This window comes from Pelodiscus sinensis, chromosome 22, assembly GCF_052426305.1.
Source record: "Pelodiscus sinensis isolate ZL-2025 chromosome 22, ASM5242630v1, whole genome shotgun sequence".
Classification (NCBI taxonomy): Eukaryota; Metazoa; Chordata; order Testudines; family Trionychidae; genus Pelodiscus; species Pelodiscus sinensis.
In genome coordinates this window covers 23045938-23116270 of record NC_143073.1, presented here as the reverse complement: position 1 = coordinate 23116270, position 70333 = coordinate 23045938, and the positions used below count along the sequence as shown (strand labels likewise).

The window sequence follows — 70333 nt, the reverse complement described above, 5'->3', positions numbered from 1 at the left end:
TGCTAACCAACCAGTGGGGCCCTGGATGATTGAGATTCTAAAGGAGCACTCAACGAGGATAAGGTCATTGCAGAGAAGCTAAATGAATTCTTTATTTTGGCCTTTATGACTGAAGATACTGGGGAGATTCCCAAACCCGAGCCAGTCTTCTGATGTGACAAATCTGAGGAATCGTCCCAGATTGAGGTGTCATTAGAGGAGGTTTTGGAACAAATTGATAAACTGAACAGTAACAAGTCCCCAGGACCAGATGGCATTCACCCAAGAGTTCGGAAAGACCTGAAATATGAAATTGAGGAACGATTAACTGTCATTTGTAATCTGTCCTTTAAATCAGCTTCCACACGTAATGACTTGAGTTTAACTAACATCACGCCGATGTTTACAAAGGGCTCCAGAGGTGACCCTGGCAATTACAGACCAGTAAGTCTAATATCAGTACAAAGCAAATTAGCTGAAACTATAGTAGAAAACAGAATTGTCAGACACATTCATGAACATGATTTGTTGGGGGAAAGTCAACAGGGTTCTTTTCAAAGGGAAATTGTGCCTTACTAATCTACTATAGTTCTTTGAGCATGTGGACAAGGGGGATCCAGTAGATATAGTGTACTTAGATTTCCAGGGACAAGGTCCCTCTCCAAAGGCTTTTAAATAAAGTAAGTTGTCATGGGATAAGAGGGAAGGCCCTCTCATGGATTGATAACTGATTGAAATACAGGAAACAAAGGGTAGGAATAAATGGCCAGTTTTCAGAATGGAGAGAGGTAACTAGTGGGGTCTCCCAATCCTCTATACTAGGACCAATTCTATTCAACTGATTCAGTACTTTGTGTGACGGTACGCCCCGGTATGGCATGCCAGCACCTATTTTCCCAACATACCAGAAATGAACGGCATTTCTCTGTGGAGTGCTGGCACCTATTGTCAGAGGAGACTTCACTGGTATTTTCCTGGGGCAGCTTAGCTCCCGACAGAAACCCACTTGAGACATGCAGTTCATAAAGGGGCCCCAACCGCGTTTCAGCCCCCAGTGCGCCTTTTGTCCTCTTTTTGTTTGTTTCTTTTTGCTCAACAATTTTCCCCCGGAATATGGGCACCATTTTTCTTACAAAAAAAGCACTGAACTTATTTATAAATGGTCTGGAGAAAGGTGGTAAACAGCGAGGTGGCAAAATGTGCAGATGATACTAAACTGATCAGGATAGTAAAGCAGATTGTGAAGAGCTTCAAAAGGCTCTCACAAAACTAGGTGATGGGGCAACAAAATGGCAAATGAATATTAATGTTGATAATTGCAAAGTAATGCACGTTGGAAAAAATAATCCCAATTATACGTACAAATTGATGGGGACTGTATTAGCTGTTGCCACTCTTGAGAGAGATCTTGGAGTCATTGTGGACAGTTCTCTATGAACATGCGCTTAGCGTGCAGCGGCAGCCAAAAAAAGCAAACAGAATGTTAGGAATCATTAAAAAGGGGATAGGGATTCGGACAGAGAATACTTTATTGCCTCTGTATAAATCCATGAGACACCCACATCTTGAATACTGTGTACAGATGTGGTCACCAATCGGAGAGGAGCTTTTAAGGAGCCAATCAGGGAGTAGCTGGCTGGAGCAGCCCTGTATAAAAGGAACTGCTCCGCAGAGAGGGCACAGTTAGGCCCTGAACAGGAAGGGGGCAGAGCTGGTTCCCGAAGAGGCACCTTGGGGAGAGCAGGGCTGGGTGGGCGCCAGGGGGCTAGAGAGGGAGGCCCCTGCCTGGTCCCTGCCAGGCTGTGACCTTGTGACAAGGGACGGGAAGGTGCTGGGATCTCAGGGGAAGTGGCCCACGAATTCAAGGCTGTTGAAGGGGAGTTGGGGGAGGGCAGGACCAAGCTGCTGTCAGAGGGTCTCTGAGTAGTGGGCAGGTCTAGGTCCCCCCTTCACCTTGCACCCAATCTTGCCAACAAGGCATGACCCATACAGACTGGGGCTGGCCCCTGAGACAGAGGGGCTGGGCTTGGAGGCCGCCGAACGTTCACATTCACAGTGAAACATCCCGTGTTCTTGTCTGAAACAGCTTTGTCTTCACACGTGCTACATTGAAATCTGATTTGTATTTAAAAGGTGTAAAAACCATGCGAAGGGGGAAAATTGTTTGGCCTGAAACAATCCCTCCCCCGGCCCTTTTCATTTGCCAAAAAAAATCATTTGGGGTCATCTCGCTGTGGACCCCCCATACCCAGGTTTTCAGAACAACCAGAGCCCCGAAAAGTTGGTTACTGGCACAGGTTGGGGGGCTGTGTCAAAGTTCCCATGTCTCCGTGTGCATGTTACTGACACTTGGTTTTCAGGGGAAGCTGTATCTCACAGAGGTGTGAATTGCTCCCGAGCACAGGTGTGAACAGCTGGAGGAGCGGACTCTCTTTTGCAGGGTGGCTGCACCGCTCTGCGGAGCTCAGGGGCCGTGTGGGTTTCACATTTGGCAGAGTTCAGTGGCTTTGCTTTTTTCCTTCCCTCTGGTCCAAGAACGTTGGAGCCATCTAATGCTCTTCAGTCCCTGCATGGGGGAGTAGGGGACTGCACCATGGGGAGTCCTGGGCCAAATCACCCCAACTTTGCATCACAGACTCCACTCCTGCTCCATTGCTGAGTGCCAGCTTCCAAAGCACGGGGGCATCGGTACAAGGGGTGAATATTAACAGCAGATCGGACTCGGGGGCTGCAGCTTATGATGCCACTGACCAAACACCAGACCATTGCTCCGGCAGACTCCAGCAGGGCCCTGGCGGCTTCGGCCGTTTTCCCTGCTGATGCGAGTCTGCCGGGGGGTTCTGAGCCGTGTGAAGACACTGAGAGCGGCTCCTTTTCATGCAGCTTTCGCTGAGCATCCTGGATCAGAGGCCCCCAAGCCCGCCCTGTTCACTCCACCCCAGCCTGGGTTCAGATGGCCAGACACAAGCCCAGCCAAGTGGGCGAGGGGATGTCGGCGTCCTGCCACTCCCCGGTTCTGTAGGGGGGAGGTTTCTCCACAGGCCCGGATGCTGGTGCAGCCTTAGCACACCTGCTGCGGGAGGCTGTGGGCAGTTCTCAGCTCAGTGTCGGCCAGGCCCGGCTGTGAACTGCCCCGAGTCCAACAGCCCTTTCCTCTCTGCCCGCTCCCGTCCGACCCTGAGGCATCCCACTAGGCCGAACCCCTGCCAACTGCCGCATTGCGTCTCTGGGGCACGTGGCCTCTGAGAGCCCTTTGGACTTGCGACTCCCTCAGAGAGGCAGTGGGAAGTGTTGAGATCTCCCGGGGGGGAACCAAGCTCCACATTCCTGTGCATCCCTGACCTGAGCAGCCTAAGGAGTCGGGCTGGGTGGTGGTGCGTTGTCCAACAGGTTGTCAACAAATGGCCACCCTCAGCCGGAATCCCATGTGCCTGACAGAACTGCTGGGTGAACAGAAGCACCAGGTAGGAGTAGGGGCAGTCCCAGTGTCTGAGGGAATCTCTTGCTGAGGCCTCCGGGGTAGCAATGGAGGGGGCGGCCCTATTAGACACGGACAAGTTCTCTCTGTGAGCGCAGGGCCCCCACCATAACTGTGTCTTGGTCAGCGGCCATTAGTCAAGGCCAACCCAAAGTGGCTGAAGTAACAACGACATTATTAACACAACCGCAAACTTAAAGAACAACACACAAAATCCGGTTGTCACAACGATACCATGGCATGAAGCCAGAACCCAATGTACAAGTAACTACAACTGGGGCATACAAACAACAGGGGATCGCGCCAGCCCCCTGGCTGTTCGGAGACGAAAGCTGGTGGATGTTTGAGGATGGAGGGAAGAATGCAAAGGACTAGGGAGGCGGAAGGTCTCTTTCATCTGACTCCTCTCTACTCTTGGCTTGGTGACTGTGTGGTGTGTGGTTGCAAAGGCAAATGGTGGAAGAGCGCGGGTGCAGGTGCATGAGCGCGCGCGTGTGTTTGTATGTGTGCGCGTGTGTGTGTGTTTGTGCGTACGTGTGAGACAGAGACAGACAGAGGGAGGGGTCTGGCTGCCTGGTCCCACTGCAGGCACCTGAACCTAAAATGAACAGGCTGTGCCAGGCGAGACTGACAGACGCAGGACACGGGACTGCCCCACCCCCAGCAGCCTGTCCCAGACGCACTCTCTGGTGGGAGATTTCTTCAGGCTCCCAGTGGCCTGTGGAGCCAAACACCCTGCCCCTTGGCCTGAGGGGCTCAGATGGGCTCCGGCTCCGGCCCCCCAAGTCGCACAGAGCCCTGGGGGAGGGGGTCAGGGCCCTTGTCAGCCCTCTTGTCGCCCGGCAGATTGGGGTCAGGTGACCCCCCTTTCCCGCCTTTTTCCTTTTCCCGCCCTTTCCAGGCCGGGATCGGTGACAGGCGGCTGACCAGTGCCTCAGACAAAAACAACACGGTGGACGTACACACTGGCGCCCCTCCCCCAACAGCCCCTCCCCCCCCGAGTAATGCAGCCGGCAGCCAGGAGAGCGACGCCGCATTCCTCCGCTCCCCCCCCCCCCCGCTGCCCGTGGGGGGGGCAACCCCTGCTGTGGGCGCCAGGCCCCCTCTGGTCTCCACGGCGTTTGGAGGGTCCCCTCCCCAGCGCCCCCTTCGCACGTCGCCCCAGCAACAGGGTGACACTTCTGCACGAAGAACCAACCCCGCTCTGGGGTGCGGTCGCAGGCGCGTTGTGAGCAAGGCACGAGCAGCGACTGTTCCTCCTGCCCGACCGCGTCCAGCTCTGGGAGACTCATTTCAGAACAGACGGGACCAAACTGGGGAAAGTTCAGAGAGGAGCAGCACAAACGAGGAAAGGGCGAGAAAACCCGGCCTGGGAGGGCGACTGAACGAACTGGGCTCCGTTAGTCTGGGAAGGAGCAGACGGAGAAGGGACACGAGAGCAGCTTTCAAGTATCTAAAAGGATGTTACAGGGAGGAGGCAGAAAAATTGTTCTCCTTGGCCTCTGAGGACCGGACAAGCAGCAATGGGCTTAAACTGCAGCCAGGGAGGTTCAGGTTGGACATTAGGAAAAATGTCATTGAGTGTGGTTAAACACTGGAATAAATTGACTGGGGAGGTTGCGGAATTTCCATCCCTGGAGATATTTAGACACAGGCTGGACAGACACTTGTCAGGGATGGTCTGGATGGTGCTCTGTCCTGCCGTGGGTACAGAGACTGGCTTTGATAACCTCTCCAGGTCCTTCCCAGTCCTACGATTCTATGGAATCGGCTCCAGCCCTCCCTGGAGAGGGTGTAACTCTTCCTGCACAGAGTAACCCCAGTGAAAGTCAGTGGCAGGGAGTTCCACTGGCTTCCTTTGACAACAGAAAAAATCTATAGCTTCTAGGAGGCCTTAGCATGGAAATTCCCCTTTAGACCTAACCAGGCGCCCTCTGCCCTTTGTCTCAACTCACCAGAGTAGCAGGTTGTGGAACCACAAAGCCAACGCAGATAGAGCCTCTGATGGGGTGTGTTTGCCCAGCAAAGCATCCGAGAGTCTGTCTCCTGCAGTTCCGAGCCCTCCTCTGTGTGGTGAGTTCACTCCCCTTAGCTCTGTGTCTCCTACACGCTCCTCCCCCAGCTACTCTGAAAACCATAAACGGAAAAGAACACCGGACAGTCTGACACAAACCACCACGCAAGCATCAGCCACTGTTTCCAAACGAGTGGGACAGGGCGCCTGGGGGGCAGCCTGGGACTGTGGGCCTGCTGAGCCCCCTGCCTCTCCAGCCTGAGCTAGTTCTCCCTGGGCTTTGCTAGTGACCAGCAGCAAACCTCCGCAGGTCCTGCGGTCACTCAGCACAACCACATGGGGAGCCCCACGCCAGAGCCAGTCACGACTTGCACCAGGCACGGGCCCAGCTAGACCCACCCAGCTCCCAGCACTGCCCCTCAGGGACGGGCCACCTTGCACTGCTCACGATGGGCTGTACAAATCTATACCTGGGTTTCTACTTCACTTGTGGAGAGCACCTGTAAACGTACAGCCAGAGCCACCTGACGAACATACCATCACTTGTTTCTTCCAGGAGGGCACAGCCCCAAAAACCAGGAGTGCTAGTGCGGGTGAATCTTGGACTAGCCTGCTACTCCTGCGGTTACCGCTCCCAAACAATCCATATACCTAAGGTTGCAAACTTTCCGTACCCACGTATGACAGCACCAGCCCTTGCCATCCAAAGCAGAGTTACCAGACGCTTACCACAAGCGTCCTTGTCAAGATAAGCAGCAAAACAAGAGTGTTGACTGCAAAAGTGAGAGTTTAAGTGATTACAAGTGACAGGCCAAAAGTCAGGGTGGCCAATAGCTGAGTGAGCTGTTTTGCTTAACCCCTCATGCCCTCCCTGGACATTGCCTCCGTCATACCCACGTTTGTCCCTTAAAGCTAGGCCAGGCCCCTCTGTGGGAGTCTGCTGCGGTGCCTGAGGGTTAAATAAGGGCTCTGGGTACTTGCAACCATGGTAACAGGGCACGGCCCAGGCACACCCCGCTTCCGTTGATTGAGACACTTGTTTTGATTCCTCCTTCCCTGCTTGCTCGGGAGAAATATAACTTTCCATGAATGGTCTGTGCGTGAGCCAGGCTGCCTTCCTTAGCCCTTTATCCACTCCCATTCACTTTGAGGTCTTCATTCAGGGTGTGTCTACACTAGGCAGCTCTTTCAAAATAACTAAAACCAACTGCATAGCTCCCAAAATAACAAAATCGAAATAGCGAGACCCCGCTATGGGAAGCCTTGAATTGAGTCCGGGGCAGGTTCCGTTACTGTGGACGCACTCCCTCGACTTAGCGCCCCAGAATGACTCTGGGGAGTAGAGTTCGAATGACTCTGGGGAGTCATTATTTCAAAATGAGCGTTCTTCCCCGAGGAGAGCCGGAGAGCAGATTTTGACGTGGAAAAAAGGGGGCTTATTCCGAAATAACTCCCTGGTGGGGAAAGGGCGCGGCGTCACATCTTTCAGCCTTGTAAGCTGCTGATTTAAGGAGTTTTGCGGTGCAAGAACTGCCTGCATCAACTCAAACGCTGTGAATGGGGCCCGGTTAAAGTCTATTCATCACAGGTTGATGATCGTGCATTCGAGGGGTGTTCACATGACTAAATTAGGGCTTCAAGAGTGATGCAATGGATCCGAGTATTTACATTCTCGCTAAGATATCAAGGTGAACCTGGGTTAGTCCGTTGCTCACCCGCATCCTGGGTTGGAGCGACTATCTGCAACAAAGCTGCCCTTCTCCCGCAGCTGCCTCCGGGTCCGCCTGTTCTTTCCAACAGAGTCTTCAGGCTTCTCAGTGCTGTGGGGGCCTGCAGCACAGGTGGGGGCAGGAGGCCAGCAGGAGCCTGGGGCCCGTGGGTGCGATTTCATTCCCATAGGGCATGTGCCTGGAGAACACATCACAAGGCGTCACTGAGCAAATGTTGAAAGAGATTGAACCAAGATGAGCCAGAAAAACAGAGTGAGCCTGGAACAGAATCGCTTCTCAATAACCCTGAGGGTCTGTCTACACTGCAAAGTTAATTCAAAAGAACAGCCGTTATTTCGAATGAATTTTACTAGCGTCTATACAGGCAAACTGCCATTTTGAAATTAATTTGAAATAGCAGAGCGTTTAATTCGAATTTGGTAAACCTCATTCTACGAGGAGTAACGCCAAATTCGAAATAGCTATTTCGAATGAAGTGCTGTGTAGACACTTATTTCGAATTAGGGGGCCTCCAGCCCTTCCCAGGGAGCCCTGGTGGCCACTCTGGGCACAACCACGCAAACTTCCTCTCCTCTCCCCAAGCCCTGGAGCCATTAAAGGGGTAGACCCTGGCCACAGTGCCTGTGCCAGCTCCAAGCCTGCCAGCTCAGAGCCAGCAGTGGCCACCGGGGTCCTGACCTAGTGGCCCCAAAATATGAGCCAGCAAGCCCCTGGCAGCCAGCTCTCCACCACTCCCCAGGAACAGTCTGCCAGCTCCCAGGAGCCTGACAGGGGCTGGAGAAGGCGAGCACCTTCCTGGTCCATGGTGGAGATCATGGACATTATTCAGGTTTGGGGGGGATGCCCCCAACATCCATGATCTCCGCACTAGATGGAGGAATGTGGCCGTCTATGGCAGGAGAGCTGCCAGCCTGGCCACCAAAGGCCACATGCGAACCCAGGAGCAGGTTTGCATGAAAATCAAGTTGGTCCGGCGAGACCCCCAACCCTGAGCCCTGAGCTTCCCCCTTCCAGATCCCTCCTCCCAGGTTTCCCCCACCCCTCTCTCACCCTCTCTCTTCTCCTCTCCCACCACCTTTCCCCTGTTTCCCCAGAGGTTCATCCCCACCCCCCACCCCCAGTTTTGTTAAATAAACCCAGTTTCTGGTTTTGAACATATGTGTCTTTTATTTGACATCAGGAAAGGGGGCTAGGGAGGGATAAGTGGATGGACATGAGGGAGGAATGGGGCACAAGCCCCCAGTAGGGAGGACCGGGGGGGCTCTGAGGGCTCCTCAGGGTGGACGCTCTCCCGCAGGGCCTCCTGGATCCTGACAGCCCCCCGATGGACACCCTAGATGGCAGCCTGCAGCAAGTGCAGCCGGGCTGATGGCAATGACCCCATGAAACGCACCGGCGTGCCCAGGGGCAGCTCTGGCTCCATGTGGCCGAGTGCTGTGATGTCCCAAGTGCGGGCACTCAGGGCACTCCAAGACAGGACTGCTTTGCTGTCCCGCATCGAGGTAGACAAGCAAGAGGGGAACCCTGAGAACTGTCTGTCTGGGGTGGGGGTAGGGTCCTTTTAAGCACGGAGCTCAGTTAGCCTCAGGCAGCAGCCCCACACACTAAGTCCTAACCTGATGCCTTGCCAGCACTGGTTCTGGCCAGCCTTAACTTGGGTTCAGGGTCCCCTCAGTGTGGATGCGCTATTTCGAAATAGGCTTTGTGTGTAGATGCGTTAATTCGAACTATCTTAATTCAAATTAACTATTTTGAATTAAGTTAACTCGAATTAACGCTGTTGTGTAGACGTACCGTTACTGAAAAGAGATGAAAGAGAAATTTGGAGTAGTGCTCAGTTTTGGCACAGCTACATCAAAGCTTAAGGTTTGAAAACTAGAAAAAAATGTATTTGGAAACCAAACTGACTAGTGCTCTTTTGTGTTAAAACATAGCAAATGATTAGCATTTATAGAGATGGAGGAGTAAAATACACTTGGAATTCCTGGATTATGGACCCAAGCAATGTCAGGTAAATCTGTTAGTCTTCTGTCTCTATATTTTAGAAATGTGCATCTGTCCATCCGTCTGAGAGTCCATTTGTTCAAGAACTTCTCCTAAAGGGAAGATACAAGCAGGTTTCCTCCAGTCCTACAGACCAAGACAAACACCTGCAAGATCTTTATTGGGCATTCTTAAAACTGAAATACCCACGCAGGGAAGTGGGAAAACAGTTTGACAAGTACCCAAAAGTCACTTACTTCAAGACAGGCCCAACAAGGAAAGTAACAGAACACCACTGGTTATCACCTAGGGCACATCTACACTATAGCGTGTCCATACTACAGGGAAACCTCGAAATTAGTCAGAGGCAGACTCCCATAGGGTGCATCTACGCTGCACTTGTAGCTCGAAATAAGACACGCCATTTGAGCTCGGCAAATTGTATATCTTAGTTTAATCTTATTTCAAAATAGTTTATTTTGAAATTTGGCGCTATCCCCACAGCACTTATTTCGAAATAACCCGCTATTCCAAAATGTCCCTTACTCCTTGTGGAATGAGGTTTGCAGGGACGTCAGAATAGTGAGCCCGTGATATTTTGAAATAACGGGTGCACTCAAAAGATGCAGAATAGCTATTTTGGGAAGCCAGAGGTATCCCGAACTAGCGCTGCCGTGTAGATGTAGCCTTAACGTGGATGCACTCCTTCAACTTAGAGCCCCAGGAAGCACTGGGGAGTAATGAGTTTGAATGGCCCTGGGGGGAGGTGGTAGTTATTTTGAAATAGCAGCAGTGGAACATCCACACGACCACTATTTCGAAATAACCCGTATCCCTCGAGGAAAGCAGGAGGACAGATTTTGAAATAACAAGCTTGGTAGTGTGGAGGCTCTGCTTGTTATTTCGAATTAATTCTCTAGTGCAGACCAGGGCTCAGCTTACACCCTCCAGCACATCATTGACAATCAGTCTACAACTTACCCTGGAAGATGACCCCTCCCTCTCACAGGCCGTGGGGGACAGGCCAGTCCTCGCCTACAGACAATCCCGCTCCCCTCAACCAGAGCAACCTCTGAGAGGTTTTGTGCATACCGGGAGTTGCATGTTGCCATGAATGTTGGCTGACTGTGTACACGGTTGCACTTTTCCCTCCCTGATAGACACAGAGTGTGGAGGATGGAGAATCAAGCCCTACGGATCTGCGATCTTCCCCGGCCTGGCTCTCTACAAGCAGCCTGACGCCAGGTGGTCTCCCTGGGTAGAAAAGGGCACAATCTCTCCGACAGCCCCTGTGCTACTGGGCAGGAGTCCAAGGTGATCTGAGTTTCCACCTGAAAAAAATTCAGAGACGCTATGTAGGGCAGGGGAAGGTCTATGAAGGGTCCCTTGACCAATCGATCGCAGTCCGTCGGTCCATGGAACTTTCCTCCCAATGCCGAGAAGGTCTCACGGTTCAAGACAACCCCGCTGGGCCTGTGAGGCCTTTGAAACATGGGCTTTTTAGGCAGGAAGAGAGATGTTCTCAGAGCAAAACCTGCCAGGGGCGGGCCTCAAACAAACCAGGCAGGGGGCCTGCATAGTCACATGCCGCTGCAGCCCCAGGTCTCGGGGCCAGGCTCTGCAGGGCTGCAACTTCAGCTGGGTTTGTAAGCAGCTGACTCAGCTGTCGTGGCTTTTGCTGCTAAAACGACGTCTGAGCCGTGGCTTCCATCTGTGGTCAGCATTGCCGGAGCCTGCTGCAGGCGTATGTGCAAGCAAGATCCAATAATAACAAAGCGCAGCCTGACCACATAGGCGGCAGCTGGAGGGGGCGGTGGCTTTCTCTGCAACACTTGTTGTGGCGTGAGAACGAACCAAAAGCAAGAAGAGAGAGGAACTCACAAGAACGAGACAACTCGCATGGCCAGCAGCATCAGCGTCCGCAGAGAGGGTGTTGCCAACCCCGGCTTTGTCCACGAGTCACACAACGAGGATCGTTCCCCGCAAGGCCTCAAGGGCTTCTATGGATCTGGGCTCATTTCAGCTATGGACGGAAGCCACAGTACTGCCCGTGACTGGATACCAGATGTGGTTAACCCCTGGAACTCCCCACAACTGGATACTAGGTGTGGTTAACCCCTGGCACTGCGCACGACAGGATACTGGGTGTGGTTAACTCCTGGGACTCCCTGCTACTGGATGTCAAGGGGACGGTTAACCCCTGGCACTTCCTGCTGCTGGATGTGATTATACAATTGCACTCCCTACTACTAAATACCAGGGAGTGGTTAACCAATGGCACTCCCCACTACTGGATACCAGAGGCTGGTTAACCCCTGGGACTCCCCGCTACTGGATACTAGGGCAGCAGCTAACCCCTGGCACTCCCTGCTACCAAATACTGGGCAGGGGTTAACCCCTGGCACTCCCTGCAACTGGACACCAGGTGTGGTTAACCCATGGGATCGTCCACCTCTGGATTCAAGCAGATTTGGCCCAAGGGTCTCTGTAAGAGGGTGCCTGGTACCTTAGCGCCACCTCTTCCAGCGCTTATGTTGGCAGCGGAGCGTCCGGCTGCCTAAGTCCCTTCCTGCTACAGGGTCGGCGGGGCTTGTCACAGCTGGTCCCAGGGCGCCCTTGCCCCTCGCTGGCCCCGTAGCAGAGCATGCACGTGGCCTGGCTTCCTGCCTTGCAGCAACTCTTCAGACCCCCAGCCGCGTCACATGCTCCAGGATGGGCAATGCCGGTCGAACCCGGCCTGGTTCCACATCCAACAGGAACCGGTCTCAGCCCCTCTGGAACGTCTGCCTGCAGCTCAGTCCCAGGCTCACTGCTCAGTCCGTCCCACGAGGCCCAGCACAGCGCCCGTCTGGTGGGCTCCAGCCCCTCTTGGCTCCCTCTGATTGCCCCTGCCCTGGAATTCTCCAAGGCTCCCTCCTTTGGGCAAGGCCTTCGCCTGCTCAGGGCCTGTCCGGCCACTGCCCTCCTGGGGGCCAGTAACAGAGTTCGGTTCCTTCTTTTTCGGTGCATCCAAAGTCCTCATGGGGGGTGTGGAATCCAGCTCTCCCCACTGCGCCAGACCCCACCCCAGGGGCCCTATAGACCTCAGCCATCTGCCCTGTCCCGTTCAACACACCCAGTCGCTGCTACAATTCCCTGCATCTCACCCTCCCCAGCAGCACTGCTCTGTCCAAGGTCCTGTCGCTTCCAGCCACACCCCTCCAACTGTGTTATGCTCATAAGAAGCACACGGGATCTTTTCAGGGGAAAAGGCACCATGCCATGTTTATTAAGAATACAGCAGAGAGGCAGTTAGCAGCTGCTTTATAAAGACAACCCCCCACACGCACACACACAGATCCTGCAGATGGTGCATCGTTACCAGTCCATGGAGGCTAAGTCAGTCTTGCAGGCCAGGCCAGGCTGACTGAGCAAAGAGTTGGGTTTCTCTGAGACTCCTCTGAGGCTTGGCTTTCAGGACTGAACCCCAAATCCCATGACAAGAGCTCCCCTTTTTGTACGTCAGTTCCCAATGGAGTCTATGGGTATTGCAGTGTCATGCTACAATCATCCATCCTTAGGAGTGTGAATCTGTGTTCCCCAGAGTTATCCTTTAATGGGGATTGTCAGGCTGCCCATTGTTGTCTCAGTCTTAGGGGTGTCTGCCTGTCTCCAGGGTTCGTCAATGCTGCTAATTCAATTCAGCCTTAAGGCACAATGGCTGTTTCCTTGTTATCTTCAAAGTTTCCACTTCTTCTTGTTGGCTCATCCTCACACACCCTCCACTCCCACCACACAACTGTACAGACTTTCAGACAAGAGCAATAGTTGCTAGAAGACAGGACTTAGTATATGATGCAGACAAGAGGTACAATGTAATTTGTAATGCTAACAGGGAGCAAGGCCTTACAGTAACATTATCTAATCCTGAGAGACAGAGAGAGAATTAGAAGCTACAGAACTTAAAAGCAAATCATTATACATCAAATCATTATGCATCATACAGCTAGTCTTCTACCCAATACTAATATATACATTTTTGCTATATGTGCACTGCAGCGCCTTTTATATGGGCCTGCTTGGCCCCCATTGGCTGCTCTTTGCAGCTCTCCCATTGGCTGCTTCCCTCACCGCCACTTGAGGCAGCTTGGAGGACCCTTTTCCTTGAGCTTTTCTGAGGCAAAGCCACAAGGCCTCCAGCAAGAGATCTCAGGGCCTAGTCTACCCAGCCACACACTAATGGGGCTAGGTCCTAAGGCTATAGAGAAGTCCTCCAGGAGGCTAGAGAGGCCATGGAGTAACCAGCCAACCAGGAGCCGGGGAGGACTATAAGAGAAACTGCAGGCTCAGTGGCAGCTCAGACCTGAAGGGAGTCGGTCAAAAGGGCTGGTGGAACCAGACACAGCTTAGAGTGGGGAGCTGCCAGGTCACTGTCTCCAAGAGGAGACGCCCTGGAGGCTCCGCTCTCCTCTTGAGCGGGAAAAGAGATGGAGCCTGGACTGGACTCAGACACTTGGCAGAGGGCACCGGGCCAGGCCCCTGTTAGAGATGCACCCCAGCAGGGGGCTGTGAACATCCCTGCAGCGTGGGACTTGGCCGTAGGGGTGAAGCGACAAGGCTTTTTTAAGACTCCCGCTGACTGAAGCAGGGCCGGAGCCCATCCGCGGCCGAGCATGGGTGCTTGCGGGAGGGGAGTCCGCCCTCCCCCCCCCATCACACGCCTACATACACTGGCTCCGGGAAGGGAAGCATTTTAATTCCCTTTGGCCTGAGACGTGGAGTGATACACGGCGCCCCCATGTGGACACGGTCTGCGACTGAGGGACTCCAGCACAGAGACAGTGACGTGGGATCTGTCAGGACTGCTGCAGGGGGCTGGTCAGTCTAGCACAGGAAGGTCCAACGAATTCAGGCTTGATATAAGATAATTAACTTTCACAGCAAGGGGGAATTACCATCGACCGAGATTTGCGGTGTAGTCTCTATCACCAGCTATTGTGAATCCGGGCAGGGTGGTTTTCTTCTTAGTCTGATGTAGGAATCAGTTTGGGAAAGTTCTCGGGCTTGTACGGGAAGTCACACGAGATGGCTACAGAGTTTCCTTCTGAGTTCATAATCTGACCTGAAGCCACAGAGATACGATCACTTGTGTGAACATGTGAGACTCCCTGTCACTGATCACAAGCCACGTCAGCCCTGGGAACAGCCTGGCACTGGACACGAGCCATGTCAACCCACAGGAACAGGGTTCCTGCCTCCTAACTGCCACCTTGGGGACAGAGGTTGTGCTGTGGCTCCCTGCCTCAGTTTCCCTTTGTGGTGGATAGGAGGATTGCTGGCCAGCACTTGGTGACTAAAGGATTAAACTCAGGTAGCTAGCACGGGGGTTGGCAGGGGAGAACCACCAATGGGGATACAGTGCTGAACTTTGAATTGGATATAGCACTAGCTCTGACAAAAAACAAACCCAAAGAGCTGCCACCATCCAGTGATTTCATCCTAAAAAACAGAAGGGAACACTTGAATTCCTGCCTATTGAGGACCACAAGCTCTTTTGCCCCAAAGAGCTTGGAAAAGGAAAAGAGCGAAACAAGCCGAAATCTCTGGTAGCCGACTATACACGCTAGGCAGGCAAATGCACACACAGACCCCCTCTTACTTTCCAGGACACAAGAATCAAATCATCCCCTTAAAAAAGAGATTTGTATTAATACAACAGAAGATACATTCAGTAAGGCAGACTTGATTGCTAGGTGTTACACAGCAAGTAAGTAAAACAAATTAAAACAGAGAAAATCTCTGGGAACAACTCTTAGATGGTGAATGGGGGAGGGGAGGCATGGATTCACACAGACATTCAAACCAAACCACAAAAGCAAAGACAAATACCCTGGTCACGACTAGATCCACTTCTCCCTCTACTCACAATCTGGGCTGATCCATACTTCAAGGTCCAGTTACTCCCATGTCCCATATTTCTTATGGATCTGGTCATTCCGGTCCCTGCCTCTGCTCCCTCCAGCCCTTACTTACAACAGACAAGGGAAGAGAAGACCAGGTAGCTGTAACCAATTCAGATTTCAGCACCGTATCCACATTGGGTCTTCTGGCCCCCTGCCAACACCCTTGCTAGCTACCTGAGTTTAACCCTTTAGTCATTGGGTGCTGGACAGGAGGAGTGCTGGCCATCACATGCCCCTCAAATCATAGGCATGCTGGACAGATGGCCCACACTGGCTGTGATTTCTTCCTGAAGAGCTAGGAAGAAACATAGTCAATAAGTTACATGAACACACTACATTTACTACTGAATATGCAAAGAATTAAACATGTGGCCAGCACTCCTCCTGTCCATCACTCCCTTGTGTGAACACCACAAGGGATACAAAACACTCCCCTTCTCGGGTTCATTTTATTTCCTTCAGTTGCATATTGGTCCTCTGGATCCCCAGCCTAGTTCCCATTGACAGGGAAGAAGCCTCTCCGTTTTAGATGCAGCAGTAGGAAGGGTTTTCTTTAAGAGCTCTTGGTTCCAGATAGTTAAAACCCTTGGCAGACCTAGAACCGTGAAGTTACAGCGCCAGGTAGGAATCTCGAAGGCCACCATGAAACCAGCTTTATTACCAAGTGCTTGGAATGACCAAGGCTCTAAGAAAAGACAGGTGGGAGGGTGGTTGAATGTGCGAAGTTCTAGGGAGTCAGGATTCTAGCACCTGAGAAACAATTGAGATTAAAAACACACACAGAGACCACGCTTCTAGATCTAGCCAGGAATCTAGAACCCGAGGGGCCCTACCCGGCTTTGCCACATGAAGAAAGCTGGAATCCACGAGGACCTATAGACCTGGAATACAGGGGATTTTATGCCATTCAAAAGCAGTTTGACATGGTTCTAGAGTCAGGCTAGTATAAAACTCATGGGATCATATGGCGTTTAAAACTATTTGGTTCTAAATGCTAACGCTGCCCTAGATCTAATCAGGAATCTAGAACTCCCAGGACCCTAGAAGATAAGTTGCCAAGAGACACCAAACAAACACAAATCTAGAATCTGAACCCTGAAGAACTCTGTTCAGTTAGGAAATCTTGAGATACCTAATGTGTTTGCCCAGCAAAGCGTCCGTGTGTCTGTGCTGCCACCCCCAAGCCCTGCCCTGTTTGTTGAGCTCACTCTGTCTTCTACATGCTCCACCCCACCTGGTCTGGAAAGGATCATTTGGACACTTAGCAGAAAAAACACCTATGGACCAGCCTTTGCTGGCTTCCTGGAAGTTCCTGAGTCCTGGCTTCCAGGTTCCCCGCTTTGCTATCCCAGGTGCTTGACCAGCACCTCACAGATTGAGACAGACCCCAGGGAGAGAACGGGCCTGTGGTTTGCTCAAGTCCTTTCGGAGGATGGAGGAGTGTCCCACAACCTGGAGAGATCCCCAGCTCATAAGAGAGGATGGCTCACAAATGATACAACTCTTAGCAGAGAAGGATGGTGACTGGGAATCAGGATTCCTGGGTTGGAACCTGAATGACAAGGGATGGAGTTTAAGCATTATAAATAGGGACTGTCTCATCTCATTGACTTTAAATTCACCCTCCAGGGTCCCTAGGGTTGGCCGCTGTCGGCAGACAGGCTACTGGGCTAGATGGACCTTTGGTCTGACCCAGTACGGCCGTTCTTATGTTTTTATTTTCTAAGCTCAGGGTCGGGGTCTCACTGGACCACCTTGATTTTCATGCAAACCTGCTCCTGGATGGCCAAGCTGGCAGCTATCCTGCCCTAGACGGCCACTTTCCTGTGCCTAGTGCAGAGGTCGTGGATGAGGTCCACGATGTCCGCACTAGCCCAGGAGGGAGCCCGCCTCTTGTAGCCCCGGGCAGGCTCTTGGGAGCTGCCAGCCTGGTCCCGGGAAGAGACGGAGGGCTGGGTGGCTGGCTCGTGCTGTGCCAGGTGCAGGGTCTGCTGGCTGGGTGCTGGCAGGCTTGCACCTGACATGGGCACCGTAGCCAGACTGTGCCCATTTAAGGGCTCCGGGGCCGGGAGGGGGACAGACAAGTTTCCCTGGTGGTGCCCAGAGTGGCCACCAGGGCAAGCTGAGAAGGCCTAGCCTCCCACTAGTTCAAATTAAGTGGCTACACAGCCCTTAATTTGAACTACTTAATTCGAACTAGGCATTAGTTCTCGTAGAATGAGCTTTACCTAGTTCGAATTAAGTTCGAACTAGCGGTTTGTATGTGTAGCGCCTATTAAAGTTAATTCGAACTAATATCTGTTAGTTCTAATTAACTTTATAGTGTAGACATACCCTCACTGTGCTCTAATCTAACAAGGTTTGGATCTGGCAACTGCTCTTGTGCCATTGAAGGGTGCCACTGATGACTGTCTGAGATTGAAAATACTGATAAATCTGTAGAATCTGGAGATAGCTGTGACTCTAGAATCCAAGAATACTCAGGGTTTATGAACAGTGAAATACCTGGAACCCATCAGGCCTTAGACCCATTGGGAATCTAACAATGAATGGAGCACACCAAGTTTTCAACTCTTCCTAAGTCTGGGCAAATTCAGATCATCCCCTCTTATATGTTCTGGATTTCTGACCCGTGTCTTCCACTAGACTCGTGGGCACTGCTCTCGAGTTCGTCAACAAATGCCGCCTTGACCAGGGTGAGAAGAGACGTCCTGAAGACCTGCTTGAACTTTTCCCCCACAAACAGGTAGAGGACGGGAGTGAAACAGGCATTGAAGAAGGATGTGACAATGTAAATAACGAACATGGCACTTGTCACCAACTCTGAAACATCCTTGCAGAGCTTCAATCCATGGTAGAGGTGATAGGGAAGCCAGGAGAGGAAGAAGGAAGCCACCGCGGCAGCCATGACTTTGAAGGGCTTCCTACCCCACGCCAGCCTCTTCTCTTTCATTTTCAACCCCATCTGGCCGTAACATCCTGCGATGGTGCAGAAGGGCAGCAGGAAGCCCAGCAGGAACCGGACTACAAAGATGGCCACATGGATCTGTCTCTCCCGATCCAGCATCTCAGCTCTGGTCCAGGCTTTGGAGAGAGCATAATTGTTGATACAGATGATTCTGCCCCCCTCCTCCACACGGGTCTCCCGGAAAGCCAGGTAGGGGGTGCTGAGAGCAAAGGAAACCAGCCACATACCCACGACAAGGTTCCTAGCCCGGCTCATGGTGCGATGATGCCGGGACCAGACAGGGTGGCAGGTCAGGGCGTAGCGGTCCAGGCTGATGAGGGTGAGGAGGAAGACGCAGGAGAACATGCCCACGGAGATGCAGGTGTTGAAGAGTTTGCACATGGCCGTGCCGAAGACCCAGCGGTAACCCAGGAGGATGTAGACAGCGAAGAAGGGGATCAGCAGGGTGAAGAGGAGGTAGCACAACACCAGGTTGAGGAACCAGAGTGTGGTCACCGTCCTCCTTATCTTCTGCCTTAGCACCCACAGGTACAGACTGTTCACCACCACACCCACCAGAGAGGTGGGGAAGAGCAACACGGCCATGACGAGGTGTGTGGCACTCACGGCTGCGGGGCTCTGGCTGGAATTTGCCTCCATGGCTGGTGGGAGAATTGTGATCTCTTGTTCCATGGTGCCCTGCAGAGAGACGGAAGAGGAGTTAGACTTGGAAGGGACAACACAGGATGAGAGGAGTGTGGAAGAGGAGGAAAGGAGAAATACCACAATGGGCTCATTGTCAGAGGCTGGAGAGGGATGGCAGGAGACAAATCGCTTGATCATTGTCTTTGGTCCACCCTCTCTGGGGCACCTGGTGCTGGCCACTATCGGCAGACAGGATACTGGGCTAGAAGGACCTTTGGTCTGACCCAGTACGGCCGTTCTTATGTTCTATGTTCTTATGTACCACGATGGGCTGGGAATGTACCATTGGAGAGGACCTTTATGGGCACTATCTGGTCCTCTAGAATGTCCAGGCTGAATATGCTCAGCAACTAGGCTATGGCCGGTGGAACTCACTGCTGCAAGATGGAGCGATAAGCAGCAGAGGAGGAAGAGCAGACATGGCAGGAGTGAGGAAGGGGACAGTCTAGCTGGTCTAACACACAGCTATGCCGGGAACGCCATGTGGCTGTGAGTTGGAGGGCAGCCTGGCTTGGGGGGGGGAATGGACAATGGGGCCTTTCCCCACTAGGAGGTGCTGGCTCCAAGCTGTCTCCAGGGCAGGGTGGAGCTGGCTCAGGAAGGTGGGATCAGTGTTGCTGTCTTCTAGCCTGCAGGAGCTGGCACCAGTGGAACTCTGCTACAAGTTGGAACAAGCTGTTATCTGCCTGTGACAGGAACTGCAGTTACATCCCATCCCATGGGCTCAGACAGGGTCCATCCCCCCTCTTTATAACACAGGAAACCTCTGTCCACCAAGCTGCTTCTCTGGGTTACTGCCTCAGACTGTGCCCCACCCGTGACCTTGTTCGATTGGAATCTTCTTCGATACCGAATCCCTTTCAGACCTGTCAAGCCTTAGGCAGTGGCAGGGCCACTCAGGAAGGCCAGAGCTATAAAAAGCCCATTTCTAAGCCACAGTGGAGCTAGCACACTAGAGCAGCTAACAGGGGAGGGGGTGAGGGAGTTCAGAGCAGGAGTTGTGCTGGAGACTAAATACACTTGGCATTCTTTAAGACTTCCTTGAACTCAACTAAAACCCCCTCATTAATCAGACACCCTATCAAGGAACTCATTAGCTGTAGGAGTACAAAGATGCAGGCAGGAGCCCAGCAGCAGCATGCGGCCTGTCCTGTTTATTGCACCCAGTGTAGCATGTGATTCCCTGCCCTGTGGGCGGGTGGCGTATGTGTGCATTTTGTGCAAGGTGCTCCTGACCCTCCTGGCTTTGGAGGCCAGGTTGGATGAATTGGTGGAGCTATGGGAGGCAGAGAGGTGCATAGATGAAGCTTTCCGGGACACTGTAGAACTGTCCCACCTCCGGTCAGACAGCCCCTGTGCTGTTAAGGAGGGTGAAAGGCTCAGGGAAGGAGAGCAGTCAATTGGAGCAGAAGGAAAACATCCCATAGCTGGGACCCTCCTTCCAGAGAATGTTGTGGGAACCTCTCACACTGAGGATACCTCTCCGGAGGAGGGAACTCCAGTCATTAGGAAAAAGCAAGTTTTAGTGATGGGGGATTCCATCAACAGAAACATAGACAGCTGGGTTTGTGATGACTGGGAAAACCATGTGGTGACTTGCCTGCCTGGTGTAAAGGTTGCGGATTTCTCGAGACATCTAGATAGTCTTATGTATAGTGCTGGGGAGGAGCAGGTGGTCGTGGTGCATGTAGGTACCAATGACATAGGGAAGGGTAGGAGAGAGGATCCGGAGGCTAAATTTAGGCTTCTAGGAAAGATTGAAATCCAGGGCTTCTCTGGTAGCGTTCTCTGAAATGCTTCCAGTTCAACACACAGGGCCAGGTAGGCAGAAGTGCAGGGTCTTGTTGCGTGGATGAAATGTGTAGGGAGGGATTTAGATTATTAGGAACTGGGGAAACTTTTGGGATGGGGGAGCATATACAGGAAGGATGGGCTCCACCTACACCAAAAATGGAACCAGACTGCTGGCACTTATTAAAAAGATTGTAGAGCAGTTTAAATGAAGAGCTGGGAGAGAGCCGACGGATGCAGAGAAACACATGGATCAGTGAAACAAAAAACAGGACTATGTAGCACTTTAAAGACTAACAAGACGGTTTATTAGGTGATGAGCTTCCTTGAGCCAGACCCACTTCCTCAGATCAAATTGTGGAAGAAAATAGGCATGACCATATACCAAAGGGATACAATCAAAAAAAGTGAACACATATAAAAAGGACAAATCAAATTTCAGAACAGAGGGGGGTGGGAGGGAGGTAAATGTCTGTGAGCTAATGATATTAGAGGTGATAATTGGGGAAGCTATCTTTGCAATGAGTAAGATAATTAGCGTCTTTGTTAAGACCCCAGCATAAAGTGTCAAATTTAAGCATGAATGACAGTTCAGAGGTTTCTCTTTCAAGTCTGATATTTAAATCCCAGGCTTCATTTGCAACTCTGGTTGCCTGATTTGCCTACCTAGCTTGAATTAACGAGCTAGTGTAGACATACCCTTAGAGATTCTTCATGTCCTAGAAAAAGGAGAGGATGGAAAATGAGGTGTGGGTAAGACCAGATGAGAAAGAGACAAATGAAAGAGTCCCATCCAGTCAGATCAGGAGATGGCAGACTGCTAAATAGTGACAAATTTATGTACAAACACTAGGGCTTTGTCTAGACTGCATCCCTTTTCCGTAAAATGGATGCAAATTAGACACATCGCAATTGCAAATGAAGCGGGGATTTAAATCCCCTCCGCTTCATTTGCATAAACATGGCTGCCACTTTTTTCCAGCTCAGGGCTTTGCCGGAAAAAAGCGCCAGTCTAGACAGGGGATCTTTCAGAAAATAAAGCCTTTTCCGAAAGATCCCTTATTCCTCTTAAAAAAAGGAATAAGGGATCTTTCGGAAAAAGCTTTATTTTCCAAAAGATCCCCGTCTAGACTGGCGCTTTTTTCCAGCAAAGCCCCGAGCGGGAAAAAAGCGGCAGCCATGTTTATGCAAATGAAGCGGGGGGGATTTAAATCCCCGCTTCATTTGCCATTGCGATGTGTCTAATTTGCATCCCTTTTACGGAAAAGGGATGCAGTCTAGACACAGCCTAGAAGTCTAAATAATAAGATGGGTGAACGAAAGTGCCTCATATCTAAGGAGGATATTGATATAATAGACATCATAGAAACTTGGTGGAATAAGGACAATCAATGGGACACAGTCATACCAGGGTAACAAAAAAAAAATCTATTGGAAGGACAGAAGAGATCTTGCTGGTGGGGGAGGAGCACTACAAGGCTATGTCTAGACTGCAGGCTTCTTTCGAAAGAGGCTTTTTCGAAAGATTGCGTCTAGACTACAGGCGGATCTTTCGATAGAGGAAATCCGCTTTTTCGAAAGAGAGCACCCAGCGAGTCTGGATGCTCTCTTTCGAAGACGGCCTCTTTACATTGTAGAACGCCTTCTTTTGAAAGAGGAACTTTCGAAAGAAGGTGTTCTTCCTCGTGAAACGAGGTTTACCGCCATCGAAAGAAAAGCCGCGTTCTTTCGAAATAATTTCGAAAGAACGCGGCTTGAATCTGGACGCAGGGGAAGTTTTTTCGGGAAAAGGCTACTTTTCCCGAAAAAAACCCTGAGTCTGGACACGGCCCAAGTGAAAACAAGTGTAGAATCAAATGAAGTAAAAATCTTAAATGAACCAAAATGTTCCAGAGAATCTCTATGGGTTGCAATTCCATGCTCCAATAATAAGAACATAGCAGCAGGGATCTATTATCGACCACCTGACCAGGACAGGGTAATGACTATGAAATGCTCAGGGAGATGAGAGGCAATCAAAATAAAAACCTCAAATAGGGAGGGGTTTCAGCTATCCCCATATTGACTGAGTGCACATCACCTCAGGACAGGATGTAGAAATAAAGTTTGACATTTTAAATTACTGCTTCTTGAACAGGTGGTTCTGGAACCCACAAACAGATAGGCTATTCTAGATTTAGCACTGGACTGCTTGTAAATAGTGACCATATTGTAATAAAATTTAACATCCCCATGGCAACAAACACCTCAGCAGCTCAGCACTGTGGCATTTAATTTCAGAAAGGGGAATGACACAAAAATGAGGTGGTTAGTTAACCAGAAATTAAAAGGTATAGCACCAAAAATACAATTCCTGCAAGCTGCACAGAAACTTTTCAAAGACACCATAATACAGGCCCAATTTAAATGTATACGCCAATTAAAAACACAGTAAGAGAACCAAAAAAGTGTCGCTGACTTAATCATCACGTAAAAGCAGAGTGAGAGATAAAAAGGCATCATTTCAAAAGTGGAAGTTAAATTCGAGTGAGGAACATAGAAAGGAGCATAAACTCTATCAATGAAGTGTAAAGATATTTGGAAGCCCAAAAAGGAATTTGAAGAACAGCCAGCCAAAAACTCAAAAAGTAATAGCAAAACTTTCAGTACATCAGAAGCAGGAAGCTGACTAAGCAAGTGGGGCTACTGGACGACAGAGATCTCAAAGACATGAAGACTTTTGCAGAGAAACTAAATGAATTCTTTGCATCCATCCTCATGGCTGAATATGTGAAGGAGATTCTTAAACTTGAGCCTTTCTTTGTAGGTGACAAATCTGAGGAATTATCCCAGATTGAGGTGCCATTGCAGGACATTTTGGAACAAACTGATAAACTGAACAGAAACAAGTCACCAGGATTAGTTGGCATTCACCCAAGAGTTCTGAAAACTCAAATGTGAAACTGCAGAACTATGAGCTGTGGTTTCACCTATCCTTTAAATCAGTTTCTGTACCTAATGACTGGAACATAGCTAACATCAAGCCAATATTTAAGAAGGGGTCTAGATGTGATCCTGGCAGTTACAAACCGGTAAGTCTAATGCAAGTGCTGGGCAAATTAGTAGAAACTATAGTAAAGAATAAAACTGTCAGACACATTCATGAACATAATTTGTTGGGGGTAAAGTCAACCTGGTTTCTGTAAAGGGAAATCCTGCCTTGCTAATCGGCTAGAGTTCTTTGAGGGGGGTCAACAAGCTTGTGTACAAGGCAGATCCAGAGGCTCCAGTGTACTTAGATTTCCAGAAAGCCTTTGACAAGGTCCCTCAAAGGCTCTTAAGAAAAGTAAGTTGTCATGGGATAAATGGGAAAGTCCTTTCATGGACTGAGAACTGGTTAAAAGACAGAAAACAAAGGGTAGGAATAAATGGTCAGTTTTCAGAGTGGAGAGTGGTAACTAGTGAGTCTCCCAAGGGTCTGTCCTGGGATCAATCCTATTCAATTTATTTACAATTTATCTAGAGAAAGGGATAAACAAGGAGGTGGTAAAATTTGCACATGATACTAAACTGCTCAAGATAGTTAAGACCAAAACAGACTGTGAAGACCTTCAAAAAGATCTCACCAAACTAGTTGACTGAGCAACAAAACGGCAAATGAAATTTAATGTTGATAAATGTAAAGTAATGCACATTGGAAAAAATAATCCCAACAATACGTACAATACGAAGGGGACTAATTTAGCTACAATCACACAAGAGAGCGATCTTGGAGTTATTGTGGAGAGTTCTCTGACAACATCCACTCCATGTGCAGTGGCAGCCAAAAAAGGAAACAGAATGTTAGGAGTCATTTATAAAAAGATCCAGAATAAGAAAGAGAATCTCTTATTGCCTCCATATAAATCCATGGTACGCCCACATCTTGAATACTGCGTACAGTTTAGGGATGTAAGACAGTAGTCGATTAGCCAACTACCCAATCAGCTTATCGGGTTGTCAAGTGCCTACTCATACCTATCTCAGAGGCAGCAAGGGGGGCAGGAGAAGCAGGAGTCAACGCTGGAGGTGGGGGGGGGTCAGCTTAAAAGCTGGTTCCCCACCAGCATTGTTTCTGCTCCCCTCTTGCCACCTCTATCAGAAGGGGCAAGGGAGGCTGTTCCGGCAGCAGCCACTGGCCATGAGGAGTCCCAGTGGGAAGCTGGGATGCCAGCACACAGGGGCTGCTCCTGGCTGGACAGGCAGCCCTTCTCGGTCCTGGCTTGTGCCGGGACCAAACCGTGCTGCAGTGCCTGCTCCTCCCCCCCCCCCCCGCCCCCCAGCTCCTACTGAATTTTAAATTGCAGAGCCGTAGCAAGGCTTGTCCCCAGCAAGAGCCAGGACTGAGCGGGGCTGCCTTCTGCTATGGAGTAATTGATAACAATTTATCGACTACTCGATTACTAAAATGACCTCAATTTAACATCCCTAGTACAAATGTGGTCACCTCATCTCAAAAATGAGCTCTTGGCATAGGAAAGGGTAAGAAAAAGGCAACAAAAATAATCAGGGGTTTGGAACAGCAGCCATACAAGGAGAGATTCAAATGACTGGGGCTTTTCAGTTTAGAAGAGAGGAGACTAAGTGGGGGATAGCACAGAGGTCTGTAAAACCATGACTGATGTGGAGAAAGAAAATTAGGAAAAGTTCCCATAACACAAGGACCAGGGGACACCAAATGAAATCAATAGTTATCAGGTTTTAAAACAAACCAAAGAAAATATTTCTTCACACAGCACAAGGGCAACCTGTGGAACTCCTTGCCATAGGATGTTATGAAGACCAGGACTTTAACAGGGTTAAAAAAGAACTAGATACATTACTGGAGGTGAGGACCATCAAAACTTATTAGCCAGGATGGTAGGAATACTGACCCGAGCCTCTGTTTGTCAGAAACTGGGAATAGGCAACAGGGGAGGGCGCATCTCGCATTGGCCACTGTGGGCAGACAGGGCACTGGGCTAGATGGACCTTTGATCGGACCCAGTCTGGCCGTTCTTATGCTCTTGCTACTCTGCAGAGTGGCCTACTGGTTAGAGAAGGGGAGGCCAGAAACCAGGACTCCTGGTTTTGGTCCTTGGCTCTGGGGATGGGGATGAGAACTCCAGGGCTGTGTGAGGGAGGGGAGTTCTGTGTCTTAGGGCTTCCCAGGTGGGGAACATCTCATCTGATTAATGTGAAAAAGAGTAAAATTCACCCATCACAGACCTCCCTTGTCACCTCTATTGTGTGCTTCAGGCTAACCCAAATAGTCCCTAGTGGCAGGCAGACTCACAGGCTAACACAGCTAATACCCTATGGCAGGGAGTTCCACTGATTTGCCTTGACAATGGCCCATTTGTGGCTTCCAGGCACCCTTAGAAAGAAAATTCCCCTTAAGACCTGGCCTCTGCCCGTCATCTCAACTCACCGGGGTGGCACAGGAGCCAGTGAAGACAGAGACTTGGATGACGTGTCTGTCCAGCAAAGCGTCTGTGAGTCTGTCCCAGCACTCCGGAGCCCTTCTCTATGTGGTGAGTTCAGTCCTTGTAGCTTTGTCTTCTACACGCTCCACCCCCCAGCTGCTCTCTGAGATCCACAAGCTGTAAAACCATCAACGGAAATTGTCACTGGACACTCTTAGCAAACAACCCACAGCAGCAGCAGGCACTAGCTTAGAGGCAGAGAGAGAACCCAAGTGCCCTGGCCTCCAGCCCCACTAATACAGCAGATGTGGGGCTAGGAGCCCATCTATTGGGAGGTGCCCCTGTGGGGAGGAAGGGCCTGTGTTTTGCACCTTTTTGTACCACAGGCTGCACTTCAGAGATAACCCTGAGCTTGTCATGCAAGCTCACATCACTGACGATACAATACCTGGCCAAGGAGTGAGTTGTCTAGCGGTTAGAGCAGGGAGACTGGGGGAAGGGTCCAGTGGTGAGAGCAGGGTAATAGCTCTCAGGGCTCTCGTGCTATTGACGTGTGGTGGGGACGTGCTTCTGTGAAAATAACTTCTGTGAAATCCTGCCCTGCATAAAACCTCAGTCCCAGCAAGCCCCCCCAGACTGGGCGTGTGTATTCTTGGAGCTGGGACCTCCAGGTCCCTGCTGGGAAGCCAGCTCTGCGGGAAAAAGAAAACCTTCAAGAGCCGGGGATGGGAGAGCACGGGGGTGTGGGCGGCAGCCAGGACGCCTGGTTCTCCCTGTACCAGGCGGTTCATGCAGGGAGGAGACAAACGCAGGGTTTGCCGGGCCTGGGCTCCACACGTCTGACTCTCCCTCGTCGCCCATCCCCTCTGTGTTCCCCACTGCTCCTTAGGGTCTCCCAGCCTCTCCCCCAGCCCAGCCCCTCCCTATTCCCAGTCAGCTGAGCCCCTCAGCTCCTCCCCTTCCTGGCCAGCCCAGTCCCACCCCTCACAGTAATTCCGGTCACTGGCCGCATGGCCTGGGTTTACGCTGGTCACATGCAAGCACCTCCCGCTCTGGGCACGTTCTCCTCCATCCTTCTCTTCTGCCTTTCCTGCCTGGGCAGCTCCACCTGTCCCTGCTGCCCGTCTGCTCCTGCCCTCCCCACACTGTGGCCCAGGCCAGGGCATTGGCCCCAGGCGTGTGGCTCATCTCCTTCCCCAGGTCTCGGGCTGCTCCTGGAGGTGGCGGGGCAGGTTCACCTGCAGCAAGTTACACCCTCTCTGGGGAAGAAGCCGGATCCAAGACTCAGGGCTAGAGGACATGGTTCCATTGGGCGAATTTTGGGCACCGTTCCTGCGGCCTCTGCCAGCGCAGAACGTCACGGCTGGACAGGATGGAGAGGAGGAAGAAGGGGCTGGCGGGATGGCCAGGAGGGCCTCATTCCTCATTTGCTGGCTGCCCGACCACCTCTCCCACGGCCTGCTGCTCCACAAGAACACAGCGCCAGCCATGAGCGCCTGCCTGTTTCTTGGCGCCCCCTGGCCATGTGTCAACACTCACGCCGCCATTCCTCTGCATCTTCATGGGGAGATGTTCTGGCCAGAGCTAGGACGCCCCCCCCCACCGCTCTGCTGCAGGTGGCTTTCCTTCATCATCCCGGCAGTGAAGTACCTGAGCCCGGGGGGAAACAAGGCAGAGAAGGTGAGGGGCTGGCACTGGAGCTGGCCGGAAAGTGCCAGGAGGGAGAGAGCACTGGGAACAGGCCAGCCCAACGGTTCCACAGGTATCTGAGTGTCTGTAAACCCAGCTCCCAGAGTCCTTGTCATCTGCAGGCCCTAGGTCTCTGCGTGTTTCCAAAGCCAGTGGGGCGTTTAGGGTTCTGGATGGCAGGCTGGCTCTGGGAACGTGGTTTGTTTTAGGTCGCCCAGTGTGGTCTCACCTCACTGATTCTCACGGGGTCTGCATTGCTGGCTGGCTGGCTAGGACCTTCTTTGTGCGAAGTCTCTCTGGGTACATCTACACTACAGCGCTAATTCGAACTAACTTAATTCGAATTAGTTAATTCGAACTAAGTTAATTCGAACTAACGCATCTAGAACTAAAAACTAGTTCGAATTAGCGTTTTGCTAATTCGAACTAGCGCGTCCACACTGATTGGACGCAGGGGGGCATTTAAGGGCAGCTGAAACCGGTTCTGGCAGGGCATCAGGTCAGTAGTTGCTTTGTGTGGCTGCTGTCTGAGGCTATCTGAGGCTCGTGCTTAAAGGGACCCCCCCCCCCGGACAGCCGGTTCTCAGCTTTTCCTGCTTCCTTGCCAACCTCACCGAGGGACAGCAAAGCGTTGGTCTCTGTGCCCGTCTGCGTCTGGCGTCTGGACACCAGCACCGACTGGTGGGACCGCATTGTCCTGGAGCGCTGGGACGACCGACAGTGGACCCAGAACTTCAGGATGAGGAGGGACACCTTCCTGGAGCTCTGCGAGTGGCTCGCCCCTGCCCTGCGCAGAAGGGACACTCGCATGAGGCCCGCCATCCCCCTCCAGAAGCGGGTGGCCATCGCCCTCTGGAAGCTCTCCACGCCGGACAGCTACCGATCCGTCGGGAACCAGTTCAGCGTGGGGAGATCCACCATCGGAGCAGTGCTCATGCAGGTAAGGCGCTCGTCGGCCACTGAGCCGGGGGGGAGGGGAGCTGCAAGAAGGGGATGGGCCGCCCCAGGGACAAAGGGGGGGCGGGAGGAGGCGAAAACGCCCCGCACCAGAGGGGTCGGTCTGTCCCGGCCGTACTACACGCCGCCAGGGGGGTTGCTACCGGGAGTGGGGCGCGGGACACTGCCAGGGCACGAACGCTCCCAGCCACCCGGGCGCCCCACTGATTGGCGCTTTGCTGTGTCTCTCTCCGTAGGTGGTCAAGGCCATCAACCGGGTGCTGCTCCGCAGGGTGGTCCGCCTCGCCGACCCGGACGCCGTCATCCGGGGATTCAGCGCCCTCGGCTTCCCCAACTGCGGGGGGGCCATCGACGGGACGCACATCCCCATCCGTGCCCCGGAACACCAGGCGTCCCGGTACGTCAACTGCAAGGGGTACTTCTCCGTCATCCTGCAGGCCGTGTGTGACCACCGAGGCCAGTTCACGGACATTAATGTGGGCTGGTCCGGCAAAGCACACGACGCCCGGGTGTACCGCAACTCCTCCGTGTGCCAGCGGCTGCAGGACGGGACCTTCTTCCCCGACCGCCACATCAGGGTCGGGGACGTGGACATGCCCGTGTTCCTGGTGGGGGATGCCGCCTACCCACTGCAGCCCTGGCTCATGAAGCCCTACACGGGGCACCTCAATCCCTCCCCCCAGGCCTTCAATGCCAGGCTGACCAGGGCCCGCATCGTGATAGAGGGGGCCTTCGGGCGACTGAAAGCCCGATTTAGATGCCTCCTCACCTGTCTGGACCTGGCCGAGCACAGCATCCCTCCCGTGGTGGCGGCATGTTGTGTGCTCCACAATTTGTGTGAGCGGAAGGGGGAGGCTTTCCTGCCAGCCTGGATGGCTGAGGCTGACCGCATGGCTGGACACTACGGTCAGCCCCGCACCGCCGCCATCCGGGAAGCCCAGCAGGGGGCCGTCCGGATCCGGGAAGCCCTGCGGGAGAGCTTCCTGGTGGAGGAGGAGGAGGACTGACCTCTCCCTGCATGCCCCACTGGGGCCTTCTTCCACCCTACCCCCCCCCTTCCCCTTTCCCCTCCCTACCTACTGTCAAATAAAGACACCTGTTTTTCAAACAAAAACGTCTGTTTATTTCACAGAACTGGGGTGGGGGGAGGGAGGAATGAGGGTTGGAGAGGGGAGGGGGAAACCTGGGACGAGGGAGCTGGAAGGGGAGGGAAGGGAGGAAGGGAAAGGAAAGCTCAGGGGTGGGAGTCCGGCTGCCTCTCCCGTCTCGCCACACTGCGGGTCCGGGGGCGTCGGTGGGAAATGGTTGTGAAGGGGGGGGCAGGAGGGACAGGGGATGTGGAGGAAGCAGGAGCGGGAGCAGGAGGGGGAGCGGGAGGAGCAGGGGGAGCAGGAGGAGCAGGGGGAGCAGCAGGAGGAGGAAGTGGGAAGCGGTCGAGCAGGCTCTGGAGGTGGCCTCGCAGGGCATGGCCCTGCTCCTCCAGGGCCTCCAGACTCCTCTGGTGCAGCCTGAGGTCCTCCTGGACCCAGTGGTCCTGGAGACGGAGCTGTCGATCCAGGAACCGGAGGTGCCGCCTCTGGTAGTCCTCCTGGTTCCTGGCTCTCCTGCTTGCCCGGGCGCGGGCGGCTGCTGCAGGCGGTGTGGTGCGCCCTGCAGTCCCAGGTGCTGCGGCTGTGGTGCAACAAGACCAGCGGTCAATTACCCCAGGGGCCCAGGTGTGTGAAACCCAGCTCCCCTCTGCAAGGCCAGGGCCCCTGCAGGATCCCCAGCTGCTGCTCCTTGGTGGGCAAGGCCCAGGCGCACTGTCCCGGGGCTCCCTCTCACCCCAGCCCCCCGTACACATAAGGGGAACACGAGGGTACTCACAGGTGGATGCCTCCCCGGCCTCAGACGACACAGGCGAGCGGCTCTGTGGCGTGCCTCGGGGGTCCCGGGTCCTGGGCAGGCTGGCGGCAGGCTCCTGGCTCTCAGAGCCCTCTTCCTCCTCCTCCGTCTCCAGGAGCAGTCCCTCTGCCCCGGGGTCAATCACGTCCTGGGGGGCAGGGATGGCATGAGCCCCCAGGAGGCGGTCCAGGGCATGGAAGTGGGGGCAGGCCTCCGGGTCGGCCCCTGGCTGGCAGGCCCGGGAGTAGGACTGCCGCAGGTCCTTAATTTTGCAGCGCACCTGCTCCCGGCTGCGCTGGTGGCCCCTGGCGGCCAGGCTGGCAGCCATGCGGCCGTAGACGGCCGCGTTCCTGTGGCTAGTGCGGAGATCGTGGACATTGGAGGCTTCCCCCCAAACCTCGATGAGGTCCACGATCTCCGCACTTGACAAGGTGGGCGCCCGCCTTTTGCGCCCCCGGGCAGGCTCCTGGGAGCCGCCAGGCTGGTCCTGGGGAGCAGCGGAGGGCTGGGAGCCCTCGGATGGCTGGCTCATGTTGTGGCAGGTGCAGGGTCTGCTGGCACGGGTGCTTGCAGCCTTGCAACTGGCACAAACTGTGTAGCCAGCCCGTGGCCCTTTAAGGGCTCCGGGGCCGGGAAGGGGGCAATATAGTTTCCCTGGTGTTGGCCAGAGTGGCCACCAGGGATACCTGGGAAGCCTTAGCCTCCCACTAGTTCGAATTAAGGGTCTACACAGCCCTTAATTCGAACTAGCTAGTTCGAACTAGGTTTAATCCTCGTACAGTGAGGTTTAACTAGTTCGAACTAAGCGCTCCGTTAGTTCGAATTAAGTTCGAACTAGCGGAGCGCTAGTGTAGCGCCTAGGAAAGTTAGTTCGAACTAACATCCGTTAGTTCGAACTAACTTTGTAGTGTAGACATACCCTCAGAGTGTTCAAGCACAACAGGGTCCCCGAGTTCTAGATTCCTGACCGGGATGTTTTCACACCATCAAATCCAACAGATTCCACTGTCTTTGCTTGATCTAAAAGTCTTCTGGTGGTTCTAGCTTTCCAACTGTGTTCAGTCCATTGGGGAGCGAATTACAGAAGTGTCTGTGCATTGTAACAGCTCTAGCTAGCACTTCTATACTGCTAGTCCTCTGTAGACCTCAAAAACCTTTATCCAGGAGGTCAGGAGATGTCTCCTGACTTTTACAAATGGGGAAACTGAGGCATTGAGTGTGGCAGTGACTTGGCCAAGGTCACTCAGCCCTTCAGTGGCAGAGCCAGGAATAAAACAAGGCCTCCAGAGAGCTGGTCCTAGTCTCTCTACCCTGACTCCTTACACAGTGAGCTCTTGTGCTGGGACTCTTTGTACTATGTTTGTACAGCTCCTAGCACAGCAGGGTCCAGGGCCTGGATTGAGGGTCCCTATGAAAAAATAATATTCAATAATCCTTTTCAGGTGTCCTTAAACTATGTCATTTCTCTAAGGTTTGGGGGGCTGCTCTGAATACTTTACAACAACTTAGTGACTGTGCTCACTACAAAAGCAATTTCCCCTCTCCATGTTCACACCTCTTCCCGACTGCTTGGAATAGCCCAACTGACTGAATTGGCCTCATTAGTTCTGGCCTCCATGTGATAAGGTAACGCCCTCCTTTTCATATGTCAGTATATTTGTGTGGCCTCCGGACTCCACTCCATGCATCTGACCAAGTGGGTTTTGCCCACAAAGACTGACGCCTAATAAATGTCAGTCTTTGAGGTGCCGCAGGACTCCCCATTGTTTTTGTGGACACAGACTAACCCCAGCATTGAAAAAGATTCAGGAGCTGGAGTGGCTGAGAGATTTGGGCTTGTTTAGTCGGCAGAAGAGAAAAGTGAGGGGGGATTTGAGAGCAGCCTTCAACTTCCAAAGAGGATGGAGAGAGGCTGGTCTCAGTGGGGGCAGATGGCAGATCAAGGAGCATTGGTCTCAAGTTGCAGGGGGGAGGTCTAGACAGGGTATTAGGACAAACGATTTCCCTAGGCGGGTGGGGAAGTGCTGGGCTGGGGTCCCTAGGGAGGGGGTGGAATCTCCATCCCTAGAGGTGTTTAAGTCTCAGCTTGACAAAGCCCTGGCTGGGATGATTGAGTTGAGTCTGGTCCTGCTTTGGGCAGGGGGCTGGACTTGATGCCTCCAGAGGTCTTTGCCCGCCCTAGTCTAGGATTCTATAACACCAAGCAAACGGCAGGCCAGTGGCGCTGGAACAACTTTTAGTGAGGGTGCTGAGTTACCCACCCCGCTTACAACTGTTTGTGCCTCTCCGATGGCTGAAGGCTCCCGGACAGGGCCGGCCAGATGCCATTCGCAGCACTGGGGCCCAGACTGTCAGATCCAGGAGAGCCGACACCCTAGCCCCTTGGAGCCCGGCCTGGAGCTGCAGTAGGACCCCAGGGTGTGGTGAAAGCAATGGGTCTGGTGGGACCCTGCAGGGGCCACCCAGAGGAGATGGGTGGAAAGCTGGGTACACAGCCCCTGCATCCTTACTTCCAGCACCCGTGTGGCAGGTGGGGTGCAGATCTGACTCCTCACCTCTGGGCACAAAGACTAAGAGCAGTGTCTGTGCTAGCCCCGCCGCCGATCATCACGCAGCGGGGTGGGGACGTTGCTCACTGGAGCTTTTCCGTGCAAGCTACAGTCCCCAAAGGTGTGAACTGCCTGTGAAGCAGAGTTTCCACCCTCAGTAGTGAAACAACATTTGAAATATGTAGATGGTATCATGAGCTTTTGTGGGCACAACCTGCTCCGGTCATCTGAAGAAGAAGTGGGCTGTGCCAATGAAAGTTCATGATCCCATCTACATATTTTGTTACTTTTAAAAAACACCAACCAATAGTCTGGTAGCACTTTAGTTTTTCCTGTTACAGACCAACACAGTTCCCCCTCTGAAACTTCACACAGCTCGGAACACCCCGGCAGACTCGCATCAGCGGGGAAAGTGGCCGAAGCTGCTGGGGCCCTGCTGGAGTCTGCCAGAGCAATGGGAGGGTGTTTGGTCAGCGGCATCATAAGATGCAGCCCCCGAGTCCGATCTGCTGTTACTATTCACCCCTTGTACCGATGCCCCCGTGCTTTGGAAACCGGCACTCGGCAATGGAGCGGGAGTGGGGTCTGTGATGCAAAGTTGGGGTGATTTGGCCCAGGGCTCCCCATGGTACAGCCCCTGACCCCCCCATGCAGGGACTGAACAGCCTCAGATGGCTCCAATGTCCTTGGTGCACAGGGCAGGAAAACAGCAAAGTCACTGAACTCTGCCAAATGTGAAACCCACCCGGCCCCTGACCTCAGCGACGCAGAGCACCAAAGAGCGGTGCAGCCACCCTGCAAAAGAGAGCCTGCTCCTCCAGCTGTTCACACCTGTGCTCGGGAGCGGTTCACACCTCTGAAGTAACGGCTTCCCCTGCAAACCACAGGTCAATAACATGCTGTCAGGTCCCTGGGCTTCTTAGGGCCACGCCCGACCCAGCATCTCCTACAACACAACTGTGGTTATACCCCAACACCCCACTCACCAGGGCAGTGCAGCCTAATGGCCAGAGTCTCTAGCACACAGGAGCTGCCCCCACCCCCAGCTCTGGGATTGAGGGGGGGGGACCCAGGCCCTCCCTACTTCCCCAGGTCCCAGCCCAGGGCGCTATTAGCAGGGGCACGTTCCACTGCTCCCTCGGTGGGGAATCCCACCGCAACCCGCTGAGAGCCACATATTTTGACAGCCCACCCTGCACCATTCCCCACCAGTCTCCACTGCCTCCGGCCAGGGTCCTTCCTCCAGATCCTCTGTAGCACAGACATCCCACTGGCCGGCCTCCCGATCGTCCCTCTGGCAGTTCCCCTCCGGGAGCTCTGCTCAGGCCTCCTGCCTACCAGTCTCACTGGACAGTCGTGTAGGCGTCTCACTGGCCAGTTTCCAGGGCCGGTCCCTCTGGCGGTTCCCTTGCAGGAGCCCCGGCAGCACCTCCTCAGCACACAGTCCAAGCAGAGCCTTCTCCGGGCTTTTATACCCCGGCTGCAGTCTGAGCATGCCCAGCAGGGCTTTGGGGGCGGGGCTTCTTCAACCAGGTGAGCCTGGTTAGGCCCAGCTTTCCCAGTGTGGGGCTGGTCCATTCCTGTCACACCAGGGCTTTGTATGGGCTCCCTTCTACCTGCTTTACCCCTTCCGTCCACTGTGGGACAGTCGCCCCACCACACTGGGCTAAACCATTTGGCCAATTTGATACTAGTGCATTAAAAGCTTTGGTGTCAGTATGTCTGCTCTAGCTACTAGACATCACTCCCCTCCCAAAGCTTGGGAATGAACCCAAGAGCCTTGGCTCACAGGCCCCCACTTGGGGCCCACTCCCTTCCAGAGCTGGGAGCAGAGCCCAAGAATTCAGAAGTGAACTGAACAGAACTCACAGAACGGCGCTGGCAGAGGACCTGGCCTGTTTGCTCCCTGCCCTAGGACCTTACAGAGTTAATACTCCAGAATACTTGGGGATTATCTGTCAGGCAGCTATTTTAGGGGGGTTCCTCAGAGGAACTCCCTTAGAGAGGCCTGGTTGAACAAAGGGGGGCCTGACTCCATTGTGACTGTTTCTAAAAGGCTCTAGCTTCCGTTACACCTATTATTTTTCAGGAAGAACGGCATTGCGCAAGAGGGTTTTTCTTGTGCAAGAAGGCGCAGTGTAGAAGCTCCTTCTTGCGCAAGAGCGTCTTCTGAAAAAAATGGTGGCTCATTAGGTATGCAAATGAGGCTCGGTGATAGTCCATGCTTAGCCTTATTTGCATATTACTCGCACAAGAAGCCGCACGTGTAGACATAGCCTTAAAGTGCCTGGCCAGGACAGATCTGATTGGGTTTCAAGCCACTGTCACTTAGAACACAAGAGTTTCAAGAACTAGCCAGATATCTAGAAATGAGTTAGTTAGTACTATTGTGTGTGTGTATGACAGATAGTGAGAGAGATGCAGCCGTGTTCGTCTGGTGTAGCTGAAACAAAAGACAGGACTATGCAGCACTTCAAAGACTAACAAGATGGTTTATTAGGTGATGAGCTTTTGTGGGCCAGACTAACTTTCTCAGATCAATTTGTGGAAGAAAATTGGCACGACCATACAGGCAGTCCCCGGGTTACATGGATTCGACTTACATCGGATCCCTACTTACAAATGGGGTGAGGCAACCCCGCACTAGCTGCGCCCCCCCAGCAGACCGCCGAGACACGCCGCAGTCCCGCCACCCACGTCCTCCGCAGCGAGAAAAGCCACTCAGCGTCTTCCTGATCTGCTGTCCCCCCCCCCCCCCAAGCATACCAGGGAGATGCGGAGCGGCTTTTCTCAGCAGACACCTCAGCTTGGGTATGTCTACACTACCCCGCTAGTTCGAACTAGCGGGGTAATGTAGGCATACCGCACTTGCAAATGAAGCCTGGGATTTGAATTTCCCGGGCTTCATTTGCATAAGCGGGGCTCCGCCATTTTTAAATCCCCGCTCGTTCGAACCCTGTGCAGCGCGGCTACACGGGGCTCGAACTAGGGTTCCTAGTTCGAACTACCTAATTCGTGCCCCATGTAGCCGCGCGGCACAGGGTTCAAACGAGCGGGGATTTAAAAATGGCGGAGCCCCGCTTATGCAAATGAAGCCCGGGAAATTCAAATCCCAGGCTTCATTTGCAAGTGCGGTATGCCTACATTACCCTCCTAGTTCGAACTAGGAGGGTAGTGTAGACATACCCCTAGAGAATAAAGGACTGAGGGAAGTGAGGAGTGGGAGAATAAAACTGAGTTCTGGAGAAATGTTTGGCTAGAGTTTCCCATACAATATGTACCAGTTCCGACTTACATACAAATTCAACTTAAGAACAAACCTACAGTCCCTATCTTGTGCGTAACCCGGGGACTGCCTGTATATACCTCGACCCCACTGTGTTCTAAAATTTGATTTGTCAATTTTATATGTGTTCACTTTTTTTGATTGTATCATTTTGGTATATATGGTCGTGCCAATGTTCTTCCACAAATTGATCTGAGGAAGTGGGTCTGGCCCACGAAAGCTCATCATCTAATAAACCATCTTGTTAGTCTTTAAAGTTCTGCATAGTCCTGTCTTTTATGACAGATAGATAGACTGAGTGAGTGAGAGAGTGAAGCGATAGATACATTTGTAATCAGATTAAAGGTAGCTGTAATAGTGTAACAGTTCAGTGTAATAGTGTGACTGTTTTGTTTGCCAGTCTCCCCTTGTCTGGTTACTACTGTACCTAGAAGTAAATCACTTTTGTTGTTAAGATGGTTGCTTTTCTCTCCTGCTCACTCTCTCTGTTTTGTTTTTTTTCATCTCACTAACGTGCTGCCTGTCAGGGGTGCTTTGGCTTCCCCATTCCCTCTGCGGCAACACTCCTTGCACCTAAGCTAAGGATCCCTGCAGCGCCCCAAAGTCCTGTGGGGTTTGCTCGCCAGGAGGGTCTCTAACACAACGGTGGTGGTGGGGTGAAAGTGGGGATTGGGAGGAGCTGAACCTGGGGGTGCATGAGAGCGGCAGCGGAAAGTGCCATTTAACCAGCCCATTGAGTCCAAGGGCGCAGGAAGGTCACAGCCAGGCATTGCTGTGCAACCAGCTTGCTAAGGTCAGGGACTTAACAAAGGTCAGCTTGTGAGTGCTGATTAACCAGCCCTCTCAGACACGCTCTGGTTGTGGGTGTGGGTGTCCGTGTGTTCTTCTGATTCTAGGGTGGGAAGAATCCAGCCTGGGGGAGCCTAGTTCTTGCATGAGAGCTCCATTGGGAGAGAACTGGCAGTGGGGAGAATCCAGCTCCATAGGAGAGCACAAGTAGCACAAGGGTAAAATTATTAACCTCCCCATCCCCCATAAGTGAAACCCCAATAAATGAGCACGCCCCAGAGTAACGGGCACATCTGGTAACAGTGGGACCTCCAGGGTGCCAAGAAAAGTCCACACTGAGAGTAATGCTAAGCTCCAGACAGGCCGTGGAATGGAGAGTGAAAGAAAGAGCGAAAGAGCGAAAGAAAGAGCGAAAGAAAGAAAGAAAGAAGTCAGGCAGCCAATCAGCAAATTGGTCCAGTAAAGTGAGAAGTAAGTTACAATTCTATTCACAACCCAAAATGTTTTTCTGGTGACCCGAGGGCCAGCCTCGTTACCAGATCAATACTGCACTGCAGGCAACTCTAAACTCGAGGGTTTCTTAGAAAGGAAAAGAAAAGAAAGAGCTGTCAAACGGCCAGAGTAATGAGAGGCATACATAGGACTTCTGAGTTCCTAGCAGCACCAGCGAGTTTGCTGTCTTGTGTACCACAGCCTTGGCTCAGATGGTCTGCCAGCCCTTTGCTCTGAGAATCAGTTTGCAGAGACGTTGCACATATGGGAGAAGCAGGACTGAAGGCAAAATGAAGTGGAGGCAGCGGCAGCCTTTCTCCCAAACACAAGCTACATAAAGCTCACAATACGAAGATGACACATACACAGAAATAAGCGGATCAAATTTAGCAAATCACAACAGTAAGGGGACTGCAGCTGTCAGGGTTGCCAGGTGTCCAGTATTCTACTGGATAGTCTGGTATTTGCGCTGTTTGTCCAGTAAAAAAATCAGAAACTATGCAATGTGCAATGTCCAGTATTCTCTGATTTTTCCAGCTGCGCACCAGACAGAAGCCTGGCGTTGGTGGGGGGAGCAGCTGGAAGGCGGGGCCACGATCGGTGCTAGGAGCCTGTGATTGCGCAGAAGCCAGGCAGGGGTGGGAGGAGTGGGGTTATTATCCCACATTCCTTTTTTACAAGGAGGTTTACAGGATCTGTCGAAAAAGGCTTTCTTTCTCGACAGATCCCCCTCTAGACTGCCGCTTTTTGCCAACAAAGTGCTGAGTCAGCAAAACATGATGGCCATTTTATGCAAATTAGGCACTGGATATTTAAATCCCTGCCTCATTTGCAGTGTTGACCTGCCTAATCTGCATCCCTCTGCCAACAGAGGGATGCAGTCTAGACATACCCCAACTAAACCAACCCAGCCAGGGCTTTGTCAAGTCGAGATAAAAATCTCTAGGGATGGAGATTCCACCCCCTCCCCAGTTAACCCATCCAAGTGCTTCTCCACCTGCCTAGGGAAATAGTTTGTCCTAATCTCCAACCTAAACCTCCCTCACTGTAAATTGAGACCATTGGTCCTTGTTCTGCCATCCGTCACTACTGTGAACAGCCTTTCTCCATTCCCATTTATTCATGCCATTTATTTAAAAAGAGACTTTTCGCAGACTCGGGCCTTGTCTGTACTTACCCGGAAGGACGAATTAAGAAACACCACTCCATCGTCGTTAATTGCATAGCAGGAGTCAATGTACTTTAATTTGACCATCAGTGCCGTTTCCACCGCAGGAGGTCAATGGACGCAAACACTCCAGTCAGTGTCCCTTACACCTTGTGAATTGAGGAGTCCTGGCGTCCACAGAAGGTTAGAACACAGTGGAAGAACTAAGGCAAACACAATGTTGGAGAAGGCTACTGATCTGCTGCCACTCACATCCAACTGAAAAATTTCAGAGACCTAGAACATATGGAATTGTGGGGAGAGCAGGGACTCAGTAAGATACACCCTAGCCTGTAAGAATGTAAACCAGGTTTTAAAATATCAGGGATCTATGAACAAATAAGGCCAAATTTCCAACTCTCCCTAAGTCTAAGGCAAAGATTCCTTCAGTCTTCAGGACATACTGCATTTTGTGTTCTCAAGCTCACACCCGTGTCCTCCATTAGTGTCGGAGCACTGCTGCTGAGTTTGTCAACAAAACCTGTCTTGACCAGGGTGAGAAGAGACGTCCTAAAGACCAGCCAGAACTTCTCCCCCACAAACAGGTAGAAGATGGGAGAGAAACAGGCATTGAAGCAAGCAGTGATGATGTAAATGACCAAGAGAGTACCCGACACCGACTCTGGCAACTCCTTCCTGTAGACAGTTGCACTCTGGAAGAGCTGGTAGGGCAGCCAACCGAGGAAGAAGGAAGCCACCGCGGCCACCATGACTTTGAAGGGCTTCCCAGCCCATGCCAGCCTCTTCTCCTTCATCTTCAACCCCACCCGGGTATAGCATCCCACAATGGTGCATAAGGGCAGCAGGAAGCCCAGAAGGAACTGGATCACAAACATGGTCAGATGAATCTGATGCCCCAGAACCCATGTCTCAGTTCCATTCCAGTTTCTGGAGATATTGTAATTGTTGATGCAGGTGATTCTGTCCCTGTCCACCACGTGGGTCTCCCGGAAAGCCAGGTAGGGAGCGCTGAGACCAAAGGAGACCAGCCACACGCCCACGACAAGCTTCCCAGCCAGAGCCAGAGTGCGGTGGCTTCGGGACCAGATGGGTTTGTGAATGAGGGTGTAGCGGTCCAGGCTGATGAGGGTGAGCAGGAAAACGGAGGAGAACATGCCCACGCAGACGAACGTGTTGAGGAGTTTGCACATGGCCGTGCCGAAGACCCAGTGGAGACCCAGGAGGATGTAGACAGCAAAGAAGGGGATCAGCAGGGTGAAGAGGAGGTTGCAGGATATAAGGTGGAGGAACCAGAGCGTTGTCACCGTCCTCCTCATCTTCAGCCCCAGCACCCACAGGTACAGCCCGTTCCCCACCGCACCCACCAGGAAGGTGATGAAGAGCAACCCAGCCGCAGCCAGGTGAGCAGGGCTCAAAGCTGCTGGGCTCTGGCTGGAGTTTGCCTCTGTGGTTGATGGGAGGGTGGTTTTGCCTTGGTCCATGGTGCCCTGGGGAGAGACAGAAGAGCGGCTAGAAGGAGGACAGAAGAAGAGAAAGGGAATGAAAGAGGAGAAGAGAAATACCAAAAGGGTTAGGAACACACTATAGGAGAGGGCTTCTATGGGCCCTTCTGTTTATTCGGACAGTCCAGGAAAGGTATTCATCACACCTGGGCTACGACTGATGGAACTCACTGCTGCTGGAGAGTGCTGTGAGTGGGCGGGCCACTGGGGGATTACTAGAGGGGAAGGGGACACTCAGGGAGAGCAAATGCACAGAATGCCACTTGCCTGCCATCTGGATGCTTAACTGGCTCAAGGGGCCAAGGAATGGAACACAAAGCCTTTCCCCTCCAGGATGGCCAGTTCTAACCTGGCCCCAAGGCAGGGGATCAGGCCTGCTCAGTGCGCTGGGGATCAGTGCTGTCAAATCCACGTATGTGAGAGCTTGTTTCAGTGGAACTCCCTGCCACAAGGCAGAAGAAGCCACCCTTCCCCCACCCCCGTCTCTTGTGCTTCTCTGCCCGTCCCAGCAATTGCTGCTTCACCCTTGTAAGAATGTACAGGGTCATTTCCTCCCTCCCCACGACACAGGAAGCCTCCATTCGCCAACCTGCTTTCTCTAGGCCACAGACGGGCTGCCCACCCTGCCCCTGACTGGCCTGGTTAGCACGGAGTCCTCTCAGTGCTGCTGAGCAGCCAGTGGTTAGAGAAGGAGGGAGGGGCCGGAATCCAGGACTCCTAGGATGGGAGAAGGACATGGGCTTTTAGGGGTTAGACTGCAAAAATGGGGAACTACCCAGCAGATTAACATGAAACGGTAGAGAAAAAAAATCACCCATATCCTGGGTCTCACCTACTAACCTCTCTGTTGCAAGCCCTTTGTTAATGCCACAGCTCTCCAGTGGCTGGGAATCCCACAGGCTAATTCCTGTCTTCCGCAGTGGGGAGGAGTTTCACAGGCCCTGGGGGGTGGAATGTCAGGCGCTGGGTTTCACTGCTGCAGGGGGGTCAGGTGAGTGGGGTGGGGGGCTAAGGCAGCTCCCTGCCTCTCCTGGCACCACAGACTGTGCTGTGCCCCAGAAGTGACCGCAACAGGCTCGGCTCCTATGTGGTGGGGCGGTGGGAGATGGGGGGAGAGTGCACAGGTCTCCATGACTGCGCCTGCCCTGAGCACTGGCGCCACACTCCCATTGGCTGGGCACAGCCTGGTCAGGAGAGGCCAGAAGGCTGTCTTAGCACCCCTGCTGCAACACTGACCAGGAGCCACTCAAGGTAAGCCCCTTCTGCCCCAGCCCTGACACACACACACACAGGGTACGTCTAAACTACATGGCTCCATCGACGGAGCCATGTAGATTAGATAGATCGGCAGAGGGAAATTTAAATTTAAATGGCTGCCCCGCTCTGCCGATCAGCTGTTTGTCGGCAGATCGGGGCAGTCTGGACGCTCCCCTGCCAACATGAAAGCCCTTTATCGACCTCCCTGGTAAACCTCATCCTACGAGGCATAATGGGGAGGTCAATAAAGGGCTTTCAGGTTGGCGCGGGAGCGTCCAGACTAGAGTGCAGAGCCGACAAACAGCTGATCAGCTGTTTGTCAGCTCAGCGCAGCAGCCATTTAAATTTAAATTAAGCCACAATTATTTAAATCGTGGCTTCATTTCCCTTTGCCGATCAGCCTAATCTACATGCTCCATCGATGGAGCCATGTAGTTTAGACATACCCACACACACTCACTGAAGCCAGAGCTCCCTCCTGCACTCAAAATTCTCATCCTCAGCCCCACCCTGCAGCCCGCACTCCAGTCAAATTATGCTGGGTCGCAGGATCAACAATTTTTTTCAACTGGATCATGGGAAAAAAGTTTGAAAACTGCTGGTCAGACCCTGCCTCACACTATGGTATGGTATTTCGCAGGCTAACTCACTTGAGATCCAGTGGCAGGGAGTTTCACTGGCTTGCCTCTGCAATAGCAAATGTCTGGGCCTTCTAAGTGGACTTAACAAGGAAATTCCCCTTCAAACCTACACGCTCCGCCCCCACCTGCTCTCTGAGATCACAAAGCTGCGAATCATAAATAGAAATGACCCTTCAGACCCTGTCTTAGAGCCCTCACTTAAGAGAAAGCCATCGCTTTAAAACAAGCCCCGGCATCCCTCCCAGGATAGAACCAGTGGGAAATTCAAACTCTGCTGCGCCAGGCACTGTACAAAGAAAGACAGTCCCTGCGGGCATCGCGCACTGTGTAAGGAGTCAGGGCCACTCGAGACTGGGACTGGGTCTCAGGAGGCATCGGTGCCATTCCTGGCTCTGCCACGTTGACCAAGCCACTTCCACATCCCATTGGTACAAATTGGGAGACTGAGACTGACCTTCCCATCAGATTCTACGAGGTATGAAAACACCCAAACCCAGTGAGGTCCTAGCCCCGCTCAGGAATCTAGGACTCAGGGACCCTATTGAGTGTGAACAAACTAGGGCAGTGGTCACCAACTAGTAGATCTTGGAGCCTCCGACAGGTGATCCTAACTGGTTTGGCCAGGAAAGTATCAAGCACTGGCAGTTCAGTTACCCTCCACCTACTTCTCCTGTCCTCTGCCTTGGAGCTGCTCCCCTGGGAACCTCCTGCTTGCTGTGCCAGGTCTGGGAGGGAGAAGGGGGGGCGGTGATGTCAGGGTGTCCCTCCTCCCCGCCGCTCCTGTACCCCATCTCCACACAGAGAGAAGGGGATGAAGGGAGCTTAGCAATGCAAATCTCTGTCATTCTCACAAACACCCACTGTCTTTCACTCTCATCTCCAGACCCAACATGTACGTGGGAGGTTGTTGTTACATTTTTTACGTTTACTTCTTTTTGATGGGTCTGTGCATTTCATCATTTTAATTCTCTGACGCTTCCATTTCATTCTTTGAGCAGTGAGTTCTCAAATGCCGAACCTGTCGGGGCTGGAGTAATTACCCCGTGGCCATTGCTGTTCCTGGAAGTAGCTGGCATGTCCCTACAGCCCTGAGAGAGGCGGAGCAGGGGGCCTCCACAGGCCGTCCTTGCCTGCAGACACTGCTCCTGCAGCTCCCATTGATCAGTAACGGGGAATCGTGGCCAGTAGGAGCTGCGGGCTCAGTGCCTGTAGATGAGGGGCAGGGCATGGGGCCATGGAGCCATGGCTGTACGTGCCAACTGCTTGGTGTGGTGAGGGCCAGGGCAGCACTGAGCTGCCTTAACCCCACAGCTCCACCACCTGGAAGCCGTCTCAGTTAAATGGTGCCCAGCCAGAGCCTGCTTCCTGAACCCCTCTCCCAGCCCTGAACCTCCTGCCCCAGATGTGAGTCCCCCTCCAATCAAACTCCTCAGAGCTGCACCCAGAAACCCCTCCTGGACTCTAAACCCCCACCCTGGGCTAAGCCCAGAGCCCACACACACACTCCCAAAAACACTTGGCCCAGCGGACCTACAAGGGACACGCTGTGCCCAGTGAGAGCGACAGGCGTGGGGCACGGGGCTGCCCCCCCAGCAGCCTGTCCCAGACACACTCTCTGGTGGGAGATCTCCAGGCTACAGGCTGGCAGCACAGAGGCACCTGGCGGCCTGTGGAGCCAAACAGCCTCCCCCATGAACTAAGGGGCTCAGATGGGCTGTGCCCCCACCCCTGAGTTGCACAGAGCCCTGGAGGGGGTCAGGGCCCTTGTCAGCCCTCTTGTCGCCCGGCGGATTGGGGTCAGGTGACCCCACTTTTCCCGCCTTTTTCCTTTTCCCGCCCTTTCCAGGCCGGGGTCAGTGACAGGCGGCTGACCAGCGCCTCAGACAAACGCAACACGGTGGACGTACACACTGGCGCCCCTCCCCCGACAGCCCCTCCCCCCCACCCCCGAGTAATGCAGCCGGCAGCCGGGAGAGCGACGCCGCATTCCTCCGCTCCCCCCACCGCTGCCCGTGGGGGGGACCCCTGCTCTGGGCGCCAGGCCCCCGCTGGTCTCCCAGGCCAGCCAGAGGCGCTGGCCCCCGGCTCCTCCCACCCACGGCGTTTGGAGGGTCCCCTGCCCCCAGCGCCCCCTTCGCACGTCGCCCCGGCAACAGGGTAACTCTTCTGTACGAAGAACCAACCCCGCTCTGGGGTGCGGTCGCAGGCGCGTTGTGAGCAAGGCACGAGCAGCGACTGTTCCTCCTGCCCGACCGCGTCCAGCTCAGGGAGCCTCATTTCAGAACAGACGGGACCAAACTGGGGAAAGTTCAGAGAGGAGCAGCACAAACGAGGAAAGGGCGAGAAAACCCGGCCCGGGAGGGCGACTGAACGAACTGGGCTCGGTTAGTCTGGGAAGGAGCAGACGGAGAGGGGACACGAGAGCAGCTTTCAAGTATCTACAAGGGGGTCACAGGGAGGAGGAAGAAAAATTCTTCCCCTTGGCCTCTGAGGACCGGACAAGCAGCAATGGGCTTAAACTGCAGCCAGGGAGGTTTAGTGAAACACGGGAATAAATTGCCTGGGGAGGTTGTGGAATCTCCATCCCTGGAGATAGTTAAGCGCAGGCTGGACAGACACCTGCCAGGGATGGTCTAGACGGAGCTCGGTCCTGCCGTGGGTGCAGGGACTGGCCCTGATGGCTTCTCGAGATCCCTCCCAGTCCTACGATTTTATGGGTCTTGGCTCTGGTCCTCCCCAGACACAGGGGGTACCACCGCCCCTCAATGCCCCCCCCTACCCCCATCTGCAGGGGCTGCCAGAGGCCCAGGGAGGGAGGGATGAGGGGAAGGAGAGAAGCCTCACACCCGGGTCCAGCATCCTGCCTGAGCAACAGTGTGGTGAGGCCAGGAGCAGACGGGCAGCAGCGGGCAGAGCTGGCCAGGCGGGAAAGGCTGAGGAGGAGGAAGGGGCAGGTGGTGACGGGCTTGTCTCCTGTCCCACCCACTGCAGGTGCTCCCTTGGCTCCAGGGGTGGCTGGGACTGGGGGGGGGGGCATGAGGTGCTGGGCTAAATGGGCATGGAGGGGGCAGAGAGGGGCCGTGGTACTCTAAGGGGGAGTGGGAAGAATACAAAGGGGATTTGGAGGACGCAGAAGAGGGGGAAGGGAGAGGTGTGGAGCCCAAACCCTCCCAGTGAGAGACGCAGCATTTTATTGTCTCCCCTGAAGAACCCATCCCGCCACAGCCCCATGCTGGGTACAAGCAAGAGTCCTGGTGCCAAGCCCCCACTCTAATCCCGTGGGCTCCATTCCCCTCCCAGAACTGACAGCAGAAACACACACACACACACACACACACACACACACACACACACACACCTCTAACCACTAGGCCCCACTCCCCTCAGAATACAACCTGGGTCTCTCGTACGCAGCGGTGGGAGTTCTGTAGCAAGTTCTCATTGGGGATCTCCGAGCTCCAAGGAGATGGAGCCTGTCGAACAAACAACTCTGGGGAAGGACTTGATGTGCCTGAGACTATCTAGAACAGGAAGAGGCAGGACTGCACATGTGCTGTGTCACTCTGAGATCCTCCCACCACTTATAGATAACACAAGAGCTCCCACAGCTATTGCTCACCTGCTCTAACCACTAGACCCTATCCTCGTCGAGCTGTGACCAGCAGCCCACATATACTGTATTAGGAAGCTGGGGGCCAGAGCACCTGGGTTCTCGCCCCACTTCTGGGAGGGGAGCAGGGGCTGGTTCTAAGCTGGTGCGTGCTGCTGTGGTGGGTTCTTTGCTACGACAGTGTCCAATGATCGTTTATGGTTTGCAGCTTGTGGATCTTAGGATATGTCTACACTACCCCGCTAGTTTGAACTAGCGGGGTAATGTAGGCATACCGCACTTGCAAATGAAGCCCGGGATTTGAATTTCCTGGGCTTCATTTGCAAGTGCGGTATGCCTACATTACCCTCCTAGTTCGAACTAGGAGGGTAGTGTAGACATACCCTTAGAGAGCAGGTGGGAGTGCAGCGTGTAGAAATAGCAAAGCTACGGTGAGTGAACTCACCAAACAGACAGGGTTTGGCAGTGAGGGGACAGACACACGGACAACGTTTTGCCGGGAAACACAAGCCATCCAAGACTCTGTCTGGGCTAGGTCCATATTTCCACCATCCGCCACCCAGGTGAGTCGAGACGATGGGCAGAGAGCCCAACGCTGGATCTGAAGGGGAATTTCCTAGCTCAGGACCCTTAGACACCACAGACATTTGCTATTGCAAAGGCAAACCAGTGAGCCTCTCCACCACCGGGTACCAGTGGAGTTAGCCTGTGGAACTCCTGCCACTGGGTACCACTGGAGTTAGCCTGTGGCACTCCTTGCTAATGGGTAGAAGTGGGGTTAGCCTTTGGAGCCGCCTGATACTGGATACCAGAGAGCTTAGCCTGTAAAACTCCCTGTCCCTACGTGGCAGTGGGGCTAGCCTGTAGGACTCCCTGCCACTGGGTAGAAGTGTGGTTATCCCATGGGACTGCCTGACACTGATTAAGAGTGAGGTTAGCCTGTGAGGGGCACTCAGTGAAGTTAGTAGGGGAGGTCTGTGATGTGGGTGAATTTTTCTCCCTCATTTGATGTCAAGCCCTGAGCTGTTCCCCAATTAAGGTCTACCCAGTGGCTCTCAACCTTCCCCAACTGCTGATTTGCCTGGCCCAACCACATGCTTCACCTCACTGAGAAAGGACCTGCTTACACAATCCGACACAACGCACACAGTGCACAGCACGGTGCCACTGACGGCTGCCCTTCCTGTTTTCTCAGATACACATCAACTGGCTGAGCACTCTGATACTCACCGTCCGGGGTCAGAACACGGAGCAGTATGAAGAAGTCACTGTGGGAAAGCTTAGCAGGGACTGACGTCAGCAGGGCTCTTTATTGTGCCTGTTGTCAAACTAGGCAACTCTTGTGATGAGCTGACTTACCCCCTGGAATAGCTCTGTGTGCCCCCAGGGGTACATGTGCCCCTAGCGAACAGCCACTGTTCTAAGGCAGCACACCTCACTTCCTCCTACAACCAAGCAGTTCTGACCCCTTCCCCTGACCAAGTGCTCTCCTCTTCCACTCTTCCATTTCCCTCCTCTTTCCTCACTTCCAACTCCTCTTCCATTTCTCCCCGGAGCACCAGGGAACAAGATCATTATCTAAAACTAGCCAATTAGCCCATCATAAAATGAGATTTTCAGGTCTCTCCTCCACGTAGGTCTTCTCTCCTGAGCCTCTGGTCTCTTGCTCCATCTCTCTCCCTCCTACTGCCTCCCCCACCCCCTCTCAGCTCTCCTCCACCTCTAATATAAAGGGAGATACCTATCTCCTAGAATTGGAAGGGACCTTGAAAGGTCATTAAGTCCAGTCCCCTGCCTTCACAGCAGGACTAAGTACCATCCCTCATAGATGTTTGCCTCAAATCTCTAAATGGCCTCCTCAAAGATTGAGCTCACAACCCTAGGTTTAGCAGGCCAATGCTCAAACCACCGAGCTATCCCTCCCTCCCTCCTTGCTGTTTTTCTTCTCTTCCCCCTCCTGCCTCTCACTCATGGGACCACGGAGCCCAAACAGCCATTTGGTCTCTGCACTCCCTGTGCTGCATGGGGAGCATGGAGCCCAAACGGTCGCTTGCGCCCCTTGCTCCCACGTGGCGGCCTGGCTGAGTGTCGCAGAAGTCAGCTGAGCACCACGGCAGGAGACAAAGGGTGGTGTGGCGGTGACGTTCACGGCCAGGGGGCAGGGCCTGGAGCCGCTGTCACGCCACATGTCACCACCCTGCCCCCCTTCCCCTCCCGCCGTGGCACTCGGCTGACTTCTGCACCGCTCAGCCGGGCCACTGCGGGAGAGCAGGCAGCCATTTGGGCCCCGCACTCCCCATGCAGCATGGGTCGCCCAGAGGGAACAGCCAGCATTTCAGCAACAGCACCGCCCAGAGGGAACAGCCAGAATTTCAGACAACAGCGCCGTCCAGAGGGAACAGCCAGAATTTCAGCGTTACAGATTCACAGACACTGGACTACTATATATATGATGATAAACAAGCAGGAAGGATTGGGAGTCATAGCCCAGTCTAAGAACTATGACGTGATTGGAATAACGGAGACTTGGTGGGACGACTCACATGACTGGAGCACTGTCATGGAAGGGTAGAAACTGTTCAGGAAGGACTGACTAACTTAATTGCCTTCTATGAGGAGGTAACTGGCTCTGTGGACATGGGGAAGGCAGTGTTGGTGATATACCTTGACTTTAGCAAAGCTTTTGATACAGTATCCCACAGTATTCTTGCCAGAAAGTTAAAGTATGGAGTGGATACAGGGACTGTAAGGTGGCTGGAAAGCTGGCTAGATTGTCAGGCTCAACAAACAGTGATCAAGGGCTCAATGTCTGGTTGGCAGTGGGTATCTAGCGGAATGCCCCAAAGGTAGCTTCTAGGGCCGGTTTTGTTCAACATCCTTATTAATGACCTGGCTGAGGGGATGGATTGCACCCTCAGCAAGCTTGCGGATGACACTACGCTATGGGGAGAGGTAGATATGCTGGAGGGCAGGGATAGGGTCCAGAGTGACATAGACAGATTAGAGAATTAGATCAAAAGAAATCTGATGATGTACCACAAGAACAAGTGCAGAGTCCTGCCCTTGGGATGGAAGAATCCCAAGCCCTGCTACAAGCTGGGGACCGACTGGCTAAGTAGCAGTTCAGCAGAAAAGCACCTGGGGATTAGAATGGATGAGAAGCTGGATATGAGTCAACAGTGCGCCCTTGTAGCCAAGAAGGCTAATGGCAGGTTGGGCTGCATTAGGAGGAGCATTGCCAGCAGATCCAGAGAAGTGATTATTCCCCTTTATTTGGCATTGGGGAGGCCACATCTGGAGTGTTGTGTCCAGTTCTGCCCTCCCACCCCCACCCCCACTCTTAAAGCCCTGGCTGGGATGGTTGAGTTGGGGCTGGTCCTGCTTTGCGCAGGGGGTTGAACTTGGTGACCTCTGCCAACCCTGAGATTCTCTGGTTCTCTGATCTCACACAGTTCACTGCAATTTTGTGATATTGGGATTTACCCACAGTATTATGGATGGTTACTCACACTCCGTTCAGCACAGCCACTGGCCTGGAGGTCTCACCTTCACCAGCCTGAGATGTTCATGGGCAGGTGGTTTCTCTAAGGCTGCTCTTCATTCTGCTGGCTTCTTTTCCTTCCTGCCTGCTCTTTAATTAAGCCAGAACCTCCCCACACTAAATACCCCAGTGCTCAGGCCATGCAGTGGTTGTAAGGGACTGCAGAATAGCCACACCAACCGAATGGAAACTACGTAGCCCAACGCACCTGGGGATGAGTATTAATTAATATTATTTATTTCAGCAGCTCTCAGAGCCCCAGTCCTGGACGAGGACCCTGCTGTACTAGGTGCTTGTAGGAAGATGAGGGTCTGAAACATCAGGCCACGTCACTGGCCGAGTGTGAGGCCTGACGACTAGACAGTAATGGTCAAGCTTAGCTAATCTAAAGCAGAAGTAAGATGTGAGCAAGGGGCAGGCCCTACTCACAGAAGCTGGCAAGAACGGGGCTGATAGTACAGAAACACTCAGCTCTAAGAGGTCCCAGGCACAGGCTGCAAGCACTTTGCAGAGGGGTCGTAATAGAACATCTTGTTAAGAAACACCTTAGTGTGATGGACCGGGCCGGGTCTGGGCACCATTGAGGGTGTCAGCTCAGGGCAATTGCTCAAAAACAGGGCTCCTTACAGCCCCTGACTGGAGGCCTTTTCTAAATAAGCCACAAGCCAGTCACACTGAGCGCATCAGCTGCCAATCCAGCCAGCAGAAGCCTCACGATCAAAACCCCTCAGACACTCAGCTTTCCCTATGCCAAAATCAGCCCCAGGCCTAACACACAAGTGAGGGGTTATAGAACCCAATCTCACCTACCCCGAATGGGTTCTTCCGATCCCAAGAAACCAGCCACAGTTCCCAGTCAATTTACACTTTGGATCTTACCCACAAGAGCACGCTGGGCCAATCCTGTAGAATCTAAAATCTAAAGATTTATTAATGAAAGAAAGAAAAGCAGGAGAGTGAGGTTGTTAAGGAGAATACATTACATGTATTGAATTACCAAGTTCTCAATGCAGGCTCTCAGCAGAGATGTTACGAACTTGCTATTTAAAAGTCTCTGGTGCACATCCTGTGTCACATCCAATTCTTCCCGGTTTGCTGTTCCTCACAAGGCTGCATCTGGAATCAGGAGCAGAATTGAAGGCAAAATGGAGTTTGCCTCATGGAATTTTATATCCATCCCTGGTATCTTCCAAACTGGAGCAGGTCACATGTCCCTGTGACCTATCCCTATGCCCCATGTCAGCAGCCATGATATTGGCTGGTTTGCAGGTTCCAGACCCATGCCTCACGTGTATTGGGCACCTTGAGAGCCATTGTTCCTGGAGCCTTGCTAATTAGCATAGTCATTGACTGGACATTCCTTCCTTATAGCAGACAGTTCAGGTCCATTGCTCTGTCTCAGGCAGAGAACACTCACAGTATCAGCACAGAGTCCACATTCATAACTCCTCTTACAGATATCACACAGGTCCATGAGTAGCACACATAGAATCAGTCGAACATAAGCTTTCATTTACCACCTCATATGGCCCCCATTGTACAAACTTTGGGTCAAACAACCTCCCTTGCGCACAGCAGTGATCTGGCTGCTCCCCTTAAAATCCAGTAACGTGACACCCCCAATGCAAAATCGATGCAAGAAGTGATGCCAGTAACATCACTGAGGGCATCGCAGGCCTCCCCATGTTTTGGCTCAATGTCAGTACAGGTTCTAATCCAATACTAGAAACAAGAGTACAGAACTGGACAAGTGTATGATAACCAGGTTCGCCTACAATACGCTTCCTCATTGCAAGGTCTGTCATAGCAACCACCACGTCCTTGCACTGTTTTATAAATCCAAGGTAAATCTTGGTAAGAACCACAGCCGATCCGCCCCCTTCTGTGGGGATAGGGTTGCCCACAGAGGGTGACAACCTGATACGTCAGGAGTGATGTGTAACTTGTTTGCCTTACGTATAAAAGTGCTCCCCAAAGGGTAGCCGTCAGCTGACCGACAGGGTGACGCTAGAGTCCAGAACACTGATTAGGTGTCAGTCCGTTCTCATGGTGTATATATGCACTGTGGTGCAGTGGCAAGTCTGTTCACTGACAACAAGTATTGTACTTCACCTGGCAATGAACCTAGCCAGGTACTTTTGATCCTTATCTGATTTGCAGTCTCTGGGGGCTCTCTCAGAGTCTGTCGTGATGACTAATTGCTCACCATTAGGGTGTTAGAAAGGGGAGTGCACATACACATGCACACAGCCAGAAGTTTCTCTTTCATTGATGGAGTAGAAGACTCATCAGGAACCCATCAGGACAACCCCACCTAACTGACGACAGTGCTGTATAAACACAAAGCAAAAACATAATCCTTGTCCCAGCTCACAGTATAAGGAGATGCATTGGACAGACACCTGGGCTAGGATTCAAGAGAGCTGAATTTATTGCCAGTTCTGCCCTTTGCCTACCGAGTGACCTTGGTCAAGTTACATCCCTGCTTTGTGCCTCATTTTCCCCATTTGTAATAATCAGGAGACTGCTACTGACCTTGGCAACGTTCTTTGAGGTCTACTGAAGACTCATATTAGAAAAGAACTGGGTATCTTTACACTAATGCACAGGCTCATCCATAAAACTCTACAGTTAATGGATTTGAAACTATTTAGAAATCCAGAACTGCCATGAAATTTTTTCCCAAAAATCTGAAACTTGTTGGCTTTTACATGATTTTAAACCTCTTTAGTATCCAGCCAGGGATCTATGGCCAATTGGCCTTCAATTTCAACATATAAAGAGACTTTGAATTAATGAGATTCCAGAGCCAGCTGGAGATTCAGAATACAAAAGACGGGTTAGAACACAGTGGGAGATCCTGGACAAGGTTACTGATCTGGTGCCACTGATGACCAACTGAATCTGGAAAAATTTGAGAGACCTAGAACATATGGAATTCTGGAGAGAGCAGGGAATCTAGAACCCAGGGACACTGCAGGCTTTATAAAGAGTGAGATAGCTGGAACCCATACGGTTTCAGAAACATCAGGGATCTAGGAACAAATAGGACATCATTAGGACAACATTAGGACATCTCCTGTTTTGTGTTCTCAAGATCTCCCCCAGGTCTTCCATTAGTGTCAGCAGCACTGCTGCCGAGTTTGTCAACAAAAGCTGTCTTGACCAAGGTGAGAAGAGACATCCTGAAGACATGACAGAACTTTTCCCCCGCAAACACGTAGAGGATGGGAGAGAAACAGGCATTGAAGCAGGTTGTGAAGCTGTAAATGCCCAAGAGGACACCTGACACTGACTCTGGCAGCTCCTTCCTGTAGAGAATCATACCTTGGGAAAAGTGGTAGGGCAGCCAGCCGAGGAAGAAGGAAGCCACTGCAGACACCATGACTTTCAAGGGTTTCCCAGCCCATGCCAGCTTCTTCTCCTTCATCCTAAGCACCACCCGGCTGTAGCATCCCACAATGGTGCAGAAGGGCAGCAGGAAGCCCAGCAGGAAGCGGATCACAAAGACGGCCAGATGGATCCGTCTCCCCAGATCCCACGTCTCGGTTCCATTCCAATTTCTGGAGATATTGTAATTGTTGATGCAGGCGATTCTGCCCCCGTCTCTCATGAGGGTCTCCCGGAAAGCCAGAAAGGGAGTGCTGAGAGCAAAGGAGACCAACCACACTCCCACAGCCAGTTTGCCAGCCAGGGCCACAGTGCGGTGATTCTTCGACCAGATGGGATGGTGAATGAGGGTGTAGCGGTCCAGGCTGATGAGGGTGAGCAGGAAGACGGAGGAGAACATGCCCACGGAGATGCAAGTATTGAGGAGTTTGCACATGGCCGTGCCGAAGACCCAGTGGAAATCCAGGAGGATGTAGACAGCAAAGAAGGGGATCAGCAGGGTGAAGAGGAGGTAGCAGGATATAAGGTGGAGGAACCAGAGCGTGGTCACCGTCCTGCTTATCTTCAGCCCCAGCACCCACAGGTACAGCCCGTTCCCCACTACACCCACCAGGAAGGTGATGAAGAGCAACCCAGCCAGGGCCAGGTAAGCAAGGCTCACAGATACTGGGCTCTGGCTGGAGTTTGCCTCCATATTTGGTGGGAGGGTGGTGTTGCCTTGGTCCATGGTGCCCTGGGGAGAGACAGAATAGGGGCTGGAAGGAGGACAGAGGAAGAGAAAGGGAGTGAAAGAGGAGAAAAGGAGAAATACCAAAGGGGTTAGGAGCACACACTATTGTAGGGGACTTCTATGGACCCCTCTGTTCATTGCAGGAGGAGTAATGTTAGTTTGAATTAGGAGCTTTAGTTTGAACTTCCTAGCCCGTGCCGCGTGTAGCCACAGGCAGGTAGTTCGAACTACAGGGTATTTAAAAATGGCAGCAGCCGGGAACATGCAAATGAAGCCCGGGATATTTAAATCCCGAGCTTCATTTGCAAGTTCGAATGACTACATTAGCTACCCTAGTCCAAACTAGGGTGGCTAGTGTAGACATACCCTCAGAGAGCAGCTGGGCAGGGCCGGCTCTAGGTTTTTTGCTGCCCCACGGAAAAAAATTTTTGGCTGCTCCCCCCCACCCTCCTTGGCCCACTGCTGCAGGACAGGCACTGAGGAGGAAAGCGCCCCTTTCACCTTGCAGCTCTTTGACTCCCACCACGCCCTACGGCCAAACCCAGCTTACGTCCTGTCTCCCCTCCACACACATCCCAACCTCCCCCCACACACTCACCAGACCCAGTTTCCATCTTCTCTCCCCTCCCAGGCAAACCCAATCCTTAGTGACCGGATCCAGTCCCTCCACTTTTCTCCCCCACCTAATCCGCCCTCTCTTCCCTCCCAGCCAAACCCAATCCTCACCATCCGAGCAGACCCAGACCACTCCCCTCTCCCATCTCCCCCCACTGACCGAACTCTGTCTCCTTTCCCTCTCCTCGCCAAACCCTCATGTCCCCTCCCCACAGCATGCATGGAAACATTGGAGCACCCTGGGGGAGGGGTGAAAGTGGCATGGGCCCCCCTACTTCCCTCTCTCTGCAGCTGAGGCCATTAGAAAAGTAGGGAAGTTCATGTTGTTTCCCTTTCTGTTTGCACCACTTTGTTATAATTACAGTGAAATTCATGAACCGTACACAGAGCCCAGACATTTGGATTTTCTGAGAATTGCCTGAGAATTACAGAGAATCTGTTCCCTCAGGCTGCATAGTTATAAAGCCAGTTTATGAGCTGGGCCAGTTACCATCACCTCCCGTCCACATTCCCAAACTCTGCATCAGACTATTTGGGGCTGCAGTGGAGTCGACCTCTACAGCGCACGAGAACTTGCAGAAGTGTCCCTGGGTACGTGATCTCTGTGCAGTCTTCCAACCACCATCACAAGTTGATGAGCTGCTGAAAATACCGTATTGGCCTTATGCAATGAGATTACTTCTCCCTATTTGAATATCTCTCAATCCTACTTGATTAGAAAATAGGCCACTCTTTTTAAACTCTTCTTTTCCCCTTTCCACAAAACCTGCCTCTTTATGGGAGATGTTGCCATAAGAAATGCTAACACAGGAAACAGACAAGTAGGCATGTCAATAATTGTACTTCATTTACAGTCTCCTTAACTATAAGAATTGAAGTATCTCATTCCCGAGTTTTTGTCACAAATGTAAAGCCCCTAAATCTTATATTTATCTGTCTAGCCTTCAGTATCATGATGGCTCTCTAGAGAGAGAAAAGGGAGTTACTCACCTCGTGAAGTAACGAGTCTTCTTCGAGATGTGTGTCCCCGTCGGTGCTCCACTCTAGATGAAGGGTTGCCCTGAGCCTCAGATCGAAACCTTGCAAAGCAGTTTCCCCCGTTGGGCCACGCAGTGGTTGAGTGCCTGCAGTGCACGGCTCAACCCTCTCCCTTTCAGTTCCTCGTCTTCTCCTGAGTAACTAGACTCTGAGCAGAGGGGAGGAAGTGAGGGTCGTGGAGCACCCACGGGGACGCACATCTCAAAGAACACTCGTTACTGCAAAAGGTGAGTAACTCCCTTTTCTTCTTTGAGTGGTGTCCGCGTGGGTGCTCCACTCTAGAGCCGTGTCCAGACTTAGGGGTTTTTTCGGGAAAAGTAGCCTTTTCCTGAAAAAACTTCCCCTGCGTCCAGACTCAAGCCGCGTTCTTTTGAAATTATTTCGAAAGAACGCGGCTTTTCTTTCGATGGCGGTAAACCTCGTTTCACGAGGAAGAACGCCTTCTTTCGAAAGTTCCTCTTTCGAAAGAAGGCGTTCTTCAATGTAAATAGGGCTTCTTCAAAAGAGAGCATCCAGACTCGCTGGGTGCTCTCTTTCGAAAAAGCGGATTGCTCTTTCGAAAGATCCGCCTGCAGTCTAGACGCGATCTTTCGAAAGAGGCTCTTTCGAAAGATGCTTTCGAAAGAGCCTCTTTCGAAAGAAGCCTGCAGTCTAGACATAGCCTAGGGGTGTGTCTAGACTACATGCTTCTGGCGACAGAGGTATGTAGATTAGGCTACCCGGCATAGGGAAATGAAGCAGCAATTTAAATAATCGCCTCTTCATTTAAATTTAAATGGCTGCCGCGCTGTGCCGATCAGCTGTTTGTCAGCTCAGCGCGCTAGTCTGGATGCTCCGCAGTTGACATCAAAGGCATTTGTCGACCACTCCGGTATGCCTCATGGGATGAGGTTATCTGAATGGTAATCTGAATAGCGGGTTCAGTTTGTTGGAACGGAACCCCCACCAGGAGATTGTTTGGAATTGTCCACCATCGTAGGGGAGGAATGGTAACTCTCTTGCTCCGGGGGTGTCGTGACGGGAAGTAAACGGTTGCTACCCGAAGGTGAAAGCATCGACAGTGTAGACAAGCATGGTGGACCACATAGGTCGTGGAAGCCATGTGTCCCATTAGCTGGAGACAAGTAAGTACTGTGATGGTGGGAGTTGTAAGCATCACGCTTATAATTTCTTGTATAGTTATGAAGCGTTGATGAGGTAGATATTCTCAAGCAGTAATTGAGTCCAGGTGTGCGCCAATAAACTCTATATCTTGAACTGGGTGCAATGTTGATTTATGTTTGTTGATTAGGAGGCCTAGATGATTGAGGAAGGCTGTGGTCGTATGTATGATAGAGGTGGTTTCGTCCCGTGATGATCCCTTTATAAGGCAGTCATCTAGGTAGGAGAATACGATGACATTCTGTCACCTGAGGTACACGGCTACGACTGCTAGTACCTTCGGGAATACCCTCGGAGCTGATGAGACCAAAAGGGAGAACTTTGTACTGGAAGTTTTCTGGGCCGAGCATAAAGCGTAGATAGCATCTGTGGGCTGGGTGGATGGTTATATGAAAGTAAGCATCTTGCAGGTTGGGGGCTGCAAACTAGCGCAGGAATGATTGTTGTAAGTGTGACCATCTTGAAACGTTGTTTCCTGAGAAATTTGTTCAGTTTGCGGAGGTCTAATATAGGCCTCCAACCACCTATTCTTTTCTCAGTTAAGAAATAGGTTGAGTAAAATCCTTTCCCGTGGAATTCTTCGGGCACCCTTTCTATGACTCCGATTGCTAGGAGTTGATCGATCTCTTGTTTTAGTAGGGTCTCATGAAAGTGATCCCTGAAGAGGGACAGGGTAGGAGGAAGGGTAGGTGCAATAGCAGTAGGTGGGATGGTATAGCCTACTCGAATTATCTCTAGAACCCAGCAGTCCGATGTTATAGATTCCCATTGTGGAAGGAACGGATGTAAACAGTGGGTAAAGAGATGGCCATGTTGTGTTGGTGCTAGATCGTAAGGGAGCTCTTGCAGACCCTCAATCACATCATCAAATATGCTGCTTGGAAGGTTGAGTAGTTGGCCGACGGCCCTGGCTGGGGCATCGTCTCTGAGCTTGGTGCCTTGGCCTGGCGTTTTTTTAAGGCCTCTGTGGTCGGTTGTATTGCTTGTATCGGTATCGGTTATATGTGTTGTTTGGAGTGTACCGTCTGTGTTTGTAGAGCGGCGTGTACATGCCCAGTGTGCGAAGTGTGGTTTTTGAATTTTTACTGTTGTGAAGCATTTCATCTGTGGTAGCTTCAAACAACTTTTACTTGCCAAATGGAAAGTCTTCTACTTTGGGCTGGAGTTCCCGGGGAACGCCGGATGACTGTAGCCAGGAAGTTCTGCGCATCATAATCACCATAGCTGTCACTCTGGCTGCGGTGTCCGCAACATCCATTGCAGTTTGGAGAGCGATGCGAGTTATCATATGGCCCTCGTAGACTATTGCTTTCAAGATAGACTTTTTGGAGTAAGGGAAGTGTGGTATCAGTTCTCCTAATCATATATATAGTAGCCCAGTGTCTGTGCGTCTGTAATGCTGGCAGGTTTGTAGAGGAAGGTGTTAGAAGAGGGGATGAGGAGGGTAGCACACATGATCAGAGTGGGGCTACTGGAGGAGTGGGCACAGGGGGGAGAGAAGGGCTGGTGGAGGGGGGCAGATCGCAGGAGGGCTGAAGGCAGTGAGAAGGGCAGGAGTCAGGACAGTGGAGGAGGGTGAGGAGTTGGGGGCAGCAGACACCAGGGGAGATGATGGCAGCAGAGAGACAAGGTAAAGGCTTATAAAATATTTATTAATAACTTGGTCTGCTGCCCACGACCAGTTTGTTTGCGCCCCGTGGTGCAGTTTGGGTTTATGTGGGGATCAACATGTGGCCGGCAAGTGGGAGCCAAAACAAAAAAGTCGTCAGGGTAATGATTTTCTGTTGAGATGCGTTTTAGTAGTTAAATTCTTGGACTGTCATTCCTCATGAAAAGTGCTGTCACATGGGGAGAAATCGGGTAAATATTGCTTTTTATTAATATTAACAGATCTGACTTAAATGGGGCCTCTGTGTTGTGTAGTCTTGCCTTAATCTTTGTAGTCACATGTGCTGTGTCACTGAGATCTTCCCACCACATGTAGATAACACAAGAGCTCCCACAACTGTTGCTCACCAGCTCTAACCACTAGACCCTATCCTCGTGGAGCTAGGACCAGAACCAGAAGCCCTGGCTCCCAGCTCGCCCTTGCCCCTACTCTAACCACTAGACCCCCCCCCCCCACTCCTTTGCCTGAAGTCCCATCATTTGTGACTCAGCTTTTCTTTGTGAGCTCACAGGTTATCTCTGTGGTTATCTTTGGGTGTGTCACGGAAGGATGCAAAATATATCCATTGGGAGGTGCCTCCTCCCAATAGATGGGCTTCTTGCCCCACATTTACTGCATTAGTGGGCCTGGGTTTTCTCCCTACCTCTGGGAGGGGAGCAGAGGCTGGCTCTAAGCCGGTGCCTGCTGCTGTCCAAGAAACAAGCAGGAAGAATTGGGAGTCGTGGCCCAGTCGAAGAACTATGACGTGATTGGAATAACGGAGACTTGGTGGGATGACTCACATGACTGGAGCACTGTCATGGAAGGGTATACACTGTTCAGGAAGGACTGGTTGGGGAGAAAAGGTGGAGGAGTTGCACCGTATTGCTGGATCCCCTGGGACACTGACATGGAGAGAGGAGTCCAGGAGAGCAGGCTGTGTTTTAAAGAAGCCTTATTGAGAGTGAAGGAACAAACCATCTCGATGCACAGTAAGAAAAGCAAATATGGCAGACGATCGGCTTGGCTTAGCAGAGAAATCCTTGGTGAGCTCAAACACAAAAGGGAAGCTCACAAGCAGTGGAAACTTGGGCAGATGACCAGGGAGGAGGATAAATCTATTGCTCAGGCAGGCGGGGGTCTAACCAGGAACTCCAAAGAGAAATTGGGATTGCAGCTAGCAAGGAATGTGAAGGGTAATAACAAAGGTTTCTACAGGCCAGTTAGCACTAAGAGGGGGGTCAGGGAGGGTGTGGAACCCTTACTGAATGAGGGAGGGAATCTAGTGACAGATGATGTGGGAAAAGCTGCAGTACTCAAAGCTTTTGTTGTCTCACAGATAAGGTCAGCTCCCAGACCGCTGGACTAGGCAGCGCAGAAAGGGAAGAAGGTGGGCAGCCCTCGGTGGAGAAAGAACAGGTTAAGAACTACAGTAGACTTCCGATAATCCGGCACCTTTGGGACCCAGGGAGTGCTGGATTATTGGATATGCCAGGTACTCTGGCGGGGGAGCTGTGACGGGTCTGCTGCGACCCGCACGGTGACCGGCGGGGTTGGAGGTCGGCAGAGAACAGCGCGGCGAGGGGCGAACCCTCCGCCGTTTTGCAGAGAGGTGGGGGAAGCCCCGCACAGCCACCGGCAATAGGCCAGCTGGAGCTGCAAGCGACAGCAGCGGACTTGGGGAAGCAGCTGAGCAGAGCAGCTGGGGTGCTGCCGGGTTGGTCCCGCAGTACCGCTCAGGTGAGGGGCAGCGCTGAGGGACCAACCTGGGAGCATCCCAGCTGCTCTGTCCCGCCGCTTCCCCAAGTCCGCCACTGCCACTTGCAGCCCCAGCTGGCCTGTAGCAGGCGGCTGCACGGGGCTTCCCCCACCTCCCTGCAAAATGGCGGCGGGTTCGCCCCTCGCCGCGCCATTCCCCGCCGACCTCACCCACCAGCCGGATGCAGTGCGGTCCCGGAAGACCCGTCACAGGGGAATAATCCTCTTCCCCTCTCCTCCCCTTCCCTTTCCTGGCCCGTGAGTGTGCGTGGGGCTCACAGGAGCTCCAAGTGTCCAGCTGGCTGGAGCACTTCCGGGTTCCAGTTGGGCCGGACTATCAGGAGTGCCGGAACACTGAATGCCGGACAATTGGAGTTTTCCTGTATTTAGAAAAGTTAGACATGCACAAATCCATGGCCCTGGATTTCATCCAATGTATCTGAAAGGGCTGTTGGGGGAGTTGGCTGACAGAGCCATTGGCCGTTATCTTTGAAAACTTGTGGTGATCAGTGAGGCCTGGACAATTGGAAAAAGGCAAATGTAGCGCCCATCTTTAAAAAAGGGAAGAAGGACAATCCAGGGAACTACAGATCAGTCAGCCTCATCTCAGTCCCTGAAAAATCATGAAGGGGATCCTCAAGGAATCCATTTTGAAGCACTTGGAAGAGAAGAAAATGATCAGGAACAGTCAACATGGATTCACCAAGGGCAAGTCCTGCCTGACCAACTTAATTGCCTTCTATGAGGAGGTAACTGGCTCTGTGGACATGGGGAAGGCAGTGGAGGTGATATACCTTGACTTCAGTGAAGCTTTTGATACAGTCTCCCATAGTATTCTTACCAGCAAGTTAAAGAAGTATGGAGCGGATACAGGGACTGTAAGGTGGCTGGAAAGCTGGCTAGATTGTCAGGCTCAACAAACAGTGATCAAGGGCTCAATGTCTGGTTGGCAGTGGGTATCTAGCGGAATGCCCCAAAGGTAGCTTCTAGGGCCGGTTTTGTTCAACATCCTTATTAATGAGCTGGCTGAGGGGATGGATTGCACCCTCAGCAAGTCTGCAGATAACACCATGCTACGGGGAGAGGTAGATACGCTGGAGGGCAGGGATAGGGTCCAGAGTGACCTAGACAGATTAGAGGATTAGATCAAAAGAAATCTGACAAGGTTCCACAAGGACAAGTGCAGAGTCCTGTCCTTGGGATGGAAGCATCCGAAGCCCTGCTACAAGCTGGGGACCGATTGGCTAAGTAGCAGTTCAGCAGAAAAGGACCTGGGGATTACAGTGGATGAGAAGCTGGAGATGAGTCAACAAGCAGTCTAATGACATATTGGGGTGCATTAGGAGGAGCATTGCCAGCAGATCCAGAGAAGTGAATATTCCCCTTTATTTGGCACTGGGGAGGCCACATCTGGAGTATTGCGTCCAGTTCCGCCCTCCCACCCCCACTCCCCTCCTCTTATAGCCCTGGCTGGGATGGTTGAGTTGGGGCTGGTCCTGCTTTGGGCAGAGGGTTGAACTTGGTGACCTGCTGAGGCCTCTGCCAATCCTGAGATTCTCTGGTTCTCTGATCTCACATGGTTGACCCTGCTGTACTAGGTGCTTGTAGGAAGATGAGGGTCTGAAACATCAGGCCACGTCACTGGCCGAGTGTGAGGCCTGACGACTAGACAGTAATGGTCAAGCTTAGCTAATCTAAAGCAGAGGTAAAATGTGAGCAAGGGGCAGGCCCTGCTCACAGAAGCTGGCAAGAACGGGGCTGATAGCAGAGAAACACTCAGCTCTAAGAGGTCCCAGGCACAGGCTGCAAGCACTTTGCAGAGGGGTCGTAACAGAACATCTTGTTAAGAAACATCTTAGTGTGATGGACCGGGCCGGGTCTGGGCACCACTGAGGGCGTCAGCTCGGGGGAATTGCTCAAAAACAGGGCTCCTTACAGCCCCTGACTGGAGGCCTTTTCCAAATAAGCCACAATCCAGTCACACTGAGCGCATCAGTTGCCAATCCAGCCAGCAGAAGCCTCACGATCAAAACCCCTCAGACACTCAGCTTTCCCTATGCCAAAATCAGCCCCAGGCCTAACACACAGGTGAGGGGTTATAGAACCCAATCTCACCTACCCTGAATGGGTTCTTCCGGTCCCAAGAAACCAGCCACTGTTCCCACTCAATTTACACTCTGGATTTTACCCACAAGATCACGCTGGGCCAATACTTTAGAATCTACAATCTAAAGGTTTGTTACTAAACGAAAGAAAAGCATGAGAGTAAGGTTGTTAAGGAGAATACGTTACATGCATCGAATCACCAGGTTCTCAATGCAGGCTCTCAGCAGAGGTGTTATAGACTGCTGGCTTAAAAGTCTCTGGTGCACATCCTACATCAGGATGGGCCAACGATTCTCCATGACTCGCTGTTCCTCACAAGGCTGCATCTGGAATCAGTAGCAGAATTGAAGGCCAGATGGAGTCAGCCTCATGGCATTTTATATCCGTCCCTGGTATCTTCCAAGCTGGAGCAGGTCACATGGCCCCGTGACCTATCCCTGTGTCCCAAATCAGCAGCCATGATATTGACTGGTTTGCAGGTCCCAGACACCTACCTCAGGTGTGTATTGGGCACCTTGAGAGCCATTGTCCCTGGAGCCTCGCTAATTAGCATCGTCACTGACTTGACACTCCTTCCCCACAGCTGGCAGTTCAGGCCCATTGCTCTGTCTCAGGCAGAGAACACTCACAGTATCTGCGCAGAGTCCACATTCATAACTCCTCATACAGATATCACACAGGTACACGAGTAGCACACATAGAATCAGTCAAACATAAGCTTTCATTTGGCAAACACCCTCCCCGCCATGGGCACAGCAGTGATCTGGCTGCTCCCCTTAAAATCCAGTAACATGACACCCCTCACTGAAAATCGATGCAGGAAGTGATGCCAGTAACGTCACTGAGGGCGTCACAGGCCTCCCCATGTTTTGGCTCAATGTCAGTACAGGTTCTAATCCAATACTAGAAACAAGAGTACAGAACTGGACAAGTGTATGACACCCACGCTTGCCTTCAGTAGTGTTGTATATTGGGTTGTAGATATAGATCTTGTTGTTATGGTAACTGAGTAGGTCACTGGGGTCAGCCCAGCTAATCTGGGCTTGTTCTGGTGAGTTCTGTGCTATGCAATAAAATGGACACTTGCACCTACTCCAGCTCTCTGCCTTTCCACTGATTTCATCCTATGCTCTGAAACTCCCCACAACATAACAAGTAGGCTTCCTCATTGCAAGGTCTGTCATAGCAACCACCATGTCCTTGCCCTGTTTTATAAACCCAAGGTAAAACTTGGTAAGAACCACAGCCGATCGGATCTGCTTTTGTAGCAGCATCCCAAAATCCAGTAACGTGACACATGGTACCAGCCACCTCCCCACAAACAACATACAAACATACCCACCCAGGCGCAGGACTGGGACTGAACTGACAGCATGGTGGATAGTAATGGGAGCCCCCCTTCTGTGGGGAGGAGGTTGCCCACAGAGGGTGACAACCTGATACGTCTGGAGTGATGTGTAACTTGTTTGCCCTGTGTATAATTGTGCACCCCAAAGCGTTGTTACCATGGATTTTGAAATGTGTAATGGGATGCTGATAATGTGAGGTAAATACACAGTGGGAGCCATGTTAGGTGATAGGCAGAGGTCATTCTTCTCGCCTCAGAGTTTCCCGCCTAGTTTACACTTTGCACTTGCTACTCATCTGTGCACCCCATCCCAACAGAGTGCACACGACCCTCTAAGATTATGCACACCACCCGTTATGCACTGGGCACCTCAGATCTGCACACCACCCTAGGTAACCTTGGTGCACACGTCACCAATAAGTGCACTCAGCCCTCCACAGTTTTTCCCGCCTTTGAGACAATAAAACCCCCTTGTGTCTGAGAGGATCGGGTTCATTCCTTCCGTGGGTTCGTACCTACCGGATCATGTGAAGCTACTCTGTTGTCCTGTCTGTCTACCCAAGTCTATCTTGTTGGTATGAGTGTGTGAGAGGTTGTTTGATCCATTGTTACTATCAGGAGTATAGCAGCAAGTGTTTAGCTAGCAGGCTATTTCAGTGGCCACCTGCATGTGGTGTATTCCCATGGGGTATGTCTACACTACAAAGTGAATTCGAACTAACAAACGTTCATTCGAATTAACTTTGATAGGCACTACACACGCAAACCTCTAGTTCAAACTTAATTCGAACTAGCGGAGCGCTTAATTCGAATTAGGTAAACCTCATTCTACGAGGACTAACACCTAGTTCGAATTAACTAGTTCGAATTAAGGGCTGTGTAGCCACTTCATTTGAACTAGTGGGAGGCTAGCCCTCCCCAGCTTTCCCTGGTGGCCACTCTGGGCACCACCAGGGAAACTCGTCTGCATCCCTCCCCACCCCGGAGCCCTTAAAGGGGCACGGGTTGACTATGGTGCCCGTGCCAGGTGCCAACCTGCCAGCACCCAGCCAGCAGACCCTGTACCTGGCACGGCACGGCACGAACCAGCCACCTGCTGCCACCCAGCCCTCCGCCTCTTCCCGGGACCAGGCTGGCAGCTCCCGGGAACTTGCCCAGGTCCGCAAGAGGCAGGCACCCGCCTGGTCTAGTGCAGACATCATGGACCTCATCCACGACCTCCGCACTAGGCACAGGAAAGTGGCCGTCTAGGGCAGGAGAGCTGCCAGCCTGGCCACCCAGGAGCAGGTTTGCATGAAAATCAAGGTTGTCCACTGAGACCCCCGACCCTGAGCCCTGAGCTTAGAATGGCAGTCCTGGGTTAGACCAAAGGTCCATCTAGCCCAGTAGCCTGTCTGCCGACAGCGGCCCACACTAGGTACCCTGGAGGGGGTGGACCGAAGACGATGACCAAGCTATTTGTCTCGTGCCATCCATCTCCAGCCTTCTACAAACAGACGCCAGGGACACCATTTCTACCCCCTGGCTAATACCACTCCATGGACCCAACCTCCATGAATTTATCTAACTTCTCTTTAAACTCTGTTCTAGTTCTAGCCTTCACAGCCTCCTGCAGCAAGGAGTTCCACAGATTGACTATTTGCTTTGTGAAGAAGAACTTTCTGTTGTTAGTTTGAAGCCTGCTACCCATTCATTTCATTTGGTGTCCTCTAGTCCTCCTATTATGGGAACTAATGAAGAACTTTTCTTGATGCACCCTCTCCACCCCACTCATGCTTTTATAGACCTCTATCATATCCCCCCTCAGTCTCCTCTTTTCTAAGCTGAAAAGTCCCAGTCTCTGTAGCCTCTCTTCATATGGGACCTGTTCCAAACCCCTGATCATTTTAGTTGCCCTCCCCTCTCCCACCCTCTCTCTTCCCCTCTCCCACCTCCTTTTCCCAGTCTCCCCGAGTTTTGTTCAATAAAGAGAGTTTCTAGTTTTGAACACACGTGTCCTTTATTTTGTACATCAGGAAGGGGGGCTAGGAAGGGGTAAGTGGAAGGAGGTGAGGGAGGAATGGGGTACGAGCCCCCGATGGGGAGGACTGGGCTGGCTCTGCAAGCTCCTCGGGGTGGAAGCTCTCCAGAAGCCCCTCAATTGACCCCCCTCCGGATGGTAGCCTGCAGCAAGTGCAGCCAGGCTGATGGCCGAGTGCTGTGATGTTCCAAGTGTGGGCATTCAGGGCACTCCAAGCCAGGACTGCTTTGCTGTCCCTCATCGAGTTAAACAAGCTAGCGGGGAACCCCTGAGAACTGTCTGTCTGGGGGTCCGGTCACTTTAAGCACAGCCTTTGGCGAGCCTGGGGCAGCAGCTCCACGCTTTAAGTCCTAATCTGATGCCCTGCCGGCACTGCTTCCAGCCAGCCTTAACCCCGGTTCAGGGTCCACTCAATGTGGACATGCTAGTTCGAATTAGCAAAATGCTAACTCAAACTAGTTTTTAGGTCTAGATGCACTAGTTCGAATTAGCTTAGTTCGAATTAACTAATTCGAATTAGTTAGTTCGAATTAGTGCTGTAGTGTAGACATACCCTATCTGATTTGCAGTCTCTGAGGGCTCTCTCAGAGTTTGTCATGTTGACTAATTGCACACAGTTAGGCTACGTCTACACCGGCCCCTTTTTCGGAAGGGGCATGCTAATTTTGAAAGTGGGAATAGGGAAATCCGCGGGGGATTTAAATATCCCCCGCGGATTTAAATAAACATGGCCGCCGCTTTTTCTGGCTTGGGGAAAAGCCGGAAAAAAAGCATCTAGACTGGCCCGAGCCTCCGGAATAAAGCCCTATTCCGGAGGATCTCTTATTCCTACTTTGAAGTAGGGCTTTATTCCGGAGGATCGGGCCAGTCTAGACGCTTTTTTTCCGGCTTTTCCCCAAGCCGGAAAAAAAGCGGGGGCCATGTTTATTTAAATCCGCGGGGGATATTTAAATCCCCCACGGATTTCCCTATTCCCACTTTCAAAATTAGCATGCCCCTTCCGAAAAAGGGGCCAGTGTAGACGTAGCCTTAGTGTGTTAGACAGGGGAGTGCACATACACATGCACACAGCCAAAAGTTTCTGCTTCATTGATGGAGTAGAAGACTCATCAGGAACCCATCAGGACAACCCCGCCTAACTGATGACAGTGCTGTATAAACTCAAAGAAAAAACATAGTCCTTGTCCCAGCTCACAATATAAGGAGATGCATTGGACAGAGACCTGGGCTAGGATTCAGGAGAGCTGGATTTATTGCCAGTTCTGTCCCTCGCCTACCAGGTGACCTTGGCTAAGTCACAGCCCTGCTTTGTGCCTCAGTTTCCCCACTTGTAAAAATCAGGAGACTGCTACTGGCCTTGGCAAAGTTCCTCGAATCTACTGAAGACGCGCACTAGAGGAGAGCTGTGCTATCTATAAAACATGATACTTAATGGATTTGAAACTATTTAGAAATCCATAACTACCATGAAACTTTTTCCAACCATCTGATACCAGTTGGCTTCTACGTGGTTTTAAATCTCTTTAAAATCCAGTGAAGTTCTACATCCAGCTAGGAATCTATAGCCCATGGACTTTCGATTTCAATCAAATGAGATTCCAACTGGTGATTCAGAATACAAACGATAGGTTAGAACACAGTGGGAGATCCTGGACAAGGTTACTGTTCTGGTGCCACTGCTGACCAATTGAATCTGGAAAAATTTGAGAGACCTAGAACATATGGAATTCTGGAGAGAGCAAGGACTCTAGAACCCAGGGACACTGCAGGCTTTATAAAGAGTGAAATAGCTGGAATCCACTAGGTTTCAGAAACATCAGGGATCTAGGAACAAGTCTGGGAAACTTTAGGACGTCTCCTATTTTGTGTTCTCAAGTTTTCCCCCGTGTCCTCCACTAGTGTCAGCAGCACTGCTGCCAAGGTTGTCTACAAAAGCTGTCTTGACCAAGGTGAGAAGAGGCGTCCTGAAGACATGACAGAACTGTTCCCCCACAAACAGGTAGAGGATGGGAGAGAAACAGGCATTGAAGCAGTTTGTGAGGGTGTAAATGACCAAGAGGACACCTGACACTGACTCTGGCAGCTCCTTCCTGTAGAGAGTCACACCCTGGGAGAAGTGGTAGGGCAGCCAGCCGAAGAAGAAGGAAGCCACTGCAGCAACCATGACTTTGACGGGCTTCCCAGCCCACGCCAGCTTCTTCTCCTTCATCTTCAAACCCACCCGGCTGTAGCATCCCACAATGGTGCAGAAGGGCAGCAGGAAGCCCAGCAGGAAGCGGATCACAAAGACGGCCAGATGGATCCGTCTCCCCAGATCCCACGTCTCGGTTCCATTCCAATTTCTGGAGATATTGTAATTGTTGATGCAGGCGATTCTGCCCCCGTCTCTCATGAGGGTCTCCCGGAAAGCCAGGTAGGGAGCGCTGAGAGCAAAGGAGACCAGCCACACGCCCACGACAAGTTTCCTAGCCCGGCTCATGGTGCGATGATGCCGGGACCAAATAGGCTGGCAGGTGAGGATGTAGCGGTCCAGGCTGATGAGGGTGAGCAGGAAGACGCAGGAGAACATGCCCACAGAGATGCAGGTGTTGAGGAGTTTGCACATGGCCGTGCCAAAGACCCAGTGGAAACCCAGGAGGACATAGACGGCAAAGAAGGGGATCGGCAGGGTGAAGAGGAGGTGGCAGGAAAGAAGATGGAGGAACCAGAGTGTGGTCACCGTCCTGCTTATCTTCAGCCCCAGCACCCACAGGTACAGCCCGTTCCCCACTGCACCCACCAGGAAGGTGATGAAGAGCAACACGGCCGTGGCCAGGTGAGCGGGAGACACAGCTGCTGGGCTCTGGCTGGAGTTTGCCTCTGTGGTTGATGGGAGGGTGGTGTTGCCATGGTCCATGGTGCCCTGGGGAGAGACAGAAGAGGGGCTGGAAGGAGGACATAGGAAGAGAAAGGGAGTGAAAGAGGAGAAAAGGAGAAATACCAAAGGGGTTAGGAACACACTATTGGAGAGGGCTTCTATGGACCCTTCTGTTCATTCGGACAGTCCAGGCAAGGTATTCATCACACCTGGGCTATGACTGATGGAACTCACTGCTGCTGGAGAGCACTGGGAGGGGGGGACTGGGGGATTACTAGAGGGGAAGGGGACACTCAAGGAGAGCAAATGCACAGAATGCCACTTGCCTGCCATTTGGCTGCTTAGCTGGCTCAAGGGGCCAGGGAATGGACCACAAAGCCTTTCCCTTACAGGGTGTCCAGCTTTAATCTGGCCGCAACACCGAGGCTCAGGCCTGCTCAGTGCACTGCAGATTGGTGCTGTCAAATGCACACACACGAGAGCTTGTGTCTGTGGAACTCCCTGCCACAAGGCAGAAGAAGCCACCCCGCCGCCATCCCCGTCTCTTGTGCTCCTTTGCCTGTCCCAGCATTTGCTGCTGCATCCTAGCTTGTGAGAATGTGCAGGGTCATTTCCTCCCTCTCTGCAACACAGGAAGCCTCCATTTGCCAACCTGCTTCTCTGTTCTCTGTTCTCTCCCCCCCCCCCCGCCAGCCGGGCTGCCCACTCAGACTTTGACTGGCCCGGTTAGCATGGACTCCTCTCGGTGCTGCTGAGCAGCCTGGTGATTAGAAAAGGAGGGAGGAGCCAAGACCGAGGAATCTTAGGTTGGGGGAAGGACATGGGGCCTTAGGAGTTAGACCCCAAAAGTGGGGAACCCTCCAGCGGATTAACATGAAACAGTAGAGAAAAAGAACATGCACATCCCAGATCTCACCTTCTACCTCTCTCTGTTGCATGCCCTGTTAATGCCACAACTCTCCAGTTGCTGGGAGTCCCACAAGTTAATTCCTCTCTTCTCCAGTGAAAGGGCATTTCGCAGGCTAGCTCCAGTGATATCCAGTGGCAGGGAGTCCCACCGGCTTCTCTTTATAATAGGAAATTTCTGGGCCTTCTAAGTAGGCTGAGCAAGAAAATTCCCCATCAGACTGAATGATGGGGCCTCTGCGTTATCTTGACCTACCTCGGCAGTGGGTGGTGGGAACTGGGACCCAGCACAGAGACTCAGAGGACGCCTGTTTCCCAGCAAAGTGCCTGTGCAGCTGTGTGTATTGAGTTCACACCCCTTATCTCTGTATCTTCTACACGCTCTGCCCCCACCTGCTCTCTGAGATCACAAAGCTGCGAATCATAAATAGAAATGATCCATTGGACCCTGTCTTAGAGCCCTCGCTTAAGAACAAGCCATCGCTTTAAAACAAGCCCCAGCTCCCCTCCCTAGATAGAACCAGTGGGAAATTCAAACTCTGCTGCGCCAGGCGCTGTACAAAGAAAGACAGTCCCTGCGGGCAACGCGCACTGTGTAAGGAGTCAGGGCCACTCGAGACTGGGACTGGGTCTCAGAGGGCGTCGCTGCCATTCCTGGCTCTGCCACTGGCGGGCTGAGACACCTTGGCCAAGCCACTTCCACATCCCATTGGTACAAAGTGGGAGATGGCGACTGACCTTCCCGTGGGATTGTACGAGGGGTGGAAACATCCAAACTCAGTGAGGTCCTAGGCCCGGTCACGAATCTAGGACTCGGGGACCCTGTTGTGCTTGGACACCCTGAGAGACTTCACACAAAGAAGGTCCTAGCCAGCCAGCCAGCAATGCAGACCCCGTGAGAATCAGTGAGGTGAGACCACACTGGGCGACCTAAAACAAACCACGTTCCCAGAGCCAGCCTGCCATCCAGAACCCTAAACGCCCCACTGGCTTTGGAAACACGCAGAGACCTAGGGCCTGCAGACGACAAGGACTCTGGGAGCCCAGGGACACGGCTGGGTTTACAGACACTCAGATACCTGCGGAACCGTTGGGCTGCCCTGTTCCCAGTGCTCTCTCCCTCCCGGCACTTTCCGGCCAGCTCCAGTGCCGGCCCCTCACCTTCTCTGCCTTGTTTCCCCCCGGGCTCAGGTGCTTCACTACAAGGATGATCAAGGAAAGCCACCTGCAGCAGAGCGGTGGGGGGGCGTCCTAGCTCCAGCTGGAGCCTCTCCCTGTGAAGATGCAGAGGACGGGTGGTGCGAGTGACACACGGCCGGGGGGTGCCAAGAAGCAGGCAGGTGCTCATGGCCGGGGCTGCGTTCTTGTAGACCAGCAGGCAGTGGTAGAGATGGTCGGG

The 70333-nt window shown here is 52.4% G+C and overlaps 3 protein-coding genes and 1 pseudogene across 3 annotated transcripts; all 4 read right to left on the bottom strand.

Moving 5' to 3' along the window:
• Positions 1–12436: 12436 nt before the first annotated feature.
• On the bottom strand, positions 12437–28608 carry LOC102459745 (putative G protein-coupled receptor 33). The gene is made up of 2 exons (XM_075907376.2): positions 25998–28608; positions 12437–18772 (listed from the first exon to the last, which is right to left on the bottom strand). Exon 2 carries the CDS (start codon positions 18764–18766, stop codon positions 17735–17737), a length of 1032 nt encoding a protein of 343 aa, XP_075763491.2. The 5' UTR covers positions 18767–18772; positions 25998–28608; the 3' UTR covers positions 12437–17734.
• A 7708-nt stretch (positions 28609–36316) lies between these two features.
• LOC102460822 (putative G protein-coupled receptor 33) lies at positions 36317–41720 on the bottom strand (annotated as a pseudogene).
• A 6138-nt stretch (positions 41721–47858) lies between these two features.
• LOC102460585 (putative G protein-coupled receptor 33) lies at positions 47859–55277 on the bottom strand. The gene is made up of 2 exons (XM_075907374.2): positions 55083–55277; positions 47859–53502 (listed from the first exon to the last, which is right to left on the bottom strand). Exon 2 carries the CDS (start codon positions 53472–53474, stop codon positions 52425–52427), a length of 1050 nt encoding a protein of 349 aa, XP_075763489.2. The 5' UTR covers positions 53475–53502; positions 55083–55277; the 3' UTR covers positions 47859–52424.
• A 10862-nt stretch (positions 55278–66139) lies between these two features.
• Positions 66140–68671, bottom strand: LOC102460342 (putative G protein-coupled receptor 33). Its single transcript, XM_006121723.3, has one exon. It carries the CDS (start codon positions 68065–68067, stop codon positions 67030–67032), a length of 1038 nt encoding a protein of 345 aa, XP_006121785.3. The 5' UTR covers positions 68068–68671; the 3' UTR covers positions 66140–67029.
• Between the last annotated feature and the right edge of the window lie 1662 nt (positions 68672–70333).

Excerpts from the sequence above, each read along its gene's own strand:
- LOC102459745 (XM_075907376.2), bottom strand. The coding sequence starts at position 18,766 with ATGGAACAAGAGATCACAATTCTCCCACCAGCCATGGAGGCAAATTCC.
- LOC102460585 (XM_075907374.2), bottom strand. The coding sequence starts at position 53,474 with ATGGACCAAGGCAACACCACCCTCCCACCAAATATGGAGGCAAACTCC.
- LOC102460342 (XM_006121723.3), bottom strand. The coding sequence starts at position 68,067 with ATGGACCATGGCAACACCACCCTCCCATCAACCACAGAGGCAAACTCC.